Source organism: Hyla sarda, unplaced genomic scaffold (genome assembly GCF_029499605.1).
Source record: "Hyla sarda isolate aHylSar1 unplaced genomic scaffold, aHylSar1.hap1 scaffold_1020, whole genome shotgun sequence".
NCBI classification, from domain to species: Eukaryota; Metazoa; Chordata; class Amphibia; order Anura; family Hylidae; genus Hyla; species Hyla sarda.
Genome location: NW_026607639.1, coordinates 16,123 through 88,211, shown reverse-complemented (window position 1 = coordinate 88,211; position 72,089 = coordinate 16,123). Strand labels below are relative to the sequence as shown.

The 72,089-nt window shown below is 43.4% G+C and overlaps 1 protein-coding gene across 1 annotated transcript; it reads left to right on the top strand.

Moving 5' to 3' along the window:
• Nucleotides 1–31,429: 31,429 nt before the first annotated feature.
• LOC130298804 (1-phosphatidylinositol 4,5-bisphosphate phosphodiesterase delta-4-like) lies at nucleotides 31,430–55,833 on the top strand (the record flags this gene model as incomplete). Its single annotated transcript, XM_056551366.1, has 5 exons — nucleotides 31,430–31,661; nucleotides 36,420–36,621; nucleotides 36,695–36,839; nucleotides 51,044–51,196; nucleotides 55,668–55,833. Coding segments are annotated over exons 1-5 (898 nt in total), but the record flags the coding sequence as incomplete, so codon positions are not given.
• Between the last annotated feature and the right edge of the window lie 16,256 nt (nucleotides 55,834–72,089).

The following is a 72,089-nucleotide window of genomic DNA, read 5'->3' as shown; positions in this document are numbered from 1 at the left end:
CTGCAGATTCTCCTGCATGGTCTGCTTCTCCAGGGATGTTCTCCTCTGTCTGACTGCAGGAGGGGTGGATTGTACCTGCAGCCATCACCTGACTTGATGAAGTTTATTTCCTCACTTCCACAACTTTCTTCTCATCTGTGCTTCTTACCACACTGGGACTGGACACATTCTGGACATTTCCATCTTCCAAATCAACTTTAGGATTTTCATCCATGGTTTGTGGTGTCTGGGGATTAATTCCCAGAATAGGCCTTGAAGCCTGGGCCTTGCTTGGGGAGCTTCCCCACCCAGGGTGGCCCCGCCCCGGGCTTTCTCCAGACATCAGGAGAGCTACACACACTCAACCTCTCAGCTAGGAGGCAGTATTATAGTAGTTATATTCTTGTATATAGGAGGCAGTATTATAGTAGTTATATTCTTGTATATAGGAGGCAGTATTATAGTAGTTATATTCCTGTATATAAGAGCAGTATTATAGTAGATATATTCTTGTATATAGGAGCAGTATTATAGTAGTTATATTCTTGTATATAGGTGCAGTATTATAGTAGTTATTTTCTTGTATATAGGAGCAGTATTATAGTAGTTATATTCTTGTATATAGGAGGCAGTATTAAAGTAGTTATATTCTTGTATATAGGAGCAGTATTATAGTAGTTATATTCTTGTATATAGGAGCAGTATTATAGTAGTTATATTCTTGTATATAGGAGCAGTATTATATTAGTTATATTCTTGTATATAGGAGCAGTATTATATTAGTTATATTCTTGTATATAGGAGGCAGTATTATAGTAGTTATATTCCTGTATATAGGGAGCAGTATTATAGTAGTTATATTCTTGTATATAGGGGCAGTATTATAGTAGTTATATTCTTGTATATAGGAGGCAGTATTATAGTAGTTATATTCTTGTATATAGGAGGCAGTATTATAGTAGTTATATTCTTGTATATAGGAGCAGTATTATAGTAGTTATATTCTTGTATATAGGAGCAGTATTATAGTAGTTATATTCTTGTATATAGGAGGCAGTATTATAGTAGTTATATTCTTGTATATAGGAGTAGTATTATAGTAGTTATATTCTTGTATATAGGAACAGTATTATAGTAGTTATATTCTTGTATATAAGAGCAGTATTATAGTAGTTATATTCTTGTATATAGGAGCAGTATTATAGTAGTTATATTCTTGTATATAGGAGCAGTATTATAGTAGTTATATTCTTGTATATAAGAGCAGTATTATAGTAGTTATATTCTTGTATATAGGAGGCAGTATTATAGTAGTTATATTCTTGTATATAGGAGGCAGTATTATAGTAGTTATATTCTTGTATATAGAAGCAGTATTATAGTAGTTATATTCCTGTATATAGGAGGCAGTATTATAGTAGTTATATTCCTGTATATAGGAGCAGTATTATAGTAGTTATATTCCTGTATATAGGAGGAGTATTATAGTAGTTATATTCCTGTATATAGGAGCAGTATTATAGTTGTTATATCCTTGTATATAGGAGCAGTATTATAGTAGTTATATCCTTGTATATAGGAGCAGTATTATAGTAGTTATATTCTTGTATATAGGAGGCAGTATTATAGTAGTTATATTCTTGTATATAGGAGCAGTATTATAGTAGTTATATTCTTGTATATAAGAGCAGTATTATAGTAGTTATATTCTTGTATATAGGAGCAGTATTATAGTAGTTATATTCCTGTATATAGGAGCAGTATTATAGTAGTTATATTCTTGTATATAGGAGACAGTATTATAGTAGTTATATTCTTGTATATAGGAGCAGTATTATAGTAGTTATATTCCTGTATATAGGAGGAGTATTATAGTAGTTATATTCCTGTATATAGGAGCAGTATTATAGTTGTTATATCCTTGTATATAGGAGCAGTATTATAGTAGTTATATTCCTGTATATAGGAGGCAGTATTATAGTAGTTATATTCTTGTATATAGGAGGCAGTATTATAGTAGTTATATTCTTGTATATAGGAGCAGTATTATAGTAGTTATATTCTTGTATATAGGGGCAGTATTATAGTAGTTATATTCTTGTATATAGGAGCAGTATTATAGTAGTTATATTCTTGTATATAGGAGCAGTATTATAGTTAAAATTGTAGACTTACCGTAATTTTGCTTTCTTCGAGACAGAAGGCAGCACAGAAGGGATATTCCCGGCCTCTTTTATTCCCTGTAGGACCGCCCACCTAGAAAAAACTCAAACATGCGTCAGCCAATGGAACGTGGACATACCTTACATATCACCTGCACACTTGTACGCGCTTGTGTAAATAACTAGACACTTTTCTGATTGCAACAAAATAATACATTTATTGGGTGGGTATATATGTGCTGCCTTCTGTCTCGAAGAAAGCAAAATTACGGTAAATCTACAATTTTCACTTTCTTCTACGACCTCCGGCAGCACAGAAGGGATGCTCGCTAGCAGACAAAACAAGACGGGAGGGTTAATCTTGTAATACCGCAGACAAAACCCCCGAACTGAAGGCTGGACTCTGTGCCTGGATGTCAAGCCTGTAGTGATTGATGAAAGTGGAGGACGTTGACCAGGAAGCAGCATTGCAAATGTCGACCAGCGGCACTTGTGCTCTCTCCGCCCATGAAGTTGCAGCAGCCCTCGTGGATTGTGCCCTTAAGGGAAAGGGAGGATCCAAACCTTCCAACTTGTAGGCTTCCATGATGGTGGTTTTAATCCACCTGGCCAAGGTGTCTTTAGCCGCCTTCCTGCCTTTCCTCGGACCGGCAAACTGGACGAAGAGGTTTTCCTCTTGACGAAAATTCTCCACCCTGTTCAGATAGCACAACAGAACTCTCTTGACATCCAGCGACTGAAGATTATCTTCATCCTCAGCAGGAGAAAAAACTGGCAAAAAAACTTCTCTGTTTATATTAGCGTCTGATCCCACTTTAGGCACGAAGGAGGGGACGGTTCTGAGTAGTACACCTTGTGGAGTGAATTTAGTGTATGGAGACTTAGAGGATAACGCTTGAAGTTCTCCCAGGCGCTTGGCAGAGGTGACGGCGACAAGAAACAGAGCTTTGCAGGAGATCCATTTAATATCTGCTTCTTGGATTGGCTCAAACGGAGGCTGGGTGAGCTTTTTCAACACAAGAGAAAGGTCCCAAGAAGCAACCGGAGGTTTCACAGTTGGCCTAAGGTTCTTGAGCGCTTTGAAGAATCTAACGATGAGTGGTTGCTTGGCAAATCTACCATCAGTGAAGGTGTTTATGGCTGTCACATGCACACGGAGTGTATTTGGTTTTAGCCCTTTTAAGAAACCGTCTTGCAAGAATTGGAGGATGACCGGTAAGGAGATCTCAGGATCTCCTCTTCCCGCTTTCCAAGACAAAAACTTCTTCCACAACTTAGAATAAAGCAGATTCGTAGAAGGCCTGCGAGCGGACAGCAGTGTCTCAATTACCTCTTCCGATAAGCCTCTGTTTCTAAACTTCTGCCTCTCAAACTCCACACTGTTAAATGGAGGCGATCGAGATGTGGATGGAAAAGATCCCTCTGGAGCAGCAGATCCTGATGGAGAGGCAACTTCCAAAAGTTCCCGCCGGACAGGCGGAGCAGGAGCGGAAACCAATCTCTGCGAGGCCAGAAAGGAGCGATGAGTAGAACGGACGGTTTGTCCAGCAGTATCTTGTTCAGAACCCGACTCAGGAGGGGAACTGGTGGGAAGAGATAGATGTACAGCCCTTTCCAGCTCATTGTGAGAGCATCTAGGTGATCTGGATGATCCCGACTGTAGAGCGAACAGAATTTTGGAAGCTTTCTGTTTTCCCTGGTGGCCATCATGTCCCACTGGGGACAGCCCCATCTGCTGACAATCTGGGAAAATAACTTCGAATTCAGCTCCCACTCGTTGGGGTCCAGGACTTGCCTGCTTAGAAAGTCGGCTTGAAGATTTGCTTCTCCTCTTATATGGACTGCAGACAGTGTATAGAGGTGCTCCTCGGCCCAGTTCATTAACATTCTGCACTCGTTCTGCAGAGCTGGAGACCTTGTGCCACCTTGCTTCCGCAGATAGTAGACTGACACAGAGTTGTCTGACTGTATCAGCACTGGACAGTTCTTGAGAAGAGGTGTGAAATGCATGACTGCTAACCTGATGGCTCTCAGCTCTCTCAGATTGGAAGAAAAAAGTTGTTCTCTTGGAGACCACTGATGCTGGACCCAATGGCCGTTGTAGTGGGCCCCCCAGCCATTCTTGGAGGCGTCTGTCGTAACGATACATGGCTCCATCAACCTGAAACTGTTGCCCCGAGACAAATTCTCTCTCTTTAGCCACCAACGAAGCATTAGACGAGTGTGGTTCGATACACAAGGGAGCTGACAGATGATTCGGACAGCGATCCCAGGTCGCTAAAATCTCTGCTTGAAGCTCTCTTATATGCGCTCTCGCCCAAGGCACAGCTTCTATGGCCGATGTCATAAGGCCCAGAACCTTCATGGCGGATCTGATGGTGACCGTCGGTGTCTGAATCAGGTAGGTCACCTGCTGGAGAATAGCGGTCTGTTTCTCTAGAGGTAGAAAGACCTTCTCTCTGACGGAGTCTAGAATGAGACCAAGAAAGCGCTTCTGTCTTGACGGCACAAGATCTGACTTTGCTTCGTTCAGGATGAAACCGCAATCTTGAAGAAGACTGATAGTGGTCTGGAGCTGACGGGTTATTAGGTCCTGAGAAGCCGCAATCAGTAGCCAGTCGTCTAGATAGGGTATGATCTGGATCTGCTGGAGTCTGAGAGCTGCAACAATCGCTATCGCCACTTTGGTGAATACTCTCGGAGAGGACGACAGGCCGAAGGGTAGGGCGCGGAATTGGAAGTGTTACACTACGCCTTGCTGGATGACCGCAACTCTTAGGAACTTTCTTGAGTCCACGTTTATGGGGACGTGCAGATATGCGTCCATTAGATCCAGAGAAACCATCCAGTCGTCTTTTTGCAGGATGTTTGTGGCAGACTTTACAGTGTCCATGCAGAACTTTTCTTTCTTTAAAAAGTGATTTAGGAATCTTAAATCGATTATTAGCCTCCATTTTCCGCCTGTCTTGGGGACTGGAAAGACTGGCGAGTAAACCCTTTGACCGTGCTGTTCTAGAGGAACGGGTTCTAAGGCGTTCCTCTCTATGAAGTCTTGAAGGAGAGACTGAACTACTGTGCTGGCTCGGTTCACAAGAAATTTCTCTGGTGGGGGAGAGAGAAAATTTAGACTGTACCCTATTGAAACAATCTCTAGGATCCAACTGTCCGTGGTGATGTTCCGCCACGCTTCCTGAAACCTGAGCAGTCTCCCTCCAACCGTGTCGTCTGACCTGACGTCAGAACTCTGACTTAGATTGTTTTGTATCTGGCTGCTTTTTCCTGCTACCAGTCTGGTAGCGACGATTGTATTTTCCCTCACGATACGGTCTTCTTCTGAAGCTAGACTTTCTGAACCTGAAGGGATGAAAAGGCTTCTTCTTATCCTCCACCGGAAAAAACATTTCTTTCGTCTCTTTACCTGGCGCCAGGATTTGCTCCAACTGGGTACCTATCAACAAACCAGGTTTGAATGGTAGTGCGCAGAAGTTAGTTTTGGAGGACGTGTCTGAGGTCTTCCAAGGCTTCAAGAAAATTACTCTTCTAGCAGAATTTAACACCGCCAGATTCTTTGCACAGATTCTTGTAACATCCAGCGGGAAGTCGCAGGAGAATTCCGCTGCCGTCTTGAGGGTAGCTACTTCTTTAAGTAGATCACTCCTAGAGACTCCATGTTCAATATCTCTGCTGAGCTGGCTTAGCCAGACTCTGAGAGCGCGAGCCACCGGGACAGCCGATATGGCTGCCTTAGTTAGTGCGGCCGTATTGGAATACGTACGCTTTAAAAGGACGTCTACCTTCTTGTCCAAGGGGTCTCTCAATACAGAAGAGTCATCTGCTGGTAAGAGTGTCTTCTTTGAAAGCTTAGCCACCGGCGGATCCATCTTAGCCGGTTCTTCCCATGCCTGAGAGTCTGCTGGGTCTAATTTAAACACGGCACGGAATCTAGAACCCAACTCCATCCTATGGTCAGGGTTCCTCCACTCCTTCTCCATAATTGTCTTTAACACCGGATGACCTGCAAAGACATTATACACCTTCCTTGGAAAATAATACAGTGCCTCTCTATCCTGAGCGTTAGACTTCTCCTTGGAGGTCTCAACAATATCCTTAACAGCTCTGATTAACTTATCCGCATTTTCCTTTTTGAAAAGAAAAAAGTCCTCTGCAACTGACTCCTCAGGATCAGAGTCTGACGTGCGGGAGGAGCTACTAGAGCCCGATGAGGACGGTTCACGGAACTGTACTTTATCACTTCTCTTACGCTTCTTGCCAGTACACTTAGAAGTAGAGCCAAACTTCCCTTTAAACCATGAGAAGAACTCCTTGGCTTCCTCCAGAAACTTAGACGTCTCATGGGGCTCAGTGCATTTCTCACAGACAGTAGAATTAGCGTCAGGGGGTAGACGTTGTAAACAACTCACGCACCTTGCACTGCGCCCATCCGAACGAGATCTCAGGTGGTCCTTGCAGATGTCACAGAAGTCACCCCTCAGGTCATCCGGAAGCGGCTGATCGCAGGATGTGCATAGCCTATGCTTTGACTTGGACTTCCTTTTGCGGTTTGCTGAAGTGCTTGACATCTATAATAAAACAAGGCATTAACATGGGGGAAATGGCTTATGACACATGAACCTTGCCCCAACACCTACAGGCAGTAGCAATACAAAAAACATCTAATAGGGTAAGGAGCAACGCACCAGCACCTAAGAGCGCTATACCCAGGCATAAAGTCCCAAAAGGCGCACTAGCGCAGCCACACATAGAAGACTGTCAGAAACCTAGCTGACAAAAAATGCCCAAAACATACCCCTCTCAGTAGTGCATAGAGGTCTTACCTTAACAGGCAAGAAGTCCGGCTGCCTCCGATCTAGGAGACCGGACGCCGGCTTCTGCCTGATTTTAAATATGCCGCCCGTCCGTCCAGCCTCGCCGCGGTGCATTACTGGGAGTTCCGGTCTCCCAGGACGTCACTTCCGGTCTTCGGCGTGCACCCGGCCGCACTGCTGTACAGCTCAGGCGCGGACCGGAAGTGCCATAGAAGAGACAGGCACAGCACCGGAGGACAGAGAAGCAAAGGGGTAAGACTTACCTTGCTAGGGACGGGCCGGCGCACTACTGCGGGGACATCAGAAAGGGGGAACCGTCACCCCAAGATGAAAAGCGCTCCCGGAGAGAGCGCAGGGAGCAGATACTTACCATGCCCCCAACAAATACGCTCCTCCTGTTGTGCAGGCCTGTAAAGAGGGAACCGTCACCCCAAGGCGCAAAAAAAACCACAGCCTCCAGGTCACTCAAGTTAAGGAGGGGCACAACACCTGCTTTAAGCCCTTAAGGGGGCACTCTTACTATAGCCCGGGTCACCCTCATGGGCAGCAAGGGACGAAGGGCACCAGGCAGACCAGGGTTTCCCACATTGGTCCTCAGCAACAGCTGGAGGCACTGGTGTACAACACCACTTAAAAATCCTCTTTTTTCTTCTAGTTTAGACCTGAAAAAGAAAAAAGAAATTAAAGGTGGGCAGAGGGGTGTGAAAACACCACCTACCATGAAGAAAAGAGGACAGAAAAAAACACAAGCGCGTACAAGTGTGCAGGTGATATGTAAGGTATGTCCACGTTCCATTGGCTGACGCATGTTTGAGTTTTTTCTAGGTGGGCGGTCCTACCGGGAATAAAAGAGGCCGGGAATATCCCTTCTGTGCTGCCGGAGGTCGTAGAAGAAAGTAGTTATATTCTTGTATATAGGAGCAGTATTATAGTAGTTATATTCTTGTATATAGGAGCAGTATTATAGTAGTTATATTCTTGTATATAGGAGGCAGTAATATAGTAGTTATATTATTGTATATAGGAGCGGTATTATAGTAGTTATATTCTTGTATATAGGAGGCAGTATTATAGTAGTTATATTCTTGTATATAGGAGCAGTATTATAGTAGTTATATTCTTGTATATAGGAGCAGTATTATAGTAGTTATATTCTTGTATATAGGAGCAGTATTATAATAGTTATATTCTTGTATATAGGAGCAGTATTATAGTAGTTATATTCTTGTATATAGGAGCAGTATCATAGTAGTTATATTCTTGTATATAGGAGGGAGTATTATAGTAGTTATATTATTGTATATAGGAGCAGTATTATAGTAGTTATATTCTTGTATATAGGAGCAGTATTATAGTAGTTATATTCTTGTATATAGGAGGCAGTATATAGTAGTTATATTCTTGTATATAGGGGCAGTATTATAGTAGTTATATTATTGTATATAGGGGCAGTATTATAGTAGTTATATTATTGTATATAGGAGCAGTATTATAGTAGTTATATTCTTGCATATAGGAGCAGTATTATAATAGTTATATTCTTGTATATAGGAGCAGTATTATAGTAGTTATATTCTTGTATATAGGAGCAGTATCATAGTAGTTATATTCTTGTATATAGGAGGGAGTATTATAGTAGTTATATTATTGTATATAGGAGCAGTATTATAGTAGTTATATTCTTGTATATAGGAGCAGTATTATAGTAGTTATATTCTTGTATATAGGAGGCAGTATATAGTAGTTATATTCTTGTATATAGGAGCAGTATTATAGTAGTTATATTCTTGTATATAGGAGCAGTATTATAGTGGTTATATTCCTGTATATAGGAGCAGTATTATAGTAGTTATATTCTTGTATATAGGAGCAGTATTATAGTAGTTATATTCTTGTATATAGGAGCAGTATATAGTAGTTATATTCTTGTATATAGGAGCAGTATATAGTAGTTATATTCTTGTATATAGGAGCAGTATTATAGTAGTTATATTCTTGTATATAGGAGCAGTATTATAGTAGTTATATTCTTGTATATAGGAGCAGTATTATAGTAGTTATATTCTTGTATATAGGAGCAGTATTATAGTAGATATATTCTTGTATATAGGAGCAGTATTATAGTAGTTATATTCTTGTATATAGGAGCAGTATTATAGTAGTTATATTCTTGTATATAGGAGCAGTATTATAGTAGTTATATTCTTGTATACAGGAGCAGTATTATAGTAGTTATATTCTTGTATATAAGAGCAGTATTATAGAAGTTATATTCTTGTATATAGGAGGCAGTATATAGTAGTTATATTCTTGTATATAGGAGCAGTATTATAGTAGTTATATTCTTGTATATAGGAACAGTATTATAGTAGTTATATTCTTGTATATAGGAGGCAGTATTATAGTAGTTATATTCTTGTATATAGGAGGCAGTATTATAGTAGTTATATTCTTGTATATAGGAGACAGTATTATAGTAGTTATATTCTTGTATATAGGGGGCAGCATTATAGTAGTTATATTCTTGTATATAGGAGCAGTATTATAGTAGTTATATTCTTGTATATAGGAGGCAATTTTTATTGTGAAAACAAACAAAATTACAATTAACATAAATTCTTACAATGCAAAACAAAAATAACAAGCATTGTACACACAATGACTACTCAACTAGAGTATGTACAGAGTAATATTAAACTTAGAAAGTCCACATTTGCTGGAAAAGGAAAAACACAAAAAATTTAATAAAATAACATGACATCATCTGTGTTAAACCAAAGAGACATTCCTCCATAATTTCCCATTATTTTGGTTCCTCCGTATCTCTAATGATTTTACCCACTGGAGCTCGGACATGATCTGTCTTACTGCTGTGTTGTGATGGAATGGCTCGTTGTGTATGGACACTCTAGTTCTCATGTGCCAATGATAGTATTTAATTACAGTAATTATTATGTACATAGTCTCTCTGTCTACAGTCCTGTTACTGGATGGTACAGCATATACGATGTCAGGATACGTCAGGTTCTGCAGTAATGGGATGTTCAGCTTACTGGACACTTCTTCCCATATCCTCCTCCCGCCCTGCAGTCAGATATGAAATGCTCCATAGTCTCCTCCTGCTGACAACCCAGAGGACAGTTCCTATCTGAGACACTTAGATATTTCAGGTTACCCCTGACAAAGAGCCTCCCATGGAGCGACAGCCAAGCTATGTCAAAGAATTTTGCGGGGAGTCGTTTCCCATTGAGGAACTTAAGACTTTCTTGTAAAGTGCTGGTCACACAGTCCCTCAAGGCAAGTGGAGAGCAGAAGAAAGCCCTACAAACCCTTACGTATAGATCCTTCCTTGGCTTACTCTCTATATAGGACTTCTCAATGCGCCATCTCTTCAGACATCTGAGCCCGTATTCCAGGTACGGGGGGACGTAGTCACGCGTCCATCTCCCCCTCTTGAGACTGCCGCCTCGCACCCAAGACTCTGCAAAAGGCAATATCCAGTCCCTGATACTATTCGCCCACAGGGAGCTGTTGTTTGAGTCCATGCAACCAAAATTTACTTTTAGAAACATGGAGTCAAAGAACACCCTTGGATTCAACATATCCAACCCACCCTCTCTCCTCTGTAGGTAGGTGACCCCTCTTTTTATCAGGTTCAACCTGTTCCCCCAGAACATTTGGAAGAACAGGCTAAAGAGCCGAGCAGAGAAAGATTCTGGCTAAGGAAAAACAACAGAGACATACAAAAAGACGGGGACCAGGTAAGTCTTCAACATTTTAACCCTTTCTCTATAGGTCAGCCTCCAGTTCTTCCATCGCTGAACCTTTGCATTTCCGGCTTCCAACTTCTCTTCCCAATTTAGTTTGGCGTTATCGTCACTCCCGAATTTGACCCCTAGGATTTTAATATAGGAGGAGGCTCTCACAAATTGGGGCAGATCAAAGTCTGGATCAGAATCAGATATCCAGAGAGCTTGACTCTTCTCAAGGTTGACCAGAGACCCTGAGGCCTCCGAGTAACTTCTGATGGCTGCAGACAACATTTCCACCTCACGAGGCTCAGATATCACTACAGTCACATCATCCGCGTAGGCAACAACACTCAGGGGCAGGCAGTGGGGGACCGGCACCCCCTGAAAACCACACTCCTGCAGTGACCTCAGAAACGGATCTAAGGCAAATACATACAGCAGCGGACTCAGTGGGCAACCTTGTCTCACCCCCGCCTCAACCCTGAAGGTGTCACCCTGCCAACCATTGATCAGAGGAAAGCTCTCGGCCTCACAATACAAAGTCTTCAGCCAATCGATGAATTGTCCCGGAATACCGTACTCTGACAAAGTGGCCCATAGATACTCATGATCTACTCTGTCAAAGGCTTTAGCCTGGTCAAGACTCACAACATATCTCCCACACCTCAGGGCTTTACATCTCTCAAACATCTCCCTTATGGAGATTACTGCCCCAGAGATGTTCCGCCCTTTTACTGTGCCATACTGACAGCCTGCCAACAGTGCCGGGGACAGACAAACTAACCTAGAAAACAGGATTTTTGCCAGAATCTTCCTATCAACATTCAAGAGGGCAATCGGCCTCCAGTTCTTGATGTCACTCGGCTCTTTACCTTTAGACAGCAGAATCAGCGAGGACACTCTCATGGATGGAGGCATCAGGTGACTTTCTAGACAATTTGTGTAAACATCCACGAGGATTGGGGCCAAGAGGTCTCTGAATGTCTTATAGAATTCTGCTGTTATCCCATCTGGACCTGGTGCCTTCTTCACATGTAACTTATCAATGGCCTCTTTGACCTCCGCCACCGTCAATTCTGCTGTCAAAGGAGAAAAGTCCAAATCATTAGTATCAGGGAGCGGAGTTGTCTCCAAGAATTGGGTCATCTTGTTTCTATCCAAAACCTTCCTCTGAAACAAGTCAGCATAGTACGATCTCACCACCCCCAGGATACCCTCCCGAGATTCCTGCAAAACACCCTGGGAGTCAGTGAGACCGGTGACAGATTTATTTGCCACCCGCTCCCGGCAATTCTCAAAGGGATCAGGAGACCCTAAGGACCCATAATCCCGTTCAAGAACCAGGGAGGTATACCTGCTGTACTGATACTGTCTTATCTCAGATTTCAGCCGGTCTATCCTTTGTTGGTCCCCGACCGCCGAATTCAGTGACTCCAATTCTTTGCGCAGCTTGAGATACTGGCCATACTTACTCTTCCCCTTTATAACTGACAGTCTCTTTAAGAGGGTTCTGATCTCATCCTTGACATCCTCCCACCAGGCGGCCATATCATCATAGAAGTCCACCCTCTCTAGCTGACCCTGTATAAGAAAGTGAACCTGTCTCTGCACAGAAGGATCCTCTAATAGGCTGGAATTCAGTCTCCACAACCCTCTACCTGTCTCAGGACACTGTGTGACACCCAAACAGAAATATAAGGCCAGATGGTCAGAATAAGGGACGATCTTCTCATCTTTCTCACCAATCGTCTCTGCAGGACTAACCAGAGCTAAATCTATCCTACTGCTTCTTCCACCACAAAAATAGGTAAACTTTGCCTTCCGACCACCCTGCACAAACACATCTGACAACCGGGCCTGTAGAATGATGCTGTTTAAGACCTTGGAGTCTTGTGTTAGAGGTCTATTAGAGGATCTGTCACTAGTTGTTCTGGAGGCATTAAAATCTCCAGCCAAGATGACAGGGACAGACGTGAAGAGAAATGGCTTCACTTCATTATAAAGGTTAACCCTTTCAGTCACTGTCTGAAACCATAGATATTAATGAGTCGGAGCCTTCTACCCCGAATAGTAACTTCTAGCATTAGGCACCTTCCCATCAATACCTCTGTCAGCCTATGTACAGTTACATCATTGGTGGTAAACAGGATAGAGACCCTGGCACTTGGTTCCACAGTCGTAACAATAGATAAAAAGAATCAGCTCACCAAGTCGTCTCCAAGGTATATAGAGGATAGCACAATACACCTGCACCAGCGGGAGCACCGGATAGTCTCTGAGGCCAAGTCCTCAGGTGTAGCAATCAGAAAGAGTGAAGGAAGTTCCGGCTCCCAAGGCTGGATAAAACATTCAAGTTTATTTCTCCATATAAAAAATCCAGTGCATGAGCAAACAATCAATAAAAACAATGTAAAGAGAACAACACCGAACGCACCGACGCGTTTCGACTTAACGCTAAGTCTTAGCGTCGGGCATAGCCAAACACATAATAGAAAAACATGATGGCATCGTTCCCAGGATAGAAGTTACAGGTTTGGAGAGAGTACATCCTCCTCGTAGAGGAGGGGATTGGTGCAAGTCCCTGTTCAGACGGGAGGCGTTTTGGATCCTGTGCATGGATTCTCGCTTCCCGTCTGGACTAAATTATAGACAGGATTTGTCATATATATACTAGTTATTATACATTCTTCATAATGTTAGGTGTGTGTAGAGTCATGTTTACTTATTTATATACACATTTACTATTACTATTATTCTTATTTCTATTAATATATATTTTTTCATTCATGTCTTAATATTATATCATGGTGGTTCCATTTAGCGGGACTATGTTGCATTGTTTTCCCCACCTGTGGGTACACACCCATGGGTGGTTCTTCCTCTCCTATGGGATATGACGATATAAAAGGAAGTTTTGCTGGGTTTTGTAGTTGCCATGACTAAGACTTAGCGTTAAGTCGAAACGCGTCGGTGCGTTCGGTGTTGTTCTCTTTACATTGTTTTTATTGATTGTTTGCTCATGCACTGGATTTTTTATATGGAGAAATAAACTTGAATGTTTTATCCAGCCTTGGGACTTGGTTCCACAGCCAGTGACCAAAAGGATGGACCAGACCGCCATTCCCTCTCTGCTTCACGTAACAGTCCTAGAGTATTTAAACGTGTCTCCTGTAAGAAGAAGACATCGGCATCGATAGACTTTAGATGGTCATATACGACGTGTCTGGTCCTCCTCACTCTGACACTGTTCACATTACTGGAGAACACTTTAAGAGTAAAGTCGGCCATCATAACAAAGGAAAGCAGAAGAAGCAGAGATGTCACCCCCATCATCACAGATCTGAGTCCGAGCCCTCCTGCTGACCACCTGTTTCCATGTCCGATTCGGACAGACGTTTATCCCGTGGGGGTCTCCTTTTTGTGGGGGGATCACCCTCTTGGTCCTCATTAAATTCCTCTATCACTCTCTTTAGCTCCCTCTCCATCTCTTCCTCAGCGTCTGACTCTGATAGGACACTGTACCTATTTGTGATGGACATGACACCTGACCCGGGGTCTACTTTCTTTTTGGAGGGCTTTTGGACAGTGGTCCATCCCTCCTCAGGCTTACGGCTGGTTTTGTCTTTTTTCCGTCTCTTCTGCGGATTTATTGATGCTGGGGCAGAAGAAGACATGGCCACAACCTGCTCAGTGACCTCCCTGTTCCCCTCAGTGGCTCCTGGCTGGGACTGGTCGGGCACTGTGTCACCAATATTGTCACCCATATTGTCACCCCTAGTGTCACCTACAGTGTCACCCATATTGTCACCCCTAGTGTTATGCTGAGGCTCGGGCTGTGTCACTGCTGACCCTGACACCGTCTCCTCCTCCAGGTCCTCTGCCCCCTCCAGCAGGTCCTCATCAGGGAAGTCCTTACAGATGTTATGCCAGGCGTCAGGACAGTCCCTGTGGGAGTGACCGGTCTTACCACAGAGGTTGCAGCGGATGTTCTGGCAGGTGGCGCTGACATGGCCGATCTCCCCACATAAATTACACTTCACTAGGGTGCAGACACTCACGATATGACCGGTCTTCCCACACTTGAAGCATTTTCTGGGCTGACCTGCATAGAAGCAAACCCCTTTCTCCCGACCAATGAAAAATGAATTGGGCAGATGTTGGGTAATGTTATTAATCTGCCGTAACTTTACCAGGACCTTCCACCCGCCCGTCCATATGCCATCCTCATCCCTGGTCTTAGTCAGGTCTGACATTAGGTCACAGTGCCTTTTTAACCACACAACAATATCCTGGGGGGGGACAGACTCGTTCCAGAATATAATGGTGACATTCGCTGTGTCCGGTCTGGAGATGGGGACAAAGCTGAACTTATTCCAGCCATCAGCATCTCTCACCCGGGTGACATGGGCCCAGAAGCGGTCCAGGTCAGACATGAGTTTGAAGCTGACGTCATAGCCCTGCCTGTCAGGAAGGTTTATCACTGCCAGGATGTTAGATGGCAGGAAGCCCATTTGGTGGCACAGAAGTTCACGGACCACTACTGTTACAGAGTTACCTTCAGGTATGTGTCCATAGTCCTGCTTCACCGTGCTGACTGCTGGGACTTGTGGTACCTCTGGAGGAGTCTCTGCAGGTCTCTGATGTTGCTGGACGCTTGCTTCTGCTTGCCTGTACAAATCCCCTTTCTCAAAAGGGAAGCTGGCTGGTCTGAGGAGTGGTCTTGCACAGGACTGCTGGATGTCCTCTTGTCTTGCACAGGACTGCTGGATGTCCTCTTGTCTTGCACAGGACTGCTGGGTGTCCCCTGGTGAGGCTGAAGACTTGGGTTCAGCAGTAGATGTAGAGGACTTTGGCGCTGGTCTTTCCTTATATCCCTCAAATCTTTGCTGATTCCTGAAGGTTTCAGCGACTGGTCCCATCTGGTCCAATACGTCCTCCATGTCCTGCACAGTGTCAGCGAGCTGCACAGCGAGGGAGCTCAGCTTCTTATCATGTACAGCCTGGTTATTGGGGTTTGCTGCCTTTAGCTTGTATATACAGTCTATCTGTTTCTGCAGCTGTAACTTTGTCTTTTTTAAAGTCTCAAGTCTCTTTACCAGAGCTGGGATCTGCTCGGCCAAACATAGTTCAGGCGCCCGCTGAGTATTGGGGGGCCGTGCTGGTGGGGTACTCACAGGACTCTGCTTCTGAGGTGGGATCTGTCTCGGTGCTGTGGTCACTGCTGCGGGGCCACAATCTCCAGACTGGGGACTGGGCCCCTGGTTCTTCCCAGTGACCGCACTTGTGGCCCCCTGAAGCCTTCCTGGTGTACTCCCTCTGGTCTCATCTGGCGCGCTTGTAACTTTTGCGCTGCTCCTGCTCCCGTATCGTGTGCGGTCAGAACGTATCAGGACAGGCTGCTGCAGATTCTCCTGCATGGTCTGCTTCTCCAGGGATGTTCTCCTCTGTCTGACTGCAGGAGGGGTGGATTGTACCTGCAGCCATTACCTGACTTGATGAAGCTTCTTTCCTCACTTCCACAGCTTTCTTCTCATCTGTGCTTCTTACTGCACCAGAACTGACAACATTCTGAACATTTCTCACATCCATAGAAACTTTAGGATTTTCATCCATGGTTTGTGGTGTCTGGGGATTAATTCCCAGAATAGGCCGAGAAGCCTGGGCCTTGCTTGGGGAGCTTCCCCACCCAGGGTGGCCCCGCCCCGGGCTTTCTCCAGACATCAGGAGAGCTACACAGACACAACCTCTCAGCTAGGAGGCAGTATTATAGTAGTTATATTCTTGTATATAGGAGGCTGTATTATAGTAGTTATATTCTTGTATATAGGAGCAGTATTATAGTAGTTATATTCTTGTATATAGGAGGCTGTATTATGGTAGTTATATTCTTGTATATAGGAGCAGTATTATAGTAGTTATATTCTTGTATATAGGAGCAGTATTATAGTAGTTATATTCTTGTATATAGGAGCAGTATTATAGTAGTTATATTCTTGTATATAGGAGCAGTATTATAGTAGTTATATTCTTGTATATAGGAGGCAGTATTATAGTAGTTATATTCTTGTATATAGGAGCAGTATTATAGTAGTTATATTCTTGTATATAGGAGGCTGTATTATGGTAGTTATATTCTTGTATATAGGAGCAGTATTATAGTAGTTATATTCTTGTATATAGGAGCAGTATTATAGTAGTTATATTCTTGTATATAGGAGCAGTATTATAGTAGTTATATTCTTGTATATAGGAGCAGTATTATAGTAGTTATATTCTTGTATATAGGAGCAGTATTATAGTAGTTATATTCTTGTATATAGGAGCAGTATTATAGTAGTTATATTCTTGTATATAGGAGCAGTATTATAGTAGTTATATTCTTGTATATAGGAGCAGTATTATAGTAGTTATATTCTTGTATATAGGAGGCTGTATTATAGTAGTTATATTCTTGTATATAGGAGGCTGTATTATGGTAGTTATATTCTTGTATATAGGAGCAGTATTATAGTAGTTATATTCTTGTATATAGGAGGCAGTATTATAGTAGTCATATTCTTGTATATAGGAGCAGTATTATAGTAGTTATATTCTTGTATATAGGAGCAGTATTATAGTAGTTATATTCTTGTATATAGGGGCAGTATTATAGTAGATATATTCTTGTATATAGGAGCAGTATTATAGTAGTTATATTCTTGTATATAGGGGCAGTATTATAGTAGTTATATTCTTGTATATAGGAGCAGTATTATAGTAGATATATTCTTGTATATAGGAGGCAGTATTATAGTAGTTATATTCTTGTATATAGGAGGCAGTATTATAGTAGTTATATTCTTGTATATAGGAGGCAGTATTATAGTAGTTATATTCTTGTATATAGGAGGCAGTATTATAGTAGTTATATTCTTGTATACAGGAGCAGTATTATAGTAGTTATATTCTTGTATATAGGAGCAGTATTATAGTAGTTATATTCTTGTATATAGGAGCAGTATTATAGTAGATATATTCTTGTATATAGGAGGCAGTATTATAGTAGTTATATTCTTGTATATAGGAGGCAGTATTATAGTAGTTATATTCTTGTATATAGGAGGCAGTATTATAGTAGTTATATTCTTGTATATAGGGGCAGTATTATAGTAGTTATATTCTTGTATATAGGGGCAGTATTATAGAAGTTATATTCTTGTATATAGGAGCAATATTATAGTAGTTATATTCTCGTATATAGGGGCAGTATTATAGTAGTTATATTCTTGTATATAGGAGCAGTATTATAGTAGTTATATTCTTGTAGCATCAGGAGAGCTACTCAGACACAACCTCTCAGCTAGGAGGCAGTATTATAGAAGTTATATTCTTGTATATAGGAGCAGTATTATAGTAGTTATATTCTCGTATATAGGGGCAGTATTATAGTAGTTATATTCTTGTATATAGGAGCAGTATTATAGTAGTTATATTCTTGTATATAGGAGCAGTATTATAATAGTTATATTCTTGTATATAGGAGCAGTATTATAGAAGTTATATTCTTGTATATAGGAGCAATATTATAGTAGTTATATTCTCGTATATAGGGGCAGTATTATAGCAGTTATATTCTTGTATATAGGAGCAGTATTATAGTAGTTATATTCTTGTATATAGGAGCAGTATTATAATAGTTATATTCTTGTATATAGGAGCAGTATTATAGTAGTTATATTCTTGTATATAGGGGCAGTATTATAGTAGTTATATTCTTGTATATAGGGGCAGTATTATAGTAGTTATATTCTTGTATATAGGGGCAGTATTATAGTAGTTATATTCTTGTATATAGGGGCAGTATTATAGTAGTTATATTCTTGTATATAGGAGGCAGTATTATAGTAGTTATATTCTTGTATATAGGGGCAGTATTATAGTAGTTATATTCTTGTATATAGGAACAGTATTATAGTAGTTATATTCTTGTATATAGGAGCAGTATTATAGTAGATATATTCTTGTATATAGGAGCAGTATTATAATAGTTATATTCTTGTATATAGGAGCAGTATTATAGTAGATATATTCTTGTATATAGGAGGAGTATTATAGTAGTTATATTCTTGTATATAGGAGCAGTATTATAGTAGATATATTCTTGTATATAGGAGCAGTATTATAGTAGATATATTCTTGTATATAGGAGGCAGTATTATAGTAGTTATATTCTTGTATATAGGAGCAGTATTATAGTAGATATATTCTTGTATATAGGAGCAGTATTATATTAGTTATATTCTTGTATATAGGAGCAGTATATAGTAGTTATATTCTTGTATATAGGAGCAGTATTATAGTAGTTATATTCTTGTATATAGGAGCAGTATTATAGTAGTTATATTCTTGTATATAGGAGCAGTATTATAGTAGTTATATTCTTGTATATAGGAGCAGTATTATAGTAGTTATATTCTTGTATATAGGAGCAGTATTATAGTAGTTATATTCTTGTATATAGGAGCAGTATTATAGTAGTTATATTCTTGTATATAGGAGCAGTATTATAGTAGTTATATTCTTGTATAAAGGAGCAGTATTATAGTAGATATATTCTTGTATATAGGAGACAGGATTATAGTAGATATATTCTTGTATATAGGAGCAGTATTATAGTAGTTATATTCTTGTATATAGGGGCAGTATTATAGTAGTTATATTCTTGTATATAGGAGCAGTATTATAGTAGTTATATTCTTGTATATAGGAGCAGTATTATAGTAGTTATATTCTTGTATATAAGAGCAAATTATAGTAGTTATATTCTTGTATATAGGGGGCAATTTTTATTAGTAAAAAACAAAACAGAGAAATTACAATACTTCCGACCAAAACTACCAAAACAACAATAATCAAGTATTAAACATCTTTCTCTTCTTTACAAAAGAAACTTAATAATGATAACTTAGGGATACACTATTGTCTATAAAGGTGAAGAAAAATAAATAACAACACAAAAGCATCATAAAGGTAAAACTTAATCTATATACACATTCCTCCATAATTTAAGGTTCTGCCTATCCCTCCTGACCTCCAAACTCTTTATCCACCTCAGTTCCGTCAGGATCAGGTCTACTGCTCTCCTATCATGAAATGGTTCACTATACATGGAGACGCGGGTTCTGGTGCGCCAATGATAATACTTAATGATGGTAATGATCAAATATAAGGTTTCCCGGTCAATGTCACTTACATTACATGTTACACCGTAGATGATTTCTGGGTATTTTAGGTTCTGTAGTCTCAGGATCTTCAGCTTCCTGGATATTGACTGCCATGTATGTCGCCCTCCCCAGCACTCAGATATAAAATGCGCCATTGTCTCCTCCTCCTGACACCCCAGGGGACACTGGCGATCAGACACACTCAGGTATTTTAAATTCCCCTTCACAAACAATTTACCATGTAAGGATAGCCAGGCGATGTCATGGAACTTTTTGGGGAGCCTCACACTATTCAGGAGTCTAAGACTGTCCTGTAAGATGGCGGTCGTGCAGTCCTTCAGAGCTGGCTGTAAATAGAAGAACGTCCTACACACCATGACATACAGGTCCTTACGGGTCTTACTCTCTATATAGGACTTCTCAATGCGCCATCTCTTCAGACATCTGAGCCCGTATTCCAGGTACGGGGGGAGGTAGTCACGCGTCCATCTCCCCCTCTTGAGACTGCCGCCTCGCACCCAAGACTCTGCAAAAGGCAATATCCAGTCCCTGATACTATTCGCCCACAGGGAGCTGTTGTTTGAGTCCAGGCAACCAAAATTAACCTTTAGAAACATGGAGTCAAAGAACACCCTTGGATTCAGCATATCCAACCCACCCTCTCTCCTCTGTAGGTAGGTGATACCTCTTTTTATTGGGTTCAACCTGTTCCCCCAAAAAAGTTGGAAGAACAGGCTAAAGAGCCGAGCGGAGAAAGATTCTGGCAAAGGAAAAACGACAGAGACATATACAAGAAGACGGGGACCAGGTAAGTCTTCAACATTTTAACCCTTTCTCTATAGGTCAGCCTCCAGTTCTTCCATCGCTGAACCTTTGCATTTCCGGCTTCCAATTTCTCTTCCCAATTTAGTTTGGCGTTATCGTCCCTCCCGAATTTGACCCCTAGGATTTTAATATAGGAGGAGGCTCTCACAAATTGGGGCAGATCAAAGTCTGGATCAGAATCAGATATCCAGAGAGCTTGACTCTTCTCAAGGTTGACCAGAGACCCTGAGGCCTCCGCGTAACTTCTGATGGCCGCAGACAACATCTCCACCTCATGAGGCTCAGATATCGCAACAGTCACATCATCCGCATAGGCAACAACACTCAGGGGCAAGCAGTGGGGGACCGGCACCCCCTGAAAACCACACTCCTGCAGTGACCTCAGAAACGGGTCTAAGGCAAATACATACAGCAGCGGACTCAGTGGGCAACCTTGTCTCACCCCCGCCTCAACCCTGAAGGTGTCACCCTGCCAACCATTGATCAGAGGAAAGCTCTCGGCCTCACAATACAAAGTCTTCAGCCAATCGATGAATTGTCCCGGAATACCGTACTTTGACAAAGTGGCCCATAGATACTCATGATCTACTCTGTCAAAGGCTTTAGCCTGGTCAAGACTGACAACATATCTCCCACACCTCAGGGCTTTACATCTCTCAAACATCTCCCTTATGGAGATCACTGCCCCAGAGATGTTCCGCCCTTTTACTGTGCCATACTGACAGCCTGCCAACAGTGCCGGGGACAGACAAACTAACCTAGAAAACAGGATCTTTGCCAGAATCTTCCTGTCGACATTCAAGAGGGCAATCGGCCTCCAGTTCTTGATGTCACTCGGCTCTTTACCTTTAGACAGCAGAATCAGCGAGGACACTCTCATGGATGGAGGCATCAGGTGACTTTCTAGACAATTTGTATAAACATCCACGAGGATTGGGGCCAAGAGGTCTCTGAATGTCTTATAGAATTCTGCTGTTATCCCATCTGGACCTGGTGCCTTCTTCAGATGTAACTTATCAATGGCCTCTTTGACCTCCGCCACTGTCAATTCTGCTGTCAAAGGAGAAAAGTCCAAATCATTAGTATCAGGGAGCGGAGTTGCCTCCAAGAATTGGGTCATCTTGTCTCTATCCAAAACCTTCCTCTGAAACAAGTCAGCATAGTAAGATCTCACCACCCCCAGGATACCCACCCGAGATTCCTGCAAAACACCCTGGGAGTCAGTGAGACCGGTGACAGATTTATTTGCCACCCGCTCCCGGCAATTCTCAAAGGGATCAGGAGACCCTAAGGACCCATAATCCCGTTCAAGAACCAGGGAGGTATATCTGCTGTACTGATACTGTCTTATCTCAGATTTCAGCCGGTCTATCCTTTGTTGGTCCCCACCGCCGAATACAGTGACTCCAATTCTTTGCGCAGCTTGAGATACTGGCCATACTTACTCCTCCTCTTTTTAAAGGACAGTCTCTTTAAGAGGGTTCTGATCTCATCCTTGACATCCTCCCACCAGGCGGCCATATCATCATAGAAGTCCACTCTATTTAGCTGGCCCTGTATAAGAGAATTAACAACTTCCTGAACATGAATATCCTCCAGAAGACTAGAATTGAGCTTCCATAGTCCTCTACCAATGTCTGGGTGCTTGGTGGCACCAAGACAGAAGACTAAGGCCATATGGTCTGAATAAGGGACAGTTTTCTCATTCCTGTCACAAACCCTCTCTGCAGGACTCACGAACGCCATATCTATTCTACTGTTCCTGTCAGAACAGGTGTATGTCAGTTTCGGTTTTCTTCCACCCTGTGTGAACACGTCACTCAGACCGGCCTGCATGATGATGTTATTAAGGACCCTGGAGTCCCTGGCCACCGCTCTGCCTGAGGACCTGTCACCTGATGTCCTAGTGACATTAAAATCCCCGGCCATGATTACAGGAACAGATGTAAATAGATATGGCTTTACCTCATTAAACAACTGGACCCTTTCCGTCACTGTCTGCGGGCCATAGATATTAATGAGCCTGAGCCTCCGACCATGGATAGTGACCTCAAGGATCAGACACCTTCCCATTATGACCTCTGTCATCCTATGTATTGTCACATCCCTGGTGGTGAACAGTATGGCCACTCCGGCATAAGGCTCCACAGCCAGCGACCAGAAAGAAGGACCAGACGTCCATTCCCTCTCAGCCTCACGTAAATAACCCAGTGTTGTCAGGCGCGTCTCCTGCAAATAGATGACATCTGCGTCCAGATATTGTAGATGATCATAAACAATGTGCCGTGTCCTCCTCACTTTTATACTGTTCACATTACTAGAAAGGATCCTTAAAGTAAACCCAGCCATGATAAAACAGAAGAGCAGAGACCTGACCCCCATTATCACAAGTCAGAATCTGAGTCCCGCTGGCCACCACCTGTCTCCATGTCTGACTCTACCTTGTCTTTTACACTCTGTGGTTTCCTTTTAATTGGGGGTTGGTCCCTTGTGTCACCATCACATTCACCCTCTATTCTTTTTATCTCAGTGTCCAAGTCACCATCAGACTCTGTCAGAACCTCATATCTATTGGACACGACCATCACTCCTGCCCTGTTGTCAGCCCTTTTCTTTACACTTTGGCCGGAGCTGTTCTCCCCCTCAGGCCTGCGGGAGGACTTGTCTTTTTTCCTCCTTTTAGTTTGCTGCATCATATTCCCCTCAGACACAGTAGAGGATACCCCCGGCTGCTGGTCTTGTGGCACAACCTCCATGTCCCCCTGTGTGCTCTCTGACTGCTGAGGTGTTGGTGCAGTGTTACCTAAGTCTGGCTGAACCTCCTGTCTGGTCAGTATAGGGCCTGATATTAAAGCCTCCTCCTCTACAGCCTCTGCCCCCGCCACAAGGTCCTCATCAGGAAGCTCCCGGCAGATGTTGTGCCAGGCATTGGGACAGTCCCGGTGAGGGTGACCGATCTCACCACAGAGGTTGCACCTGATCATCTGGCAGTCAGCACTTAGGAGATCAGTTTCACCACACAGGTTACACTTAACAATAGTACAGGTATTTGCCAGATGACCAGGCTTGCCACATTTGAAACACTTTCTGGGCTGACCGGATTAGAAACAAACCCCCTTCTCTCTACCAATGAAGAAGGAGTTGGGCAGATGATGTGTGATGTTCCCATGCTGGCGCAGCTTCACCAGGACCTTCCACCCTCCAGTCCAGATACCGTCATCATCTCTGTTCTTGGTGAGATGTCTGCGGAGCCACACCACAATGTCCTGGGGGGGGGGGGGACAGCTTCATTCCAGAAGATGATATTGATGATGACGGTATCTGGCTTGGATATGGGAATAAAACTAAATTTACTCCATCCATCCTTGTCTCTGAACCTGGGGAAGTTGGACCAGAACCGATCCAGATTAGACATGAGCTTAAAGCTGACATCATAGCCCTGTCTATCTGGTAGGTTTATTACAGCCAAGATGTCCGCTGGCACAAACCCCATCTGGTGGCACAGGAGCTCCCTCACCACAAACCTCCTATCCGGAAGGTCCTCCTTGGCACCTCTGTGCCGAAATCGCACCACATTCCTCCTTTTAAATGCCTGGCCAGTGTAATTGGCGCTGGAGGTGAAAGATGGAGCACCACGGCTCCAGGCATTTCTGGGAGGAACCTGGCGGGTACCTGCGTCCTGTCTTACAGGGTTGGGGTCTACTCTAGGGGGCCCTGCCACAGCTGCTGTACTTGTGGGTAAAGGGGGGAAATCCTGCACATTATTTTGTACAATAACACCTGCCCCATCCACCTCTATATCATCATCAGACATTACACCCCACACAGATTGTGCACCCCCTCCAGCCACTGACCCCTCAGGAACATCACAGTCCGCACCCCCAGTCCGTGCCCCAATATCACAATCCGCACCCTCAGTCCGTGCCCCAATATCACAATCCGCACCCTCAGTCCGTGCCCCAACATTAGTGCTCTGCTCCATCACCCCATCACCTTCATCCACTGGTAAAAGTCCAATGTCCTGCTGATGTACTGGGACTCCTGGGACTTGTGGTGCCTCTGATGGTCTCTGCTCCTGCTCAGGCCCAGCTGCAGGTTCCTGTCGCTGTTGTTCCTCGCCATGCTTGCATATGTCCCCATCCTGAAAAGAGAACCGTGCCGGCTGTATGAGGGGTCTTGTCCCTTGCTGGGGCTCCTCCGGGGTGATGTCCGGTTCTATATCAGGTTTGGAGTCTGCATCAAAGTTCAGATGGTATTGGGAGAAACGTTCCTGGTTCTTATAAGTCTCTGCCAGTGGCCCCATCTTTACCAGGATACAGTCCATCTCCTTCACAATATCTGCGAGCTCTATGCTGAGTGTGTACAGTCTCTTATCATGGAGAGCTTTATACTGGGGATTAGCGGTCTTCAGCATGTACACAGAGTCTATCTGCATCTGCAGCATACCCTTCAGGTGCTTGAGCTCCTCCATCCTCCTCACCAGAGCAGGGATCTCCTCCCGGGCAGTCTCTTTGCCCTGTTGTTGGGGTTTGGGCAGTCTTTTGGGCTCCCTGATTGTATCAGACCCATGAGCAGCTGTATCAAGGTCTCTGGCCTGGGATCTGGTGCGGCCTGAGCGGGTCATGCTGGAGACCACCTCTTGTTTCTGTAGGTTCTCCTGTAGTGTCTGTCTCTCCAGTGATGTCCTCCTCTGTCTCTGTGCTGGAGAGTGGAGCTGCACACCTGCTGCATATGATCCACTCTGCCCCAGCTCCTGTGCACCAACATGTGATCCACTCTGCCCCAGCTCCTGTGCACCTCCATGTGATCCCCTCACCTCCTGTGCACCTCCATGTGATCCACTCTGCCCCAGCTCCTGTGCACCTCCATGTGATCCACTCACCTCCTGTGCACCTCCATGTGATCCACTCTGCCCCAGCTCCTGTGCACCTCCATGTGATCCACTCTGCCCCAGCTCCTGTGCACCTCCATGTGATCCACTCACCTCCTGTGCACCTCCATGTGATCCACTCTGCCCCAGCTCCTGTGCACCTCCATGTGATCCACTCTGCCCCAGCTCCTGTGCACCTCCATGTGATCCACTCACCTCCTGTGCACCTCCATGTGATCCACTCACCTCCTGTGCACCTCCATGTGATCCACTCACCTCCTGTGCACCTCCATGTGATCCACTCTGCCCCAGCTCCTGTGCACCAACATGTGATCCACTCACCTCCTGTGCACCAACATGGCCTTGGATTACAGACTTTAGAGTTCCTACAGCAGATTCCTTTTGGGAGTCTCTTTGTTGTTCCCCACACTGAGAGCCTTGGCCGGCTGACTGTGTAATACCACGTGTCTGACAAACATTTTCTGCTTCTTTCTTTACATTACTCACATTCATGTCTTTACTTGCTTTCTTTGCACTTGTAGTGCTTCCATGCTGAGGACTTTCTTGTGCAAAGTCCACTTTAGGATTTCCATCCCCATCAAAAAGAGCCTGGGAGTTTTCCTCCAGTGTAGGCCGAGAAGCCTGGGCCTTGCTTGGGGAGCTTCCCCGCCCAGGGTGGCCCCGCCCTGGGCTTGCTCCAGACATCAGGAGAGCTACACAGACACACAACCTCACAGCTAGGAGGCAGTATTATAGTAGTTATATTCTTATATATAGGAGCAGTATATAGTAGTTATATTCTTGTATATAGGAGGCAGTATTATAGTAGATATATTCTTGTATATAGGAGTAGTATTATAGTAGTTATATTCTTGTATATAGGAGCAGTATTATAGTAGTTATATTCTTGTATATAGGAGTAGTATTATAGTAGTTATATTCTTGTATATAGGAGCAGTATTATAGTAGTTATATTCTTATATATAGGAGCAGTATATAGTAGTTATATTCTTGTATATAGGAGGCAGTATTATAGTAGATATATTCTTGTATATAGGAGCAGTATTATAGTAGATATATTCTTGAATATAGGAGGCAGTATTATAGTAGATATATTCTTGTATATAGGAGCAGTATTATAGTAGATATATTCTTGAATATAGGAGGCAGTATTATAGTAGATATATTCTTGTATATAGGAGCAGTATTATAGTAGTTATACTCTTGTATATAGGAGGCAGTATTATAGTAGATATATTCTTGTATATAGGAGCAGTATTATAGCAGTTATACTCTTGTATATAGGAGGCAGTATTATAGTAGATATATTCTTGTATATAGGAGCAGTATTATAGTAGTTATATTCTTGTATATAGGGGCAGTATTATAGAAGTTATAGTCTTGTATATAGGGGCAGTATTATAGTAGTTATATTCTTGTATATAGGGGCAGTATTATAGTAGTTATATTCTTGTATATAGGAGCAGTATTATAGTAGTTATATTCTTGTATATAGGAGGCAGTATTATAGTAGTTATATTCTTGTATATAGGAGGCAGTATTATAGTAGTTATATTATTGTATATAGGAGCAGTATTATAGTAGTTATATTCCTGTATATAGGAGGAGTATTATAGTAGTTATATTCTTGTATATAGGAGGCAGTATTATAGTAGATATATTCTTGTATATAGGAGCAGTATTATAGTAGTTATATTCTTGTATATAGGAGCAGTATTATAGTAGTTATATTCTTGTATATAGGAGCAGTATTATAGTAGTTATATTCCTGTATATAAGAGCAGTATTATAGTAGTTATATTCTTGTATATAGGAGCAGTATTATAGTAGTTATATTCTTGTATATAGGGGCAGTATTATAGTAGTTATATTCTTGTATATAGGAGGCTGTATTATAGTAGTTATATTCTTGTATATAGGAGCAGTATTATAGTAGATATATTCTTTTATATAGGAGCAGTATTATAATAGTTATATTCTTGTATATAGGAGGAGTATTATAGTAGTTATATTCTTGTATATAGGAGCAGTATTATAGTAGTTATGTTCTTGTATATAGGAGCAGTATTATAGTAGTTATATTCTTGTATATAGGAGGCAGTATTATAGTGGTTATATTCTTGTATATAGGAGCAGTATTGTAGTAGTTATATTCTTGTATATAGGAGGCAGTATTATAGTAGATATATTCTTGTATATAGGAGCAGTATTATAGTAGATATATTCTTTTATATAGGAGCAGTATTATAATAGTTATATTCTTGTATATAGGAGGAGTATTATAGTAGTTATATTCTTGTATATAGGAGCAGTATTATAGTAGTTATGTTCTTGTATATAGGAGCAGTATTATAGTAGTTATATTCTTGTATATAGGAGCAGTATTATAGTGGTTATATTCTTGTATATAGGAGCAGTATTGTAGTAGTTATATTCTTGTATATAGGAGGCAGTATTATAGTAGATATATTCTTGTATATAGGAGCAGTATTATAGTAGTTATATTCTTGTATATAGGAGGCAGTATTATAGTAGTTATATTCTTGTATATAGGAGCAGTATTATAGTAGTTATATTCTTGTATATAGGAGCAGTATTATAGTAGTTATATTCTTGTATATAGGAGCAGTATTATAGTAGTTATATTCATGTATATAGGAGGAGTATTATAGTAGTTATATTCTTGTATATGGGAGCAGTATTATAGTAGATATATTCTTTTATATAGGAGGTAGTATTATAGTAGTTATATTCCTGTATATAAGAGCAGTAATATAGTAGCTATATTCTTGTATATAGGAGCAGTATTATAGTAGTTATATTCTTGTATATAGGGGCAGTATTATGGTAGTTATATTCTTGTATATAGGAGGCTGTATTATAGTAGTTATATTCTTGTATATAGGAGCAGTATTATAGTAGATATATTCTTTTATATAGGAGCAGTATTATAATAGTTATATTCTTGTATATAGGAGGAGTATTATAGTAGTTATATTCTTGTATATAGGAGCAGTATTATAGAAGATATATTCTTGTATATAGGAGCAGTATTATAGTAGTTATATTTTTGTATATAGGAGCAGTATTATAGTAGTTATATTCTTGTATATAGGAGCAGTATTATAGTAGTTATATTCTTGTATATAGGGGCAGTATTATAGTAGTTATATTCTTGTATATAGGGGGCAGTATTATAGTGGTTATATTCTTGTATATAGGAGCAGTATTATAGTAGATATATTCTTTTATATAGGAGCAGTATTATAGTAGTTATATTCTTGTATATAGGAGCAGTATTATAGTAGTTATATTCTTGTATATAGGAGGCAGTAATATAGTAGTTATATTCTTGTATATAGGAGGCAGTATTATAGTAGTTATATTCTTGTATATAGGAGCAGTATTATAGTAGGTATATTCTTGTATATAGGAGACAGTATTATAGTAGTTATATTCTTGTATATAGGAGCAGTATTATAGTAGTTATGTTCTTGTATATAGAAGCAGTATTATAGTAGTTATATTCTTGTATATAGGAGCAGTATTATAGTAGTTATATTCTTGTACATAGGAGCAGTATTATAGTAGTTGTATTCTTGTATGTAGGAGCAGTATTATAGTAGTTGTATTCTTGTATATAGGAGCAGTATTATAGTAGTTATATTCTTGTATATAGGGGCAGTATTATAGTAGTTATATTCTTGTATATAGGAGCAGTATTATTGTAGTTATATTCCTGTATATAGGAGCAGTATTATAGTAGTTATATTCTTGTATATAGGGGCAGTATTATAGTAGTTATATTCTTGTATATAGGAGCAGTATTATAGTAGTTATATTCTTGTATATAGGAGCAGTATTATAGTAGTTATATTCTTGTATATAGGAGCAGTATTATAGTAGTTATATTCTTGTATATAGGTGCAGTATTATAGTAGTTATATTCTTGTATATAGGAGCAGTATTATAGTAGTTATATTCCTGTATATAGGAGGAGTATTATAGTAGTTATATTCTTGTATATAGGAGCAGTATTATATTAGATATATTCTTTTATATAGGAGGTAGTATTATAGTAGTTATATTCTTGTATATAGGAGCAGTATTATAGTAGTTATATTCTTGTATATAGGAGCAGTATTATCGTAGTTATATTCTTGTATATAGGAGCAGTATTATAGTAGTTATATTCTTGTATATAGGAGCAGTATTATAGTAGTTATATTCTTGTATATAGGGAGCAGTATTATAGTAGTTATATTCTTGTATATAGGAGCAGTATTATAGTAGTTATATTCTTGTATATAGAAGCAGTATTATAGTAGATATATTCTTGTATATAGGGGGCAGTATTATAGTAGTTATATTCTTGTATATAAGTATATAAGAGCAGTATTATAGTAGATATATTCTTGTATATAAGAGCAGTATTATAGTAGTTATATTCCTGTATATAGGAGGAGTACTATAGTAGTTATATTCTTGTATATAGGAGCAGTATTATAGTAGTTATATTCTTGTATATATGAGCAGTATTATAGTAGTTATATTCTTTTATATAGGAGGTAGTATTATAGTAGTTATATTCTTGTATATAGGAGCAGTATTATAGTAGTTATATTCTTGTATATAGGAGCAGTATTATAGTAGTTTTATTCTTGTATTTAGGAGCAGTATTATAGTAGTTATATTCTTGTATATAAGAGCAGTATTATAGTAGATATATTCTTGTATATAGGAGCAGTATTATAGTAGTTATATTCCTGTATATAGGAGGAGTATTATAGTAGTTATATTCTTGTATATAGGAGCAGTATTATAGTAGTTATATTCTTGTATATAGGGGCAGTATTATAGTAGTTATATTCTTGTATATAGGAGCAGTATATAGTAGTTATATTCTTGTATATAGGAGCAGTATTATAGTAGTTATATTCTTGTATATAGGGGCAGTATTATAGTAGTTATATTCTTGTATATAGAAGCAGTATTATAGTAGTTATATTCTTGTATATAGAAGCAGTATTATAGTAGATATATTCTTGTATATAGGAGGAGTATTATAGTAGTTATATTCTTGTATATAGGAGCAGTATTATAGTAGATATATTCTTGTATATAAGAGCAGTATTGTAGTAGTTATATTCTTGTATATAGGAGCAGTATTATAGTAGTTATATTCTTGTATATAGGAGCAGTATTATAGTAGATATATTCTTGTATATAGGAGGAGTATTATAGTAGTTATATTCTTGTATATAGGAGCAGTATTATAGTAGATATATTCTTGTATATAAGAGCAGTATTGTAGTAGTTATATTCTTGTATATAGGAGCAGTATTATAGTAGTTATATTCTTGTATATAGGGGCAGTATTATAGTAGTTATATTCTTGTATATAGAAGCAGTATTATAGTAGTTATATTCTTGTATATAGGAGCAGTATTATAGTAGTTATATTCTTGTATATAGGAGCAGTATTATAGTAGTTATATTCTTGTATATAGGGGGCAGTATTAAAGTAGATATATTCTTGTATATAGGAGACAGTATTATAGTAGTTATATTCTTGCATATAGGAGCAGTATTATAGTAGATATATTCTTGTATATAAGAGCAGTATTATAGTAGTTATATTCTTGTATATAAGTGCGGTATTATAGTGGTAATATGTGTTTAGATAGGGGTGGGTATATATAGTATATTACTTTGTTATTTTCTCATTCCATACGATGTATTATTATATGGGCAGTGCTTTGGTCCTGATATAACGTCTCTTTGTCCTCAGATGGCTGATAGGTCGGAGTCTGGGACCCTGGAGGGGGAGGAATTTGTGATGTTTTACAAAGCTCTGACCCAACGTGATGAGGTCTTTAAGATTTTCCAGGACTTTTCTAAGGACGGCAAGAAACTGACTCTCCTGGAGTTTGTGGATTTCTTGCGCCAGGAGCAGCTGGAGGTGGAGAACACAGAGGAGATGGCGATGGATCTTATTGCCCGATATGAACCTTCAGAGACAGGTAAGATGGTGGCGCCCGCTGTACATAGAGACCATAGCAGTCCTTGTTTCTCTGGTGTGAGGGTTCAGTCCCTCCATGATCAGCGACTTTTAGTGATCCCTAAGAGTCATTGGAGGTTAATCTGGGGAGGATCCGTAAGATGATATACAGACTCCACACTACAGACTCCACTGCCTGATCCCCCCACACTACAGACTCCACTGCCTGATCCCCCACACTACAGACTCCACTGCCTGATCCCCCACACTACAGACTCCACTGCCTGATCCCCCACACTACAGACTCCACTGCCTGATCCCCCCCACACTACAGACTTCACTGCCTGATCCCCCCACACTACAGACTCCACTGCCTGATCCCCCCACACTACAGACTCCTCTGCCTGATCCCCCACACTACAGACTCCACTGCCTGATCCCCCCACACTACAGACTCCACTGCCTGATCCCCCCACACTACAGACTCCACTGCCTGATCCCCCACACTACAGACTCCACTGCCTGATCCCCCACACTACAGACTCCACTGCCTGATCCCCCACACTACAGACTCCACTGCCTGATCCCCCCACACTACAGACTCCACTGCCTGATCCCCCCACACTACAGACTCCACTGCCTGATCCCCCACACTACAGACTCCACTGCCTGATCCCCCACACTACAGACTCCACTGCCTGATCCCCCACACTACAGACTCCACTGCCTGATCCCCCACACTACAGACTCCACTGCCTGATCCCCCACACTACAGACTCCACTGTCTGATCCCTCACACTACAGACTCCACTGCCTGATCCCCCACACTACAGACTCCACTGCCTGATCCCCCACACTACAGACTCCACTGCCTGATCCCCCACACTGGAGACTCCACTGCCTGATCCCCCCACAATATAGACTCCACTGCCTGATCCCACCACACTACAGACTCCACTGCCTGATCCCCCACACTACAGACTCCACTGCCTGATCCCCCACACTACAGACTCCACTGCCTGATCCCCCACACTACAGACTCCACTGCCTTATCCCCCCACACTACAGACTCCACTGCCTGATCCCCCACACTACAGACTCCACTGTCTGATCCCCCATACTACAAACTCCATTGCCTGATCCCCCCACACTACAGACTCCACTTCCTGATCCCCCCCACACTACAGACTCCATTGCCTGATCCCCCACACTACAGACTCCACTGCCTGATCCCCCACTTTACAGACTCCACTGCCTGATCCCCCACACTACAGACTCCACTGCCTGATCCCCCCACACTACAGAATCCACTGCCTGATCCCCCACACTACAGACTCCACTGCCTGATCCCCCCACAATACAGACTCCACTGCCTGATTCCCCCACAATACAGACTCCACTGCCTGATCCCCCACACTACAGATTCCACTGCCTTATCCCCCCCACTACAGACTCCACTGCCTGATCCCCCCACAATACAGACTCCACTGCCTGATTCCCCCACAATACAGACTCCACTGCCTGATTCCCCACACTACAGATTCCACTGCCTGATCCCCCCCCCACTACAGACTCCACTGCCTGATCCCCCCACACTACAAACTCCACTGCCTGATCCCCCACACTACAGACTCCACTGCATGGATACTACGGTATGACTTCTCAGCTGAGAGCAGGACTAGCTATGTACAATGTATCAGTCTGGAGTCTAGGATGTTTAGCTCACAGAGCATTGTCTAGACTGGATATAATTGTAAAAAGATATTACACAGGGTCCCTCGGCATTGCTGGGTTCTGGTCCTCCAGGCATTAGTCACATGATCTCCCCATTAACGCCTTCGCTTGCTGGTAATTAAGGACCAAGGGCATACCAGTATGCCTGTGGGAATTTCGGTCCTTGCCGGGCGGGGACCAGGCCGGGATGTCTGCTGACATCTATCAGCAGGCATCTCGTGCATATGCCCAGGGGGGTCCTGAGACCCCCCCAGCCCCGTCCCCCCCACCCCGCCATGTTGGTGATCGCGGCAAATCGATTCCAGTCATACAGGCTGACCCTGAGATACATGGTGAGATGTATCTTGGGGGAGGTGGTGGTTCTGTCACCCCCCCCCACCACCACCACCCCCAGGAGCGCTGCTATTGGTTGGACGATCGTCTGACCAATAGCAGCCGGCAGGGGAGGGGTTAATGTCCTCTTCTCGCAGCTCTGCTAGCCCACTGAGTTCAGTCAGCGGACAGAGCGGACAGAGCTGTGAGAATGAGCCAGGGACCGACCCTAAGTTACGGTCTACATGGTACAGGTTGCCATGTACAACTCTTTTGTACTATCCCAGTACGCTGGCAACACAGGGACATTCCTCCAGTTCCAAGAAGAAGTCCTGAGGGCCCTGATCTTTGGCGACCAGGAAAGAGCGGGCCGGAATTCCCAAGGCACTGGAGTAATAGGTGCCAGGATCGAAGGGACGATCCCAGAAAAAATGCAGTGTGTGTAACAGGAGGGGGAAGAGGGGGATACGGAAGGGCAAGAGGGGGATACGGAAGGACAAGAGGGGGGATACGGAAGGACAAGAGGGGGATACGGAAGGGCAAGAGGGGGGAAACGGAAAGGCAAGAGGCGGGAAACGGAAGGACAAGAGTGGGGATACGGAAGGGCAAGAGGGGGGATACAGAAGGGCAAGAGGGGGATACGGAAGGGCAAGAGGGGGGATACGGAAGGGCAAGAGGGGGGATATGGAAGGACAAGAGGGGGGATACGGAAAGGCAAGAGGTGGACACAGAAGGCCAAGAGGGGGATACGGAAGGACAAGAGGGGGGATACGGAAGGACAAGAGGGGGATACGGAAGGGCAAGAGGGGGGATACGGAAGGACAAGAGGGGGATACGGAAGGGCAAGAGGGGGAAAACGGAAAGGCAAGAGGGGGGAAACGGAAGGACAAGAGTGGGGATACGGAAGGGCAAGAGGTGGATACAGAAGAGCAAGAGGGGGGATACGGAAGGGCAAGAGGGGGGATACGGAAGGACAAGAGGGGGGATACGGAAGGACAAGAGGGGGGATACGGAAGGACAAGAGGGGGGATACAGAAGGGCAAGAGGGGGATACGGAAGGACAAGAGGGGGGATACGGAAGGGCAAGAGGGGGGATACGGAAAGGCAAGAGGTGGATACGGAAGGGCAAGAGGTGGATACGGAAGGGCAAGATGGGGATACGGAAGGGCAAGAGGGGGATACGGAAGGACAAGAGAGGGATACGGAAAAAAACATTTCAGCAAAATTTACAAATGTGACTCCTCCTCTTCTGAGCATTGTAGTTTGCCCGCAGTGCACTTGACGTCCACACATGGGGTATTTCCATACTCAGAAGAGAAGGGGTTACACATTCTGGGGGGCATTTTCTCCTATTACCCCTTGTAAAAATGTAAAATTTGGAGGGAAAAACTGCATTTTAGTTAAAAAAAAATTAAAAATTAAATTAAAATTAATTTACACATCCAAAGTCGTCAAACACCTGTGGGGTGTTAAGGCTCACTGTACCCCTGGTTACGTTCCTTGAGGGGTGTAGTTTCCAAAATAGTATGCCAACTGGGGCTTTTTGCTGTCCTGGCACCATAGGGGCTTCCTAAATGCAACATGCCCCCCAAAAACCATTTCAGCAAAATTTGCTTTCCAAAAGCCAAATGTGACTCCTTCTCTTCTGTATTTCCATACTCAGGAGAAAATGCCCCCCAAAATTTGTAACCCCATCTCTTCTATTACCCTTTATAACCAACATTTTGGTGGAAAAAAATAATTTACACATTCAACTTTAAGGCTCTCTGTACACCTTGTTATGTTCCTTGAGCGGTGTAGTTTCCAAAATAGTATGCCATGTGTTTTTTTTTTTTTGCTGTTCTGGCACAATAGGGGCTTCCTAAATGCAACATGCCCCCCAAAAAACATTTCAGCTAAATTCACTCTCCAAAATCTCCTTCCCTTCTGAGCCCTCTACTACGCCCGCCGAACACTTGACATACACATATGAGGTATTTCCTTACTCGAGATAAATTGGGTTACACATTTTAGGAAGATTTTTCTCCTTTTACCCCTTGTAAAAATTCAATAACTGGGTCTACAAGAACATGCCAGTGTAAAAAATGAAGATTTTGAATTTTCGCCTTTACTTTGCTGCTATTCCTGTGAGACACCTAAAGGGTTAACAAACTTTTTGGATGTCATTATGAATACTTTGAGGGGTGCCGTTTTTATAATGGGGTCATTTGTGGGGTATTTCTAAGATGAAGACCCTTCAAATCCACTTCAAAACTGAACTGGTTCCTAAAAAATTCCGATTTTGAAAATTTTGTGAAAAATTGGAAAATTGCTGCTGAACTTTGAAGCCTCTGATGTCTCCAAAAGTAAAAACATCTCAACTTTATGATGCAAATATAATATATTGTATGCAATATAAGGATATTTCCTGTATGATGCAAACATAAAGTAAACATATTGTATATGTGAATCAATACATCATTTATTTGGAATATTCATTTTCCTTACAAGCAGAGGGCTTCATAGTAAAAAAAAAAAAAAGCAAAATTTTCAATTTTTCCATCAAATTTTGATTGATGCAAGTATCAGCGAAACTAACATAAAGTAGAATATGTCACGAAAAAACTATCTCGGAATCAGAATTAAAAGTAAAAGCATCAGAGTTATTAATGCTTAAAGTGACAGTGGTCAGATGTGCAAAAAAAACTCTGGTCCTTAAGGGGTTAATGTGAACGTTTACTTCTCTGACCTGTAGCCAAGAAGCGCCATGCCCTGAGTATTGACGGTTTCCTGATGTACCTGTGTTCAGTGGACGGCGCCATCTTTAATGTCAGTCATGAGCCGGTCTACCAGGAGATGAAGCAGCCGCTGTGCCACTACTTCATCTCCTCCTCCCACAACACCTACCTGATGGAGGACCAGATCCGAGGGCAGAGCAGCGTGGAGGGTTATATCAGGTGAGCAGCGGTGCCCGCGACACTCAAGATCATCGTAGATGCTCTTATTCTAGATTTCTGTCATCTACTGTAGGGCATTAATGAGGGGCTGCCGATGCGTGGAGGTGGACACCTGGGACGGCCCCAATGGAGAACCCATCGTATATCATGGCCACACCTTCACCTCCAAGATCTTCTTCAAAGACGTCATTTCAGCCATCAACAAGTATGCCTTTAGGGTGAGTAAGCCTTAGCCCATGTCTCTGCTGCCCCAATACCCGATGTTACCTTTAAGAAATGGAAATAGAGGGAAGATCATGGCACAGACAGGAATCATAGTGTGTGGCCATTCTCAGGACAATGGGGTCTGATCAAGGGGTATCCCCACATTATCGCTATTGTTAGGATATGATCCAGGGGCCAACCTCTAGAGCCCCCCCCCCCACTGAACCTGAGAAGGAAGGAAACATACTCAGTACTGCCATTCCATCATGGTGTCCCCAGGCACCTGACTGCTGTCACCCCCCTATTCCCCCCCCCCCCCAATTAATGTGAGAGAGCGAGCGCCGAATTCCGATCTCCAACCTCCATCAGGATCAGTAATACGGTCCCCGTCATAGACAACGATCAGCCCTAACACTAAAAGAGGACGCCATGGATTATCTGTTAACAAAGGCGCCTCTCAGGGGATGTAGCCGGTCAGTTCTGTGAAGTGTAAGGTTCTGAGCAGGACAGAGCCATGGGTTTCAAGGAAGGACAACTGGGGACCAGAGAAAGGGTCATGAGGCCAAGGAAGGATAACTGGGGACCAGAGAAAGGGTCATGAGGCCAAGGAAGGATAACTGGGGACCAGAGAAAGGGTCATGAGGCCAAGGAAGGATAACTGGGGACCAGAGAAAGGGTCATGAGGCCAAGGATGGATAACTAGGGACCAGAGAAAGGGTCATGAGGCCAAGGAAGGATAACTGGGGACCAGAGAAAGGGTCATGAGGCCAAGGAAGGATAACTGGGGACCAGGGACAGGGTCATGACGTCGAGAAAGGAAAACCAGGGATCAGGAGGCATTGCAGCACTATCTACAGTATCAGGGACAGGAGGCGTTGCAGTTTTATCTACAGTATCGGGGACAGGAGGCGTTGTGGTGTTATCTACAGTATCGGGGACACGAGGCATTGAGGCGTTGTCTACAGTATCGGGGACAGGAGGAGTTGTGGTGTTATCTACAGTATCGGTTACACAAGGCATTGCAGTGTTATCTACAGTATCAGGGATAGGAGGCGTTGCAGCGTTATCTACAGTATCAGGGACAGGAGGCGTTGTGGTGTTATCTACAGTATCAGGGACTGGAGGCGTTGTGGTGTTATCTACAGTATCAGGGACAGGAGGTGTTGCAGCGTTATCTACAGTATCGGGAACAGGAGGCGTTGTGGTGTTATCTACAGTATCAGGGACAGGAGGCTTGTGGTGTTATCTACAGTATCGGGGACACGAGGCATTGAGGCGTTATCTACAGTATCGGGGACAGGAGGCGTTGCAGCGTTATAAACAGTATCAGGGACAGGAGGCGTTGTGGTGTTATCTACAGTATCGGGGACACAAGGCTTGAGGCGTTATCTACAGTATTGGGGACAGGAGGCGTTGTGGTGTTATCTACAGTATCGGGGACAGGAGGCGTTGTAGTGTTATCTACAGTATCAGGGACAGGAGGTGTTGTGGTGTTGTCTACAGTATCGGTGACACAAGGCATTGCAGTGTTATCTACAGTATCAGGGACAGGAGGCGTTGAAGCGTTATCTACAGTATCAGGGACAGGAGGCGTTGTGGTGTTATCTACAGTATCGGGGACAGGAGGCATTGCAGCGTTATCTACAGTATCAGGGACAGGAGGCGCTGTGGTGTTATCTACAGTATCGGGGACAGGAGGCGTTGTGGTGTTATCTACAGTATCAGGGACAGGAGGTGTTGCAGCGTTATCTACAGTATCAGGGACTGGAGGCGTTGTGGTGTTATCTACAGTATCAGGGACAGGATGTGTTGCAGCGTTATCTACAGTATCGGGAGCAGGAGGCGTTGTGGTGTTATCTACAGTATCAGGGACAGGAGGCTTGTGGTGTTATCTACAGTATCAGGGACAGGAGGCGTTGTGGTGTTATCTACAGTATCGGGGACACAAGGCATTGTGGTGTTATCTACAGTATCAGGGACAGGAGGCATTGCAGCGTTATCTACAGTATTGGGGACACGAGGCATTGAGGCGTTATCTACAGTATCGGGGGACAGGAGGCGTTGTGGTGTTATCTACAGTATCGGGGACAGGAGGCATTGCAGCGTTATCTACAGTATCAGGGACAGGAGGCGTTGTGGTGTTATCTACAGTATCGGGGACACAAGGCATTGTGGTGTTATCTACAGTATCAGGGACAGGAGGGATTGCAGCGTTATCTACAGTATCGGGAACAGGAGGCATTGTGGTGTTATCTACAGTATCGGTGACACAAGGCATTGCAGTGTTATCTACAGTATCAGGGACAGGAGGCATTGCAGCATTATCTACAGTATCGGGAACAGGAGGCGTTGTGGTGTTATCTACAGTATCGGGGACAGGAGGCGTTGTGGTGTTATCTACAGTATCAGGGACAGGACGCGTTGTGGTGTTATCTACAGTATCGGTGACACAAGGCATTGCAGTGTTATCTACAGTATCAGGGACAGAAGGCATTGCAGCGTTATCTACAGTATCAGGAACAGGAGGCGTTGTGATGTTATCTATAGTATTGGGGACACAAGGCATTGCAGTGTTATCTACAGTATCAGGCACAGGAGGCGTTGTGGTGTTATCTACAGTATCAGGGACAGGAGGTGTTGTGGTGTTATCTACAGTATCAGGGACAGGAGGTGTTGCAGCGTTATCTACAGTATCAGGGACACTAGGCATTGCAGCGTTATCTACAGTATCAGGGGCAGGAGGCGTTGTGGTGTTATCTACAGTATCAGGGACAGGAGGTGTTGTGGTGTTATCTACAGTATCAGGCACAGGAGGCGTTGTGGTGTTATCTACAGTATCAGGGACAGGAGGTGTTGTGGTGTTATCTACAGTATCAGGGACAGGAGGCATTGCAGCGTTATCTACAGTATCAGGGGCAGGAGGCATTGCAGCGTTATCTACAGTATCGGGAACAGGAGGCGTTGTGGTGTTATCTACAGTATCGGGAACAGGAGGCGTTGTGGTGTTATCTACAGTATCAGGGACAGGACGCGTTGTGGTGTTATCTACAGTATCAGGGACAGGAGGTGTTGTGGTGTTATCTACAGTATCAGGGACAGGAGGCGTTGTTGTGTTATCTACCGTATCGGGGACAGGAGGTGTTGCGGCGTTATCTACAGTATCAGGGACAGGAGGCGTTGTGGTGTTATCTACAGTATCAGGGACAGGAGGTGTTGTGGTGTTATCTACAGTATCAGGGACAGGAGGTGTTGCAGCGTTATCTACAGTAGCAGGGACAGGAGGCGTTGTGGTGTTATCTACAGTATCAGGGACAGGAGGTGTTGCAGCGTTATCTACAGTATCAGGGACAGGAGGCTTGTGGTGTTATCTACAGTATCAGGGACAGGAGGCGTTGCACGGTTATCTACAGTATCAGGGACAGGAGGCGTTGTGTTGTTATTTACAGTATCGGGGACAGGAGGCGTTGTGGTGTTATCTACAGTATCAGGGACAGAAGGCATTGTGGTGTTATCTACAGTATCGGGGACACAAGGCATTGCAGCGTTATCTACAGTATCGGGGACACAAGGCATTGCAGCGTTATCTACAGTATCAGGGACAGGAGGCGTTGTGGTGTTATCTACAGTATCAGGGACAGGAGGCGTTGTGGTGTTATCTACAGTATCAGGGACAGGAGGCATTGCAGCGTTATCTACAGTATCAGGGACAGGAGGCGTTGTGGTGTTATCTACAGTATCAGGCACAGGAGGCGTTGTGGTGTTATCTACAGTATCGGGGACAGGAGGCGTTGTGGTGTTATCTACAGTATCGGGGACAGAAGGCGTTGTTGTGTTATCTACAGTATCGGGGACAGGAGGCGTTGTGGTGTTATCTACAGTATCGGGAACAGGAGGCGTTGTGGTGTTATCTACAGTATCAGGGACAGAAGGTGTTGTTGTGTTATCTACAGTATCGGGGACAGGAGGCGTTGTGGTGTTATCTACAGTATCGGGGACAGGAGGCATTGTGGTGTTATCTACAGTATCGGGGACAGGAGGCATTGCAGCGTTATCTACAGTATCAGGGACAGGAGGCGTTGTGGTGTTATCTACAGTATCGGGGATAGGAGGCGTTGTGGTGTTATCTACAGTATCAGGGACAGAGGGCATTGTGGTGTTATCTACAGTATCGGGAACAGGAGGCGTTGTGGTGTTATCTACAGTATCGGGGACAGGAGGCGTTGTGGTGTTATCTACAGTATCGGGGACAGGAGGCGTTGTGGTGTTATCTACAGTATCGGGAACAGGAGGCGTTGTGGTGTTATCTACAGTATCGGGGACAGGAGGCGTTGTGGTGTTATCTACAGTATCGGGGACAGGAGGCGTTGTGGTGTTATCTACAGTATCGGGGACAGGAGGCGTTGTGGTGTTATCTACAGTATCGGGAACAGGAGGCGTTGTGTTATCTACAGTATCAGGGACAGGAGGCGTTGTTGTGTTATCTGCAGTATCGGGGACATGAGGCGTTGTTGTGTTATCTACAGTATCAGGGACAGGAGGCGTTGTGGTGTTATCTACAGTATCGGGGACAGGAGGCGTTGTTGTGTTATCTACAGTATCGGGGACAGGAGGCGTTGTGGTGTTATCTACAGTATCAGGGACAGGAGGCGTTGTTGTGTTATCTACAGTATCAGGGACAGGAGGCGTTGTTGTGTTATCTACAGTATCGGGGACAGGAGGCATTGCAGCGTTATCTACAGTATCAGGGACAGGAGGCGTTGCAGCGTTATCTACAGTATCAGGGACAGGAGGCGTTGTTGTGTTATCTACAGTATCAGGGACAGGAGGCGTTGTGGTGTTATCTACAGTATCGGGAACAGAAGGCGTTGTGGTGTTATCTACAGTATCGGGGACAGGAGGCGTTGTGGTGTTATCTACAGTATCGGGGATAGGAGGCGTTGTGGTGTTATCTGCAGTATCAGGGACAGGAGGCGTTGTTGTGTTATCTACAGTATCAGGGACAGGAGGCGTTGTGGTGTTATCTACAGTATCGGGGATAGGAGGCGTTGTGGTGTTATCTGCAGTATCAGGGACAGGAAGCGTTGTTGTGTTATCTACAGTATCGGGGACAGGAGGCGTTGTTGTGTTATCTACAGTATCAGGGACAGGAGGCGTTGTTGTGTTATCTACAGTATCAGGGACAGGAGGCGTTGTGGTGTTATCTACAGTATCGGGAACAGGAGGCGTTGTGGTGTTATCTACAGTATCAGGGACAGGAGGCGTTGTGGTGTTATCTACAGTATCGGGGATAGGAGGCGTTGTGGTGTTATCTGCAGTATCAGGGACAGGAGGCGTTGTTGTGTTATCTACAGTATCGGGGACAGGAGGCGTTGTTGTGTTATCTACAGTATCGGGGACAGGAGGCATTGTGGTGTTATCTACAGTATCGGGGACAGGAGGCATTGCGGCGTTATCTACAGTATCGGGGACAGAAGGCGTTGTGGTGTTATCTACAGTATCAGGGACAGGAGGCGTTGTGGTGTTATCTACAGTATCGGGAACAGGAGGCGTTGTGGTGTTATCTACAGTATCGGGGACAGGAGGCGTTGTTGTGTTATCTACAGTATCAGGGACAGGAGGCGTTGTTGTGTTATCTACAGTATCAGGGACAGGAGGCGTTGTTGTGTTATCTACAGTATCAGGGACAGGAGGCGTTGTGGTGTTATCTACAGTATCGGGGACAGGAGGCGTTGTGGTGTTATCTACAGTATCAGGGACAGGAGGCGTTGTGGTGTTATCTACAGTATCAGGGACAGGAGGCGTTGTTGTGTTATCTGCAGTATCAGGCACAGGAGGTGTTGTGGTGTTATCTACAGTATCAGGGACAGGAGGTGTTGCAGCGTTATCTACAGTATCGGGGACAGGAGGCGTTGTTGTGTTATCTACAGTATCGGGAACAGGAGGCGTTGTGGTGTTATCTACAGTATCAGGGACAGGAGGCGTTGTGGTGTTATCTACAGTATCGGGGATAGGAGGCGTTGTGGTGTTATCTACAGTATCGGGAACAGGAGGCATTGTGGTGTTATCTACAGTATCGGTGACAGGAGGCGTTGTGGTGTTATCTACAGTATCGGGAACAGGAGGCGTTGTTGTGTTATCTACAGTATCGGGAACAGGAGGCGTTGTGGTGTTATCTACAGTATCGGGAACAGGAGGCGTTGTGGTGTTATCTACAGTATCAGGGACAGGAGGCGTTGTGGTGTTATCTACAGTATCGGGGATAGGAGGCGTTGTGGTGTTATCTACAGTATCAGGGACAGGAGGCGTTGTGGTGTTATCTACAGTATCAGGGACAGGAGGCGTTGTTGTGTTATCTACAGTATCAGGGACAGGAGGTGTTGTGGTGTTATCTACAGTATCAGGGACAGGAGGCGTTGTGGTGTTATCTACAGTATCGGGGACAGGAGGCGTTGTTGTGTTATCTGCAGTATCGGGGACAGGAGGCGTTGCAGCGTTATCTACAGTATCGGGAACAGGAGGCGCGGTGTCGTCCTCTGCTCATCTGCTGCGGCTCAGGTGAAGGAGGCTAAGATCTCGTCCTAATAAAAATTGCAGCCCAACTGCAAAATCCCTTCATAACTTCACTGCGCAGAGAAGAACGGCGCAGTATTAGACACAACACAGCGCAAGAGTGTGAATAAACCGTATATACAAAGAGAGTGCGCATCTTTATACCTGCACCATATGTGTACCGGGGGCGTGTCTTCATACCTGCACCATATGTGTACAGGGGGCGTGTCTTCATACCTGCACCATATGTGTACAGGGGGCGTGTCTTCATACCTGCACTATATGTGTACAGGGGGCGTGTCTTCATACCTGCACCATATGTGTACAGGGGGCGTGTCTTCATACCTGCACCATATGTGTACTGGAGGCATATCTTCATACCTGCACTATATGTGTACAGGGGGCGTGTCTATATACCTGCACTATATGTGTACCGGGGGGGTGTCTTCATACCTGCACCATATGTGTACCGGGGGCATGTCTTCATACCTGCACCATATGTGTACAGGGGGCGTGTCTTCATACCTGCACCATATGTGTACAGGGGGCGTGTCTTCATACCTGCACTATATGTGTACAGGGGGCGTGTCTTCATACCTGCACCATATGTGTACAGGGGGCGTGTCTTCATACCTGCACCATATGTGTACTGGGGGCATATCTTCATACCTGCACTATAAGTGTACAGGGGGCGTGTCTATATACCTGCACTATATGTGTACAGGGGGCGTGTCTTCATACCTGCATTATATATGTACTGGGGGCATATATTCATACCTGCACTATATGTGTACAGGGGGCGTGTCTTCATACCTGTACCATATGTGTACAGGGGGTGTGTCTTCATACCTGCACTATATGTGTACAGGGGGCGTGTCTTCATACCTGCACCATATGTGTACAGGGGGTGTGTCTTCATACCTGCACTATATGTGTACAGGGGGCGTGTCTTCATACCTGCACCATATGTGTACTGGGGGCGTGTCTATATACCTGCACTTTATGTGTACAGGGGGCGTGTCTTCATATCTGCACTATATGTGTAAAGGGGGCGTGTCTTCATACCTGCACTATATGTTCACGGGGGGCGTGTCTTCATACCTGCACCATATGTGTACTGGGGGCATGTCTATATACCTGCACTATATGTGTACAGGGGGCGTGTCTTCATACCTGCACTATATGTCTACTGGGGGCGTGACTTCATACCTGCACTATATGTGTACAGGGGCGTGTCTTCATACCTGCACTATATATGTACAGGGGTTGTGACTTCATACCTGCACTATATATGTACTGGAGGCGTGTCTTCATACTTGCACTATATGTGTACTGGGGGCGTGTCTTCATACCTGCATTATATGTGTACAGGGGGCATGTCTTCATACCTGCACTATATGTGTACAGGGGGCTGGTCTTCATACCTGCACTATATGTGTACAGGGGCGGGTCTTCATACCTTCACTATATGTGTACAGGGGGCGGGTTTTCATACCTGCACTATATGTATACTGGGGGCGTGTCTTCATACCAGCACTTTATGTGTACTGGGGGCATGTCTTCATAACTGCACTATATGTGTTCAGGGGGCGTGTCTTCATACCTGCACTATATGTGTACAGGGGCGGGTCTTCATACCTGCACTATATGTGTACAGGGGCGAGTCTTCATACCTGCACTATATGTGTTCAGGGGGCGTGTCTTCGTACCTGCACTATATGTGTACAGGGGGCAGGTCTTCATACCTGCACTATATGTGTACAGGGGGGCGGGTCTTCATACCTGCACTATGTGTACAGGGGGTGTGTCTTCATACTTGCACTATATGTGTACAGGGGCGGGTCTTCATACCTGCACTATATGTGTACAGGGGGCGGGTCTTCATACCTGCACTATGTGTACTGGGGGCGGGTCTTCATACCTGCACTATTATGTGTACAGGGGGCGGGTCTTCATACCTGCATTATATATGTACTGGGGGCGTGTATTTATACCTGCATTATATATGTACTGGGGCGTGTCTTCATACCTGCACTATATGTGTACAGGGGGCGGGTCTTCATACCTGCACTATATGTGTACAGGCGGCCGCTCTTCATATCTGCACTATATGTGTACAGGGGGCATTTCTTCATACCTGCATGTGTACTGGGGGCGTGTCTTCATACCTGCAACACATGTGTACAGGGGCGGGTCTTCATACCTGCATTATATGTGTACAGGGGGCGGGTCTTCATACCTGCACTATATGTGTACAGGGGGCGGGTCTTCATACCTGTACTATATGTGTACTGGGGGCATTTCTTCATACCTGCACTATATGTGTTCAGGGTGCCGGTCTTCATACCTGCACTATGTGTGTACAGGGGGCATTTCTTCATATCTGTACTATATGTGTACAGGGGCGGGTCTTCATACCTGCACTATGTGTACAGGGGCCGGTCTTCATACCTGCACTATATGTGTACAGGGGCCGGTCTTCATACCTGCACTATATGTGTACAGGGGCGGGTCTTCATACCTGCACTATATGTGTACAGGGGCCGGTCTTCATACCTGCACTATATGTGTACAGGGGCCGGTCTTCATACCTGCACTATATGTGTACAGGGGCGGGTCTTCATACCTGCACTATGTGTACAGGGGCGGGTCTTCATACCTTCACTATATGTGTACAGGGGCTGGTCTTCATACCTGCATTATATGTGTACAGGGGGCGTGTCTTCATACCAGCACTATATGTGTACACGGGGCGGGTCTTCATACCTGCACTATATGTATACTGGGGGCGTGTCTTCATACCAGCACTATATGTGTACTGGGGGCGTGTCTTCATACCAGCACTATATGTGTACTGGGGGCGGGTCTTCATACCTGCACTATATGTGTACAGGGGCGGGTGTTCATACCTGCACTATGTGTTCAGGGGGCGTGTCTTCGTACCTGCACTATATGTGTACAGGGGGCAGGTCTTCATACCTGCACTATATGTGTACAGGGCGGCGGGTCTTCATACCTGCACTGTGTGTACTGGGGGCGTGTCTTCATACCTGCAGTTTATGTGTACAGGGGGCGGGTCTTCATACCTGCACTATGTGTACAGGGGCGGGTCTTCATACCTGCACTATATGTGTACAGGGGGCGGGTCTTCATACCTGCACTATGTGTACTGGGGGCGGGTCTTCATACCTGCACTATTGAGTACAGGGGGCGTGTCTTCATACCTGCATTATATATGTATTGGGGGCTTGTCTTCATACCTGCACTATATGTGTACAGGGGGCGGGTCTTCATACCTGCATTATATATGTACTGGGGGCGTGTCTTTATACCTGCATTATATATGTACTGGGGGCGTGTCTTCCTAACTGCACTATATGTGTACAGGGGGCGGGTCTTCATACCTGCACTATATGTGTACAGGCGGCCGGTCTTCATATCTGTACTATATGTGTACAGGCGTCCGGTCTTCATACCTGCACTATATGTGTACAGGGGGCATTTCTTCATACCTGCATGTGTACTGGGGGCGTGTCTTCATACCTGCGCCACATGTGTACTGGGGGCGTGTCTTGATACCTGCACCACATGTGTAAAGGGGCGGGTCTTCATACCTGCACTATATGTGTACAGGGGGCCGGTCTTCATACCTGCACTATATGTGTACAGGGGCAGGTCTTCATACCTTCACTTTATGTGTACAGGGGATATTTCTTCATACCTGCATGTGTACTGGGGGCGTGTCTTCATACCTGCACCACATGTGTACTGGGGGCGTGTCTTGATACCTGCACCACATGTGTACAGGGGCGGGTCTTCATACCTGCACTATATGTGTACAGGGGGCGGGTCTTCATACCTGCACTATATGTGTACAGGGGGCGGGTCTTCATACCTGCACTGTATGTGTACATGGGGCGGGTCTTCATACCTGCACTATATGTGTACAGGGACCGGTCTTCATACCTGCACTATATGTGTACAGGGGCGGGTCTTCATACCTGCACTATATGTGTACAGGGGCGGGTCTTCATACCTGCACTATGTGTACAGGGGCCGGTCTTCATACCTGCACTATATGTGTACAGGGGCCGGTCTTCATACCTGCACTATATGTGTACAGGGGCGGGTCTTCATACCTGCACTATGTGTACAGGGGCGGGTCTTCATACCTTCACTATATGTGTACAGGGGCTGGTCTTCATACCTGCATTATATGTGTACAGGGGGTGGGTCTTCATACCTGCACTATATGTTTACTGGGGGCATGTCTTCATACCAGCACTATATGTGTACACGGGGCGGGTCTTCATACCTGCACTATATGTGTACACGGGGCGGGTCTTCATACCTGCACTATATGTGTACTGGGGGCCGGTCTTCATACCTGCACTATATGTGTACAGGGGGCGGGTCTTCATACCTGCACTATATGTGTACAGGGGGCGGGTCTTCATACCTGCACTGTATGTGTACATGGGGCGGGTCTTCATACCTGCACTATATGTGTACAGGGACCGGTCTTCATACCTGCACTATATGTGTACAGGGGCGGGTCTTCATACCTGCACTATATGTGTACAGGGGCGGGTCTTCATACCTGCACTATGTGTACAGGGGCCGGTCTTCATACCTGCACTATGTGTACAGGGGCCGGTCTTCATACCTGCACTATATGTGTACAGGGGCCGGTCTTCATACCTGCACTATATGTGTACAGGGGCGGGTCTTCATACCTGCACTATGTGTACAGGGGCGGGTCTTCATACCTTCACTATATGTGTACAGGGGCTGGTCTTCATACCTGCATTATATGTGTACAGGGGGTGGGTCTTCATACCTGCACTATATGTTTACTGGGGGCATGTCTTCATACCAGCACTATATGTGTACACGGGGCGGGTCTTCATACCTGCACTATATGTGTACACGGGGCGGGTCTTCATACCTGCACTATATGTGTACTGGGGGCCGGTCTTCATACCTGCATTATATGTGTACAGGGGGCGTGTCTTCATACCTGCACTATATGTGTACAGGGGGCCGGTCTTCATACCTGCACTATATATGTACTGGGGGCGTGTCTTCATACCTGCACTATATGTGTACAGGGGGCGGGTCTCATTACCTGCACTATATGTGTACAGGGGGCGGGTCTTCTTGCCTGCACTATATGTGTACTGGGGGCGGGTCTTCATACCTGCACTATATGTGTACAGGGGGCGGGTCTTCTTACCTGCACTATATGTGTTCTGGGGGCGGGTCTTCATACCTGCACTATATGTGTACATGGGGCGGGTCTTCATACCTGCACCATATGTGTACAGGGGGCGGGTCTTCATACCTGCACTATATGTGTACAGGGTGCCGGTCTTCATACCTGCACTATGTGTGTACAGGGGGCATTTCTTCATATCTGTACTATATGTGTACAGGCGGCCGGTCTTCATACCTGCACTATATGTGTACAGGGGGCATTTCTTCATACCTGCATGTGTACTGGGGGCGGGTCTTCATACCTGCACCATATGTGTACAGGGTCCGGTCTTCATACCTGCACTATATGTGTACAGGGGAGGGTCTTCATACCTGCACTATGTGTACAGGGGCGGGTCTTCATACCTGCACTATATGTGTACATGGGGCGGGTCTTCATACCTGCACTATATGTGTTCCGGGGGTCGGTCTTCATACCTGCATTATATGTGTACAGGGGGCGGGTCTTCATACCTGCACTATGTGTACAGGGGGTCGGGTCTTCATACCTGCACTATATATGTACTGGGGGCATTTCTTCATACCTGCACTATATGTGTACAGGGGTCGGGTCTTCATACCTGCACTATATGTGTACATGGGGCGGGTCTTCATACCTGCACCATATGTGTACTGGGGGCCGGTCTTCATTTCTGCATTATATGTGTACAGGGGGCGGGTCTTCATACCTGCACTATATGTGTACAGGGGGTCGGGTCTTCATACCTGCACTATATATGTACTGGGGGCATATCTCCATACCTGCACTATATGTGTACAGGGGTCGGGTCTTCATACCTGCACTATATGTGTACAGGGTGCCGGTCTTCATACCTGCACTATGTGTGTACAGGGGGCATTTCTTCATATCTGTACTATATGTGTACAGGCGGCCGGTCTTCATACCTGCACTATATGTGTACAGGGGGCATTTCTTCATACCTGCATGTGTACTGGGGGCGTGTCTTCATACCTGCACCACATGTGTACTGGGGGCGTGTCTTGATACCTGCACCACATGTGTACAGGGGCGGGTCTTCATACCTGCACTATATGTGTACAGGGGGCCGGTCTTCATACCTGCACTATATGTATACAGGGGCGGGTCTTCATACCTGCACTTTGTGTACAGGGGATATTTCTTCATACCTGTATGTGTACTGGGGGCGAGTCTTCATACCTGCACCACATGTGTACAGGGGCGGGTCTTCATACCTGCATTATATGTGTACAGGGGGCCGGTCTTCATACCTGCACTATATGTGTACAGGGGGCGGGTCTTCATACCTGCACTATATGTGCACAGGGGGCCGGTCTTCATACCTGCACTATATGTGTACAGGGGGCAGGTCTTCATACCTGCACTATATGTGTACAGGGGCGGGTCTTCATACCTGCACTATATGTGTACAGGGGGCATTTCTTCATACCTGCATGTGTACTGGGGGCGTGTCTTCATACCTGCACCACATGTGTACAGGGGGCGGGTCTTCATACCTGCACTATATGTGTACAGGGGCTGGTCTCATTACCTGCACTATATGTGTACTGGGGGCGGGTCTTCATACCTGCACTATATGTGTACAGGGGGCGGGTCTTTTTACCTGCACTATATGTGTACATGGGGCGGGTCTTCATACCTACACTATATGTGTACAGGGGCCGGTCTTCATACCTGCACTATATGTGTACAGGGGCCGGTCTTCATACCTGCACCATATGTGTACAGGGGCGGGTCTTCATACCTGCACTATATGTGTACAGGGGCCGGTCTTCATACCTGCAATATATGTGTACAGGGGCCGGTCACCATACCTGCACTATATGTGTACAGGGGCGGGTCTTCATACCTGCACTATGTGTACAGGGGTGGGTCTTCATACCTTCACTATATGTGTACAGGGGCTGGTCTTCATACCTGCATTATATGTGTACAGGGGGCGGGTCTTCATACCTGCACTATATGTTTACTGGGGGCGTGTCTTCATACCAGCACTATATGTGTACACCGTGTGTCTTCTTACCTGCACCATATATGTACACCACACGTCTTCTTACCTGCACCATATGTGTACACAGCGCGTCTTCATACCTGCACCATATGTGTACACAGCGCGTCTTTATACCTTCACCATATGTTTACACCATGTGTCTTCATACCTGCACCATATATGTACACCGCGCGTCTTCTTACCTGCACCATAGTGTACACAGTGCATCTCCATACTTGCACCATATGTGTCCACTGCTCGTCTTCATACCGGCACCATATGTGTACAGGGCGGGGGTCTTCATACATCTTCATTTAGACAGGATTCTGCAGACTTGAGATAATAATCAGGTGATGAGTGATGACCTGACTTGTCCAGGAGAGACGTGGCACCTGACGTGGCATCTGACGCTCTCTTCACAGGTATCAGAGTTCCCGGTCATCCTATCTCTGGAGAACCATTGCAGCGTGGAGCAGCAGGACACCATGGCACAAATCTTGAAGAGCATTCTGGGGGAGAAACTGGTGACCGGCACCCTGGATGGCCGAATCCCAGTGCACTTACCATCCCCTGAGGTGAGATGGCAGCTGATTCATTCTTACGCAGACTTATCGCTTTTATTACTCCTATACTGCAGAAAATAAACGCTCCCGTTTTGTGTATACAGCTCAGATACAAACAATGAACCGTGTAAAGATCCTGCAGCCAAGTCCTCCTCCCTGCTATCTGTCCGGAGATTATAAAGAGAAAGGGGAGGAGCCTGACTGCAGGACCACTATACAAGTGTTGTGTGCAGTCTGTTACCATAGAGATGCAGAGGGGAAGGAGCCTGACCGCAAGACCAGACTACACAAGTGTTGGGTGTAGTCTGTTACCATGGAGATGCAGAGGTCAACACAGAAGCTGAAGACACAATCCAGACCATTCACAGAGCATGTGGTGTCCAGGGGGTGGTCCTCTGGGATGCAGATCTCCTCAGGCACCTGCTGCTCCTGTGTTGGGCCCACAGTTATATTGTTTACTATGGTTACAGTGGGGTAAAAAAGTATTTAGTCAGCCACCAATTGTTCAAGTTCTCCCCCCTTATAAAGATGAGAGGCTGTAATTATCATCATAGGTAACGCTAATCCTACCTGTGCGTGATAAGCAAAACAGGGACCAGTGGTCAATTATGGCAGCATTCGGCCGACGCACAGCCTCCTCCCAGGTACCCTCCAGCGTGACTGAGCACATACAATGGGAGGAGGGAGGCAAGCTGCAAGCCCCACCTGAGTTGGCTAATATAGGTGCATGGCCTCACAGGTGCTACCCTAATGCTGCCTGAAAGATATTCAAGGCGCATTAACTATGGAGTTTACACACCTCCAAGTATGAAATTTAATCAAACAACAAGAAACGTGGGCTCAAATGTCTGGAGGTGCTGAACCCCAAATGCAGTTGTGCATTTATACTGGGGGAGCAGATCCTGCCCTTGTAGTCCGTTGCTAGGGGCGATCCCCAGCATAAAAATGCATACAATGGAGGATGCCTGCAGCGGACTACAAGTACCACAATAGAATCCTACACCAGATAGATGGTGTGGATGTGTAACAATTAGAATACAATACAGGAATTGTATACATCTACCACAGTAGTGCACCCATATTCCTGTATTGTATTATTCTAATTGTTACACATCCACACCATCTATCGGGTGTAGGATTCTTTTGTGGAACTTGTAGTCCGCTGCGAGGCATCCTCCATTGTATGCCTTTTTATGCTGGGGATAAGAAGTGTGAGGTGCAGTGTGGAGGAGGAGGAAGAAGTGTGAGGTGCAGTGTGGAGGAGGAGGAAGAAGTGTGAGGTGCAGTGTGGAGGAGGAGGAAGAAGAAGTGTGAGGTGCAGTGTGGATGAGGAGGAAGAAGTGTGAGGTGCAGTGTGGAGGAGGAGGAAGAAGTGTGAGGTGCAGTGTGGAGGAGGAGGAAGAAGAAGTGTGAGGTGCAATGTGGAGGAGGAGGAAGAAGTGTGAGGTGCAGTGTGGAGGAGGAGGAAGAAGTGTGAGGTGCAGTGTGGAGGAGGAGGAAGAAGAAGTGTGAGGTGCAGTGTGGATGAGGAGGAAGAAGTGTGAGGTGCAGTGTGGAGGAGGAGGAAGAAGTGTGAGGTGCAGTGTGGAGGAGGAGGAAGAAGAAGTGTGAGGTGCAATGTGGAGGAGGAGGAAGAAGTGTGAGGTGCAGTGTGGAGGAGGAGGAAGAAGTGTGAGGTGCAGTGTGGAGGAGGAGGAGGAAGAAGTGTGAGGTGCAGTGTGGAGGAGGAGGAAGTGTGAGGTGCAGTGTGGAGGAGCAGGAAGAAGTGTGAGGTGCAGTGTGGAGGAAGAGGAAGAAGTGTGAGGTGCAGTGTGGAGGAGGAGGAAGAAGTGTGAGGTGCAGTGTGGAGGAGGAGGAAGAAGTGTGAGGTGCAGTGTGGAGGAGGAGGAGGAAGTGTGAGGTGCAGTGTGGAGGAGGAGGAAGTTTGAGGTGCAGTGTGGAGGAGCAGGAAGAAGTGTGAGGTGCAGTGGGGAGGAGGAAGAAGTGTGAGGTTCAGTGTGGAGGAGGAAGAAGTGTGAGGTGCAGTGTGGAGGAGCAGGAAGAAGTGTGAGGTGCAGTGTGGAGGAGGAGGAGGATATGCGAGGTGCAGTGTGCAGAAGGAGGAAGAAGTGTGAGGTGCATTGTGGAGGAGGAGGAAGTAGTGTGAGGTGCAGTGTGGAGGAGGAGGAAGAGGTGTCAGGCGATCCAGAGGGAAGCCTGAAGAAAATCTCTCATCACATCAACCGCGCCATTCTGTGAGTGTCCCCGTACAGGAGTGAGATTTAGGAAATACGGCTTTCAGATGGGAAAAGAGGTGTGTGGAACGCAGTCTATGACTGCTAACAGGTCTTTGACTACAACACCTGTTAGCAGTCATAGACTGCGTTCCACACACCTCTTTTCCCGATTGGAAGCCATTTACCTAAATCTCACACCTCCGCAGCAATCTAACTCTGAGGAAGGTCCAGGGATTGGACCCAAACGTCAGATTCTAAAGATTGCCAAATAAAATACAAGTAATACTCAGTTCTGTCTGAGTGCCGAGTTTTTCTACCTAATCTGTAATGTAATAGGTTCTTCAGCATGTCCTAAACTGTAAATGGTTCTTCAGGATATCCTAATTAGTGTTGAGCGGCATAGGCCATATTCGAATTCGCGAATATTCGCGAATATATGGACGAATATTCGTCATATATTCGCGAATATTCGCATGTTCGTAATAGTCTCGTTTTACTTTCGCATATGCGAATATTCACACATGCGAAAATTAGCATATGCGAAAATTCGCATATGCGAAAATTAGCATATGCGAAAATTCGCATATGCTAATTTTCGTATATGCGAATTTTCGCTTGCCAATCTCACACAGTAGTATTAGATCCTTCTTTACACCACACAAGCTGCAAGCAGAGAGGGATGATCACTGTGATGTGTATTGTGAGAAAAAAAAAATGAATATTCGTAATTACGAATATGTAGCGCTATATTCGCGAAATTCGCGAATTCGCGAATATGCGATATTCGCGAATAATATTCGAATTGCGAATATTCGCGAGCAACACTAATCCTAATCTGTAATGTCTTCTTCAGGATGTCCTAAACTGTAAATGGTTCTTCAGGATATCCTAATCTGTAATGTCGTCTTCAGGATATCCTAATCTGTAATGTCTTCTTCAGGATGTCCTAAACTGTAAATGGTTCTTCAGGATATCCTAATCTGTAATGTCGTCTTCAGGATATCCTAATCTGTAATATCTTCTGCAGGATTTCCTAATCTGTAATGTCTTCTGGAGGATGTCCTAATCTGTAATGTCTTCTTCAGGATTTCCTAATCTGTAATGTCTTCTTCAGGATGTTCTAATCTGTAATGTCTTCTTCAGGATGTCCTAATCTGTAATGTCTTCTTCAGGATGTCCTAATCTGTAATGTCTTCTTCAGGATGTCATAGTGTGTAATGTCTTCTTCAGGATGTCCTAATCTGTAATGTCTTCTTCAGGATTTCCTAATCTGTAATGTCTTCTTCAGGATATCCTAATCTGTAATGTCTTCTTCAGGATGTCCTAATCTGTAATGTCTTCTTCAGGATGTCCTAATGTGTAATGTCTTCTTCAGGATATCCTAATCTGTAATGTCTTCTTCAGGATGTCCTAATCTGTAATGTCTTCTTCAGGATGTCATAGTGTGTAATGTCTTCTTCAGGATATCCTAATCTGTAATGTCTTCTTCAGGATGTCCTAAACTGTAATGTCTTCTTCAGGATGTCCTAATCTGTAATGTCTTCTTCAGGATGTCCTAATCTGTAATGTCTTCTTCAGAATGTCCTAATCTGTAATGTCTTCTTCAGGATTTCCTAATCTGTAATGTCTTCTTCAGGATATCCTAATCTGTAATGTCTTCTTCAGGATGTCCTAATCTGTAATGTCTTCTTCAGGATGTCCTAATCTGTAATGTCTTCTTCAGGATATCCTAATCTGTAATGTCTTCTTCAGGATGTCCTAATCTGTAATGTCTTCTTCAGGATGTCCTAATCTGTAATGTCTTCTTCAGGATATCCTAATCTGTAATGTCTTCTTCAGGATGTCCTAATCTGTAATGTCTTCTTCAGGATGTCCTAATGTGTAATGTCTTCTTCAGGATGTCCTAAACTGTAATGTCTTCTTCAGGATATCCTAATCTGTAATGTCTTCTTCAGGATGTCCTAATCTGTAATGTCTTCTTCAGGATGTCATAATGTGTAATGTCTTCTTCAGGATATCCTAATCTGTAATGTCTTCTTCAGGATGTCCTAATCTGTAATGTCTTCTTCAGGATGTCCTAATCTGTAATGTCTTCTTCAGGATTTCCTAATCTGTAATGTCTTCTTCAGGATGTCCTAATCTGTAATGTCTTCTTCAGGATATCCTAATCTGTAATACATTGTTCTTCAGAATGTCCTAATCTGTAATACATTGTTCTTCAAGATTTCCTAATCTGTAATATGTTCTTCTTCTCTCTCCCTATTTAGGAATTACGAGGGAAAATAATTCTGAAGGGTAAGAAGATCGGGAGCCTGGAGGATTCGTATGGGGAACCTTCTGTAGACCCTGATGGAGAAGTATCAGAGGAAGAAGATGGCGCTGAGGTGGATGAGGAGAACATTCACAATGAAGACAAAAAGGAATCTAAGGCAGGTTGTGTCTGTATCTGGGGGGAGGTGATAAATATGGTCCCGTTATACATTTATACATGTTCAGGGATTCTCCACAATCCTCCATGTTCCTCCACAATACACTGGGATATTGTCCATTGGTTGGGAGACAGCAGAGACGCTGTCATAGCGGAGACACCCAATCCTCCGGCTCCATACTTCGGCTGTCCTGGGGGGGGGGGCTCCATCCTTCGGCTGTCCTGGCGGGGGGGGCCCCATCCACCGGCTGTCATGGCGGGGGGGGCCCCCATCCTCTGGCTGTCATGGCGGGGAGGCCCCATCCTCCGGCTGTCATGGCGGGGAGGCCCCATCCTCCGGCTGTCATGGCGGGGAGGCCCCATCCTCCAGCTGTCATGGCGGGGAGGCCCAATCCTCCGGCTGTCATGGCGGGATGCTCCATACTTTGGCTGTCATGGCGGGGGGGGCCCATCCTCTGGCTGTCATGGCGGGGAGGCTCAATCCTCCGGCTGTCATGGCGGGGAGGCCCAATCCTCCGGCTGTCATGGAGGCAAGGCCCCATCCTCCAGCAGTCATGGCAAGGACGCTTCATCCTCTGGCTGTCATGGCGGGGATGCTCCATAATTCTGCTGTCATGGCAGGGACGCCCCATCCTCTGGCTGTCATGGCAGGGACGTTCCATCCTCCGGCTGTCATGGGAGAGACGCTCCATCCTCCGGCTGTCATGGCGGGGATGCTCCATCCTCCGGCTGTCACGGTGGAGACTCTTCCTCTTCTGACTGTCATGGCGGGGACGCTCCATCCTCCGGCTGTCACGATGGAGACTCTTCATCTTCTGACTGTAATGGCGGAGATGCTTCATCCTCCGGCTGTCATGGAGGAGACTCTTCATCTTCTGACTGTAATGGCGGAGATGCTTCATCCTCCGGCTGTCACGATGGACACTCTTCATCTTCTGACTGTAATGGCGGGGACGCTCCATCCTCCGGCTGTCACTGTGGAGACTCTTCATCTTCCGACTGTAATGGCGGAGATGCTTCATCCTCCGGCTGTCACGATGGAGACTCTTCATCTTCTGACTGTAATGGCGGAGATGCTTCATCCTCCGGCTGTCACGATGGACACTCTTCATCTTCTGACTGTAATGGCGGAGATGCTTCATCCTCCGGCTGTCACGATGGACACTCTTCATCTTCTGACTGTAATGGCGGAGATGCTTCATTCTCCGGCTGTCATGGAGGATTGGATCTGACATACAACCTGCTGCCACCTCTGTGCAATGGCATAGATATTGCTCACAAAAATTTTTGACCACAAGGATCAATTACCCAAGTTAGGGGTGGACATAACATACGTTAATTTACAAGCAACTCAGCCCACTATGACTGAGTGAAAAGTCCACTTGTTATCCCTCACTATAAACAATAATACCTAACTTTTACTAAATCATCATAAATAACTATAACCCAGCATCACAAGCGCTATTCTGAAAATATTGCAAATACGTCCACCAGGACTGTTATTGTACCGGCAGTGCGTGCTGTTACTAGTGCTGATGCCGTTATAAAAATCTTTCACACCACCCCCAAACATGTTTCGCCACAAATGTGATGTCTTCAGAGGTTATGGGGCAAATACAATAACAGTCCTGGTGGACGTATTTGCAATATTTTCAGAATAGCGCTTGTGATGCTGGGTTATAGTTATTAATGATGATTTAATAAAAGTTAGGTATTATTGTTTATAGTGAGGGATAACAAGTGGACTTTTCACTCAGTCCTATTGGGCCCGAGTTGCTAGTAAAATGGCATAGATATTGGCGCAATGAGTTAAAAAAAATATTAAAAAAATATATAAAAAAATATACATAACCAGCAATGTTATTATTCTCCAAGAATACATCCAGACCCCTTTATATTCTATTACAGAGTTCACCATGACACCTCCTCCGGGAGAGAACCCCACAGTCTCACTGCTCTTACAGTAAAGAAGTCTGTGCTGGTGTAGAAACCTTCTTTCCTCTAGACGTAGAGGATGCCCCCTTGTTATATATACAGTCCTGATATATTATATATATATATATTATTAGGTCACCTCCTTGTTATATATATACAGTCCTGGGTATAAATAGATCATGGAGAGATCTCTGTACTGTCCTGATATATTATATATATTATTAGGTCTCCTCCTTGTTATATATACAGTCCTGGGTATAAATAGATCATGGAGAAATCTCTGTACTGTCCTGATATATTATATATATTATTAGGTCACCTCCTATTTATACCCAGGACTGTATATATAAAAAGATCATGGAGAGATTTCTGTACTGTCCTGATATAATATATATATATATATATATATATATATATATATATATATATATATATATTATTAGGTCACCTCCTTGTTATATATACAGTCCTGGGTATAAATAGATCATGGAGAGATCTCTGTACGGTCCCTGATATATTATATATATTATTAGGTCACCTCCTTGTTATATATATACACAGTCCTGGGTATAAATAGATCATGGAGAGATCTCTGTACTGTCCTGATATATTATATATATATTATTAGGTCACCTCCTTGTTATAGATACAGTCCTGGGTATAAATAGATCATGGAGAAATCTCTGTACTGTCCTGATATATTATATATATTATTAGGTCACCTCCTTGTTATATATACAGTCCTGGGTATAAATAGATCATGGAGAGATCTCTGTACTGTCCTGATATATATATTATTAGGTCACCTCCTTGTTATAGATACAGTCCTGGGTATAAATAGATCATGGAGAGATCTCTGTACTGTCCTGATATATTATATATATTATTAGGTCACCTCCTTGTTATATATATACAGTCCTGGGTATAAATAGATCATGGAGAGATCTCTGTACTGTCCTGATATATTATATATATTATTAGGTCTCCTCCTTGTTATATATACAGTCCTGGGTATAAATAGATCATGGAGAGATCTCTGGACTGTCCTGATATATTATATATATTATTAGGTCACCTCCTTGTTATATATACAGTCCTGGGTATATAGAGATCATGGAGAGATCTCTGTACTGTCCTGATATATTATATATATTATTAGGTCACCTCCTTGTTATATATACAGTCCTGGGTATAAATAGATCATGGAGAGATCTCTGTACTGTCCTGATATATTATATATATTATTAGGTCACCTCCTTGTTATAGATACAGTCCTGGGTATAAATAGATCATGGAGAGATCTCTGTACTGTCCTGATATATTATATATATTATTAGGTCACCTCCTTGTTATATATACAGTCCTGGGTATAAATAGATCATGGAGAGATCTCTGTACTGTCCTGATATATTATATATATTATTAGGTCACCCCCTTGTTATATATACAGTCCTGGGTATAAATAGATCATGGAGAGATCTCTGTACTGTCCTGATATATTATATATATATTAGGTCACCCCCTTGTTATATATACAGTCCTGGGTATAAATAGATCATGGAGAGATCTCTGTACTGTCCTGATATATTATATATATATATATATATATATATAATTAGGTCACCTCCTTGTTATATATACAGTCCTGGGTATAAATAGATCATGGAGAGATCTCTGTACTGTCCTGATATATTATATATATTATTAGGTCACCTCCTTGTTATATATACAGCCCTGGGTATAAATAGATCATGGAGAGATCTCTGTACTGTCCTGATATATTATATATATTATTAGGTCTCCTCCTTGTTATATATACAGTCCTGGGTATAAATAGATCATGGAGAGATCTCTATACTGTCCTGATATATTATATATATTATTAGGTTACCTCCTTGTTATATATACAGTCCTGGGTATAAATAGATCATGGAGAGATCTCTGTACTGTCCTGATATATTATATATATTATTAGGTCACCCCCTTGTTATATATACAGTCCTGGGTATAAATAGATCATGGAGAGATCTCTGTACTGTCCTGATATATTATATATATATTAGGTCACCCCCTTGTTATATATACAGTCCTGGGTATAAATAGATCATGGAGAGATCTCTGTACTGTCCTGATATATTATATATATATATATATATATATATATATATATAATTAGGTCACCTCCTTGTTATATATACAGTCCTGGGTATAAATAGATCATGGAGAGATCTCTGTACTGTCCTGATATATTATATATATATTATTAGGTCACCTCCTTGTTATATATACAGTCCTGGGTATAAATAGATCATGGAGAGATCTCTATACTGTCCTGATATATTATATATATTATTAGGTTACCTCCTTGTTATATATACAGTCCTGGGTATAAATAGATCATGGAGAGATCTCTGTACTGTCCTGATATATTATATATATTATTAGGTCACCCCCTTGTTATATATACAGTCCTGGGTATAAATAGATCATGGAGAGATCTCTGTACTGTCCTGATATATTATATATATATATTATTAGGTCACCTCCTTGTTATATATACAGTCCTGGGTATAAATAGATCATGGAGAGATCTCTGTACTGTCCTGATATATATATATATTATTAGGTCACCTCCTTGTTATATATACAGTCCTGGGTATAAATAGATGATGGGAGAGATCTCTGTACTGTCCTGATATATTATATATATTATTAGGTCACCTCCTTGTTATATATACAGTCCTGGGTATAAATAGATCATGGAGAGATCTCTGTACTGTCCTGATATATTATATATATTATTAGGTCACCTCCTTGTTATATATACAGTCCTGGGTATAAATAGATCATGGAGAGATCTCTGTACTGTCCTGATACATTATATATATTATTAGGTCACCTCCTTGATATATATACAGTCCTGGGTATAAATAGATCATGGAGAGATCTCTGTACTGTCCTGATATATTATATATTATTAGGTCACCTCCTTGTTATATATACAGTCCTGGGTATAAATAGATCATGGAGAGATCTCTGTACTGTCCTGATATATTATATATATTATTAGGTCACCTCCTTGTTATATATACAGTCCTGGGTATAAATAGATCATGGAGAAATCTCTGTACTGTCCTGATATATTATATATATTATTAGGTCACCTCCTTGTTATATATACAGTCCTGAGTATAAATAGATCATGGAGAGATCTCTGTGCTGTCCTGATATATTATATATATTATTAGGTCACCTCCTTGTTAAATATACAGTTCTGGGTATAAATAGATCATGGAGAGATCTCTATACTGTCCTAATATATTATATATATATTATTAGGTCACCTCCTTGTTAAATATACAGTTCTGGGTATAAATAGATCATGGAGAGATCTCTATACTGTCCTGATATATTATATATATATATTATTAGGTCACCTCCTTGTTATATATACAGTTCTGGGTATAAATAGATCATGGAGAGATCCCTGTACTGTCCTGATATATTATATATATTATTAGGTCACCTCCTTGTTATATATACAGTCCTGATATATTATATATATTATTAGGTCACCTCCTTGTTATATATACAGTTCTGGGTATAAATAGATCATGGAGAGATCCCTGTACTGTCCTGATATATTATATATATATTATTAGGTCACCTCCTTGTTATATATACAGTTCTGGGTATAAATAGATCATGGAGAGATCTCTGTACTGTCCTGATATATTATATATATATTATTAGGTCACCTCCTTGTTATATATACAGTCCTGGGTATAAATAGATCATGGAGAGATCTCTGTACTGTCCTGATATATTATATATATTATTAGGTCTCCTCCTTGTTATATATACAGTCCTGGGTATAAATAGATCATGGAGAGATCTCTGTACTGTCCTGATATATTATATATATTATTAGGTCACCTCCTTGTTATATATACAGTTCTGGGTATAAATAGATCATGGAGAGATCCCTGTACTGTCCTGATATATTATATATATTATTAGGTCCCCTCCTTGTTATATATACAGTCCTGTGTATAAATAGATCATGGAGAGATCTCTGTACTGTCCTGATATATTATATATATTATTAGGTCACCTCCTTGTTATATATACAGTCCTGATATATTATATATATTATTAGGTCACCTCCTTGTTATATATACAGTTCTGGGTATAAATAGATCATGGAGAGATCCCTGTACTGTCCTGATATATTATATATACACACTAGCTGAGTACCCGGCATTGCCCGGTTTTTCCTTCCTAATCCTTGTTGGGGAGGAAAATAAACAAAGGAGGAAGCTTTTGATTTCATATCTTGTCCTCATATATTGTCATATCCCGTCCTCCTATCCCGACCTCCTATCCTGACCTCCTATCCCGTCCTCCTATCTCGACCTCCTTTCCCGTCCTCCTATCCCGTCCTCCAATCCCGTCCTCCTATCCCGTCCTCCTTTCTCGTCCTCCTATCCCGTCCTCCTTTCTCGTCCTCCTATCCCGTCCTCCTATCTCGACCTCCTTTCCCGTCCTCCTATCCCGACCTCCTTTCCCGTCCTCCTATCTCGACCTCCTTTCCCGTCCTCCTTTCCCGTCCTCCTATCCCGTCCTCCTATCTCGACCTCCTTTCCCGTCCTCCTATCCCGACCTCCTTTCCCGTCCTCCTATCTCGACCTCCTTTCCCGTCCTCCTATCCCGTCCTCCAATCCCGTCCTCCTATCCCGTCCTCCTTTCTCGTCCTCCTATCTCGACCTCCTTACCCGTCCTCCTATCCCGTCCTCCTATCCCGTCCTCCTATCCCGTCCTCCTATCCCGTCCTCCTATCCCGACCTCCTATCCAGTCCTGCTATCCCGACCTCCTATCCCGTCCTCCTATCCCGACCTCCTATCCTGACCTCCTATCCCGTCCTCCCGTCCCGTCCTCCTATCCCGTCCTCATATCCCGACCTGTAATATGTGACCAGGTAATTAAATATCTCCAGCCGTACGGAAGTTATGTGAGAACATACATTTCCCATTGATTTGCATGGGACTTTAAACAAAAACCCCGACCCTCACAAATGGGGGTAGTTAAGGGTTAAATGAACTATCCTATATTTTAAGTGGACATATAAGTAACATGTGACCAAGTATTATGGAAATATCTCCAGCCGTTTGGAAGTTATGCAGTAACATATATTTCCCATAGACTTGTATGGGACTTTATACATAAACCCCGCCCCTGGCAAATGGGGGTGAGTAAGGGTTAAATCACCGATCCTATGTTTGTTGGTGACATATAAGTAACATGTGACCAAGTGTAATGGTGATATCTACAGCCGTGTGGACGTGATGCTGGAACATACACAAATATACATATATACATACATACATACATACACACACATATATACATACACACACATATATACATACATACGTTGAGTTTTATATATATATATTATTAGGTCACCTCCTTGTTATATACCGTATACAGTCCTGAGTATAAATAGATCATGGAGAGATCTCTGTACTGTCCTGATATATTATGTATATTATTAGGTCACCTCCTTGTTATATATACAGTCCTGGGTATAAATAGATCATGGAGAGATCTCTGTACTGTCCTGATATATTATATATATTATTAGGTCACCTCCTTGTTATATATACAGTCCTGAGTATAAATAGATCATGGAGAGATCTCTGTACTGTCCTGATATATTATATATATTATTAGGTCACCTCCTTGTTATATATACAGTCCTGGGTATAAATAGATCATGGAGAGATCTCTGTACTGTCCTGATATATTATATATATTATTAGGTCACCTCCTTGTTATATATACAGTCCTGGGTATAAATAGATCATGGAGAGATCTCTGTACTGTCCTGATATATTATATATATTATTAGGTCACCTCCTTGTTATATATACAGTCCTGGGTATAAATAGATCATGGAGAGATCTCTGTACTGTCCTGATATATTATATATATTATTAGGTCACCTCCTTGTTATATATACAGTCCTGGGTATAAATAGATCATGGAGAGATCTCTGTACTGTCCTGATATATTATATATATATTATTAGGTCACCTCCTTGTTATATATATACAGTCCTGGGTATAAATAGATCATGGAGAGATCCCTGTACTGTCCTGATATATTATATATACACACTAGCTGAGTACACGGCGTTGCCCGGTTTTTCCTTCCTAATCCTTGTTGGGGAGGAAAATAAACAAAGGAGGAAGCTTTTGACTTCATATCTTGTCCTCATATATTGTCATATCCCGTCCTCCTATCCTGACCTCCTATCCTGACCTCCTATCCCGTCCTCCTATCCCGTCCTCCTATCCCGACCTCCTTTCCCGTCCTCCTATCCCGTCCTCCTATCCCGTCCTCCTATCCCGTCCTCATATCACGACCTCCTATCCCGTCCTCATATATCCCGTCCTTATATCTCGACCTCCTATACCGTCCTCCTATCCCGTCCTCCTATCCCGTCCTCCTATCCCGGTCCTCCTATCCCGGTCCTCCTATCCCGGTCCTCCTATCCCGGTCCTCCTATCCCGTCATCCTATCCCGTCGTCCTATCCCGACCTTCTATCCCGGTCCTCCTATCCCGGTCCTTCTATCCCGGTCCTTCTATCCCGGTCCTTCTATCCCGTCCTCCTATCCCGACCTCCTATTACGTCCTCCTATCCCGACCTCCTATCCCGACCTCCTATCCCGACCTCCTATTACGTCCTCCTATCCCGACCTCCTATCTTGACCTCCTTACCCGTCCTCCTATCCCGTCCTCCTATCCCGTCCTCCTATCCCGTCCTCCTATCCCGACCTCCTATCCCGACCTCCTATCCCGTCCTCCTATCCCGACCTCCTATCCCGTCCTCCTATCCCGACCTCCTATCCTGACCTCCTATCCCGTCCTCCCGTCCCGTCCTCCTATCCCGTCCTCATATCCCGACCTGTAATATGTGACCAGGTAATTAAATATCTCCAGCCGTACGGAAGTTATGTGAGAACATACATTTCCCATTGATTTGCATGGGGCTTTAAACAAAAACCTCGACCCTCACAAATGGGGGTAGTTAAGGGTTAAATTAACTATCCTATATTTTAAGTGGATATATAAGTAACATGTGACCAAGTATTATAGAAATATCTCCAGCTGTTTGGAAGTTATGCAGTAACATATATTTCCCATAGACTTGTATGGGACTTTAAACATAAACCCCGCCCCTGGCAAATGGGGGTGAGTAAGGGTTAAATCACCGATCCTATGTTTGTTGGTGACATATAAGTAACATGTGACCAAGTGTAATGGTAATATCTACAGCCGTTTGGAAGTTTTTGTGGAACATACACAAATATACATATATACACACACACACACACACATATATACACATACATACGTTGAGTTTTATATATATATATATATTATTAGGTCACCTCCTTGTTATATATACAGTCCTGAGTATAAATAGATCATGGAGAGATCTCTGTACTGTCCTGGTATATTATATATATTATTAGCTCACCTCCTTGTTATATATACAGTCCTGTGTATAAATAGATCATGGAGAGATCTCTGTACTGTCCTGATATATTATATATATTATTAGGTCACCTCCTTGTTATATATACAGTCCTGTGTATAAATAGATGATGGGAGAGATCTCTGTACTGTCCTGATATATTATATATATTATTAGGTCACCTCCTTGTTATATATACAGTCCTGAGTATAAATTGATCATGGAGAGATCTCTGTACTGTCCTGATATATTATATATATTATTAGGTCACCTCCTTGTTATATATACAGTCCTGTGTATAAATAGATCATGGAGAGATCTCTGTACTGTCCTGATATATTATATATATTATTAGGTCACCTCCTTGTTATATATACAGTCCTGGGTATAAATAGATCATGGAGAGATCTCTGTACTGTCCTGATATATTATATATATTATTAGGTCACCTCCTTGTTATATATACAGTCCTGGGTATAAATAGATCATGGAGAGATCTCTGTACTGTCCTGATATATTATATATATTATTAGGTCACCTCCTTGTTATATATACAGTCCTGGGAATAAATAGGACAGTACAGAGATGTCTCCATGATCTATTTATTCCCAGGACTGTATATATAACAAGGAGGTGACCTAATAATATATATATAATATATCAGGACTATACAGAGATCTCTCCATGATCTATTTATACCCAGGACTGTATATATAACAAGGAGGTGACCTAATAATATATATAATATATCAGGACAGTACAGAGATCTCTCCATGATCTATTTATACCCAGGACTGTATATATATCAAGGAGGAGACCTAATAATACATATAATATATCAGGACAGTACAGAGATCTCTCCATGATCTATTTATACCCAGGACTGTATATATAACAAGGAGGTGACCTAATAATATATATAATATATCAGGACAGTACAGAGATCTCTCCATGATCTGATATATTATATATTATTAGGTCACCTCCTTGTTATATATACAGTCCTGGGTATAAATAGATCATGGAGAGATCTCTGTACTGTCCTGATATATTATATATATTATTAGGTCACCTCCTTGTTATATATACAGTCCTGGGTATAAATAGATCATGGAGAGATCTCTGTACTGTCCTGATATATTATATATATTATTAGGTCACCTCCTGGTTATATATACAGTCCTGGGTATAAATAGATCATGGAGAGATCTCTGTACTGTCCTGATACATTATATATATTATTAGGTCACCTCCTTGATATATATACAGTCCTGGGTATAAATAGATCATGGAGAGATCTCTGTACTGTCCTGATATATTATATATTATTAGGTCACCTCCTTGTTATATATACAGTCCATGGTATAAATAGACCATGGAGAGATCTCTGTACTGTCCTGATATATTATACATATTATTAGGTCACCTCCTTTTTATATATACAGTCCTGGGTATAAATAGATCATGGAGAGATCTCTGTACTGTCCTGATATATATATATTATTAGGTCTCCTCCTTGTTATATATACAGTCCTGAGTATAAATAGATCATGGAGAGATCTCTGTACTGTCCTGATATATTATATATATTATTCGATCCCCTCCTTGTTATATATACAGTCCTGGGTATAAATAGATCATGGAGAGATCTCTGTACTGTCCTGATATATTATATATATTATTAGGTCACCTCCTTGTTATATATACAATCCTGGGTATAAATAGATCATGGAGAGATCTCTGTACTGTCCTGATATATTATATATATATTATTAGGTCACCTCCTTGTTATATATACAGTCCTGGGTATAAATAGATCATGGAGAGATCTCTGTACTGTCCTGATATATTATATATATTATTAGGTCACCTACTTGTTATATATACAGTCCTGGGTATAAATAGATCATGGAGAAATCTCTGTACTGTCCTGATATATTATATATATTATTAGGTCTCCTCCTTGTTATATATACAGTCCTCCTAGCCCGTCCTCCTTTCTCGTCCTCCTATCCCGTCCTCCTATCTCGACCTCCTTTCCCGTCCTCCTATCTCGACCTCCTATCCCGTCCTCCTATCCCGTCCTCCTATCCCGTCCTCCTATCCCGTCCTCCTATCCCGTCCTCCTATCCCGTCCTCCTATCCCGTCCTCCGATTCCGTCCTCATATATCCCGTCCTTATATCTCGACCTCCTATCCAGTCCTATCTCGACCTCCTATCCCGTCCTCCTATCTCGACCTCCTATCCCGTCCTCCTATCCTGGTCCTCCTATCCCGGTCCTCCTATCCCGGTCCTCCTATTCCGGTCCTCCTATCCCGGTCCTCCTATGCCGTCCTCCTATCCCGACCTCCTATCCCGGTCCTTCTATCCCGTCCTCCTATCCTGACCTCCTATTCCGTCCTCCTATCCTGACCTCCTATCCCGACCTCCTATCCCGACCTCCTATCCCGTCCTCCTATCCCGTCCTCCTATCCCGTCCTCCTATCCCGTCCTCCTATCCCGTCCTCCTATCCCGTCCTCCTATCCCGACCTCCTATCCAGTCCTGCTATCCCGACCTCCTATCCCGTCCTCCTATCCCGACCTCCTATCCTGACCTCCTATCCCGTCCTCCCGTCCTGTCCTCCCGTCCCGTCCTCATATCCCGACCTCCTATCCCGACCTCCTATCCCGTCCTCCCGTCCCGTCCTCCTATCCCGTCCTCCTATCCCGACCTCCTGTCCCGTCCTCCTGCCCCGTCCTCATATCCCGACCTGTAATATGTGACCAGGTAATTAAATATCTCCAGCCGTACGGAAGTTATGTGAGAACATACATTTCCCATTGATTTGCATGGGACTTTAAACAAAAACCCCGACCCTCACAAATGGGGGTAGTTAAGGGTTAAATTAACTATCCTATATTTTAAGTGGATATATAAGTAACATGTGACCAAGTATTATGGAAATATCTCCAGCCATTTGGAAGTTATGCAGTAACATATATTTCCCATAGACTTGTATGGGACTTTAAACATAAACCCCGCCCCTGGCAAATGGGGGTGAGTAAGGGTTAAATCACCGATCCTATGTTTGTTGGTGACATATAAGTAACATGTGACCAAGTGTAATGGTAATATCTTTAGCCGTTTGGAAGTTTTTGTGGAACATACACAAATATACATATATACATACATACATACATACACACACATATATACATACACACACACATATATACATACATACGTTGAGTTTTATATATATATATATTATTAGGTCACCTCCTTGTTATATATACAGTCCTGGGTATAAATAGATCATGGAGAGATCTCTGTACTGTCCTGATATATTATATATATTATTAGGTCACCTCCTTGTTATATATACAGTCCTGAGTATAAATTGATCATGGAGAGATCTCTGTACTGTCCTGATATATTATATATATATTATTAGGTCACCTCCTTGTTATATATACAGTCCTGGGTATAAATAGATCATGGAGAGATCTCTGTACTGTCCTGATATATTATATATATATTATTAGGTCACCTCCTTGTTATATATACAGTCCTGTGTATAAATAGATCATGGAGAGATCTCTGTACTGTCCTGATATATTATATATATATATTATTAGGTCACCTCCTTGTTATATATACAGTCCTGGGTATAAATAGATCATGGAGAGATCTCTGTACTGTCCTGATATATTATATATATTATTAGGTCACCTCCTTGTTATATATACAGTCCTGAGTATAAATTGATCATGGAGAGATCTCTGTACTGTCCTGATATATTATATATATTATTAGGTCACCTCCTTGTTATATATATACAGTCCTGGGTATAAATAGATCATGGAGAGATCTCTGTACTGTCCTGATATATTATATATATATTATTAGGTCACCTCCTTGTTATATATACAGTCCTGTGTATAAATAGATCATGGAGAGATCTCTGTACTGTCCTGATATATTATATATATATATTATTAGGTCACCTCCTTGTTATATATACAGTCCTGGGTATAAATAGATCATGGAGAGATCTCTGTACTGTCCTGATATATTATATATATTATTAGGTCACCTCCTTGTTATATATACAGTCCTGTGTATAAATAGATCATGGAGAGATCTCTGTACTGTCCTGATATATTATATATATATTATTAGGTCACCTCCTTGTTATATATATACAGTCCTGGGTATAAATAGATCATGGAGAGATCTCTGTGCTGTCCTGATATATTATATATATTATTAGGTCACGTCCTTGTTATATATACAGTCCTGGGTATAAATAGATCATGGAGAGATCTCTGTACTGTCCTGATATATTATATATATATTATTAGGTCACCTCCTTGTTATATATACAGTCCTGGGTATAAATAGATCATGGAGAGATCTCTGTACTGTCCTGATATATTATATATATTATTAGGTCACCTCCTTGTTATATATACAGTCCTGAGTATAAATTGATCATGGAGAGATCTCTGTACTGTCCTGATATATTTTTGTGGAACATACACATATATACATATATACACACACATATATACATACACACACACATATATACACACATACGTTGAGTTTTATATATATATATTATTAGGTCACCTCCTTGTTATATATACAGTCCTGGGTATAAATAGATCATGGAGAGATCTCTGTACTGTCCTGATATATTATATATAGTTATTAGGTCGCCCCTAAGCCTTCTTTTCTCTAAACTAAATAACCCTAATTCTGATAATCTTTCTGGGTACTTCCGTCCTCCCATTCCCCGTATTACTCTGGTTGCCGTCTTTGAACCCTGTAGGGGGCGCTACCAGACACCAGTCAGTGCATGTACTTCAGTAATACAGGTTTTTTACCAGTGAATGCCCATTCTGATTGGTCAGTTCTTCCGGCCATTGACACGTTTCACAGATCTTGACTGTCTGTACATTGTATGTTGAGTCTGGTTACAAGTTACAATGGTCCAGAAAAGATCATTGTATGTTGAAAATATTGTAAGTTAAGGGATCACTATGTTTTTACCAAATTGCGAGCACCCCTTTAAGAAAAGGAACAATTCAGGCAATATTCTTCCCGTGTGAAACCCAAAGTTAACAGCTGGAGCCACATTTTTTCTATGGAAAAGTGTACCTTCAGCTGTTGTATAACTACAACTCCCAGCATGCCGTTGTCTGTCGGTGACTGCTGAGAGTTGTAGTTTTGCAACAGCTGAAGGCACACTGAGTTAAGTAGCAAACCAGTGTGTCTCCAGCTGTTGCATAACTACAATCCCCAGCATCCCCAGCCAAAGTAGTATGCCTCCAGCTGTTGCATAGCTACAAGACCCAGCATGCCCTTCCGCTATCCGTACATGCTGGTGGTTGTAGCTTTTGCAACAGCTGAAGGCACACTGGTTGCAAAACACTGAGTTTGTTACCGAACTCGGTGTTTCACAACCAGTGTGCCTCCAGCTGTTACAAAACTACAACTCCCAGCATGCACTGATAGACCGTACATGATGGGAGTTGTAGTTTTTAAACAGCTGGATGTTTCTCCCCCCCCAATGTGAACGTACAGGGTACACTCACATGGGCGGAGGTTTACAGTAAGTATCCGGCTGCAAGTTTGAGCTGCGGCAAATTTTCTGCCGCAGCTCAAACTGCCAGCGAGAAACTACTGTGAACCCCCGCCCGTGCGACTGTACCCTAAAAACACTACACTACACTAACAAAAAATTAAATAAAAAGTAAAAAACACTACGTATACACATACCCCTACACAGCCCCCCTCCCCTCCCCAATAAAAATGAAAAACGTCTGGTACGTCACTGTTTCCAAAACGGAGCCTCCAGCGGTTGCAAAACTACAACTCCCAGCATGCACTGATAGACCGTACATGCTGGGAGTTGTAGTTTTGCAACAGCTGGATGTTCCCCCCCCCCCCCCCAATGTTAACATACAGGGTACACTCACATGGGCGGAGGTTTACAGTAAGTATCCGGCTGCAAGTTTGAGCTGCGGCAAATTTTCTGCCGCAGCTCAAACTGCCAGCGAGAAACTACTGGGAACCCCGCCCGTGTGACTGTACCCTAAAAACACTACACTAGCACAAAATAAAATAAAAAGTAAAAAACACTACATATACACATACCCCTACACAGCCCCCCTCCCCTCCCCAATAAAAATGAAAAACGTCTGGTACGTCACTGTTTCCAAAACGGAGCCTCCAGCTGTTGCAAAACAACTACTCCCAGTATTGCCAGATAGCCACTGACTGCCCAGGCATGCTGGGAGTTTTACAACAGCTGGAGGCACCCTGTTTGGGAATCACTGGCGTAGAATTCCCCTATGTCCACCCCTATGCAAGTCCCTAATTTAGGCCTCAAATGCGCATGGCGCTCTCACTTTGGAGCCCTGTCGTATTTCAAGGCAACAGTTAAGGGTCACATATGGGGTATCGCCGTACTCGGGAGAAATTGTGTTACAAATTTTGGGAGGTGTTTTTTGCTTTTACCCTTTTTAAAAATGTAACATTTTTGGGAAAACAAGCATTTTGGGTAAAAAAAAAAAAATTTTTTTACATATACAAAAGTCGTGAAACACCTGTAGGGTATTAAGGTTCACATAACCCCTTGTTACGTACCTCAAGGGGTCTAGTTTCCAAAATGGTATGCCATGTGGGTTTTTTTTTTTTGCTGTCCTGGCACCATAGGGGCTTCCTAAATGCGGCATGCCCCCCAAAAACCATTTATCGCTCCTTCCCTTCTGAGCCCTCTACTGCGCCC